Source organism: Phaseolus vulgaris, chromosome 2, assembly GCF_051622355.1.
Source record: "Phaseolus vulgaris cultivar YP4 chromosome 2, ASM5162235v1, whole genome shotgun sequence".
In the NCBI taxonomy this organism is placed as follows: Eukaryota; Viridiplantae; Streptophyta; class Magnoliopsida; order Fabales; family Fabaceae; genus Phaseolus; species Phaseolus vulgaris.
In genome coordinates, this window is record NC_143499.1 from 25,330,270 (window position 1) to 25,402,358 (window position 72,089).

The 72,089-nt window shown below is 33.4% G+C and overlaps 5 protein-coding genes across 5 annotated transcripts in view; 4 read left to right on the top strand and 1 right to left on the bottom strand.

Moving 5' to 3' along the window:
* Positions 1 to 13,208: 13,208 nt before the first annotated feature.
* On the top strand, positions 13,209 to 14,141 carry LOC150029072 (uncharacterized). Its single transcript, XM_090297918.1, has one exon. It carries the CDS (start codon positions 13,209 to 13,211, stop codon positions 14,139 to 14,141), a length of 933 nt encoding a protein of 310 aa, XP_090154044.1.
* Positions 14,142 to 43,465: 29,324 nt separating this feature from the next.
* On the top strand, positions 43,466 to 47,704 carry LOC137811056 (3-hydroxy-3-methylglutaryl coenzyme A reductase 1). The gene is made up of 4 exons (XM_068612636.2): positions 43,466 to 44,517; positions 44,761 to 44,942; positions 45,027 to 45,373; positions 47,090 to 47,704. Exons 1-4 carry the CDS (start codon positions 43,658 to 43,660, stop codon positions 47,330 to 47,332), a joined length of 1,632 nt encoding a protein of 543 aa, XP_068468737.1. The 5' UTR covers positions 43,466 to 43,657; the 3' UTR covers positions 47,333 to 47,704.
* Positions 47,705 to 54,410: 6,706 nt separating this feature from the next.
* LOC137809259 (uncharacterized) lies at positions 54,411 to 56,243 on the top strand. The gene has a single exon (XM_068610394.2). It carries the CDS (start codon positions 54,411 to 54,413, stop codon positions 56,241 to 56,243), a length of 1,833 nt encoding a protein of 610 aa, XP_068466495.2.
* Positions 56,244 to 57,681: 1,438 nt separating this feature from the next.
* On the top strand, positions 57,682 to 59,769 carry LOC150029073 (uncharacterized). The gene is made up of 3 exons (XM_090297919.1): positions 57,682 to 58,793; positions 59,091 to 59,106; positions 59,224 to 59,769. The coding sequence occupies exons 1-3, from the start codon at positions 57,682 to 57,684 to the stop codon at positions 59,767 to 59,769; spliced, it is 1,674 nt and encodes a 557-aa protein (XP_090154045.1).
* A 9,405-nt stretch (positions 59,770 to 69,174) lies between these two features.
* LOC137811057 (thioredoxin reductase NTRB) overlaps positions 69,175 to 72,089 on the bottom strand; it is a 5,720-nt gene continuing 2,805 nt past the window's right edge. The window contains exon 2 of the mRNA XM_068612637.2: positions 69,175 to 69,516. Coding sequence (XP_068468738.1) covers positions 69,446 to 69,516 — 71 coding nt within the window. The 3' untranslated portion in view covers positions 69,175 to 69,445. The remainder of the gene's footprint in view (positions 69,517 to 72,089) is intronic.

Below are 72,089 nucleotides of genomic sequence, written 5' to 3' on the forward strand. Positions count from 1 at the left end.
TACATTCATAAAATGTTCCTAAGATATTTTAATGACATGTTTATGAATTATATCTGTGTTAATTATTAACATATTTAATTAACTATTTCTTAAAAAAATACTATAAACTATAATAAATAATATTTTAAACAAACCACAAATTTTCCTAGAGACCAACATTAAACTAATAAAGAGAGAAGAGGGACACATGTAAACAAATAAGCCATGTAAATGTTAATATACACATTTATACCACTTGTTCTAAGTTAACTTACTTTAAAAAATACAAAAATATTATTCACACTTTATTTAATGTAATTTAATTTCATAATAATTTGTATAATATGAACTCATAAAATAAGGATGTATAGACTTATATATTTTTCTATAATAAATAAAGTGATTTATATTAGTTTGAGTTCATTGCTATTGCTAAGATAATGCTATAATTACTAAATAAATTTGAATCAAATTGAGGATGAGGACTTCCTTAAATAATTTTGGGATATTATTTATAAAATAAATATAAACAATAAAATTCTTCATTAACACAGCTAACACAATCCAACTTTACATGAGTTAAATCTAAAATATTATTATGCATATTTAAATAACAATAATATTTCTATTATTATTATTATTGTTATTATTGAGGAAAGCAAAGAAGTTATAATGACTGTATATCTGTTCATTTTTTTACTGTAATAAAAAATAGTTATAAAATATAAGAACAATTATTATAATTAAAAATAGTTCTTACTATATTAAGATAAAATAGTGATAAATATTAGAAAAACAACTCTAAAAATATGCTGTCTTTTAGTTTTTAAATTATTATTATTTGTAATTCAGATAGTTTATATTGTTTTCTTTTTCAAATGTGTATATGTGTTTTAAAATGTTTTCTTTGTAATTTCATAATGTAAGGTAACAATTTTCTCTCATTATAAACTTAAAAATTGACAAAAACAATAAGTGATTCCTACATTTTATTGGTTATATGCTAAGCATGGTTGAACATCTTCATAAAAAGATAAAGTTCAAAAGTTCCCAGGATAACAAGAATTATTTTAAGACACTTAAATGAGTCTACTTATTCTCACAGATTAAGATACGTAAAGTCATCACAAGTCATTTTCACCGTTTAAAATTATTTAATATCTATATAATTACGAGTCGTTTTCACCGATTAAAATTATTTAATCATCAATTAGAATTATTTTATTTAGGATTTAGGTATATATATGTAGGACTAACAAAGTAGGTTGAATATTTTAGTTCACCAATTTGTTTAGATTTATCTTGTATAATTTATAATCTGTGTGGATAAACTCATGAGGTGTGCCATAAATATGTGAAACATTAAAACACAATTATTATTGTAACATTTGGATGTAGATTTTTTTTTAAAGATTTTTATATATGTGGATTGACCTGCAAGTCAATCATTATGCGAGGAAAGTCAATATAAAGCAAGATTAGAATCTTGGAGTGTCATTTTGCTAACATGGGCATGTTGTAGATATCACCTTATTTAGAAGCAACTTTTACTTACCTTATTAGTATAAAAGAAAAACTTACTTACCTTGATTTTTAAGATATTAAAAATTAAATTTCACCATTCCTTTTTATAGTGAAAGAATAAAGTTAATGTTACGATGATAAACATGTTGTAATCTAGAAAGTTGATACCTATAATCAATTTAGTGTATGATGGAGACAAGTTGATACTTTAAGAGTACTTAAATAGCAAATTCTGTAACTTATATAATGAGATTCAAAGATAATCATAAAATATTTTAATTTACAAGAGATTATTCAAATGAAGATTAAAAGTGCTTTCTTTACATTGGAACATCTCAGTACCATATTTAGTTTTCCTTTATATATTTCAGCTTGTTTTGAAAAAGACCAATAAATCATTGTAATTAAAAGAAAGTAAGAATCTTCCTATTTTAATCCCGATTTGTTAAAAAAGTTTTTGTTCACTATACATAATGTCTGATGAATCATTTTGTACTTTGGAATTATAGTTTAATTGTGTGATTTGGATTTTTGAATTATACTTTAAATGTGTGGTTTAGATTTCGTTCTTATAAGATTGGGTTTCTCATATAATGACTTCTATATCTTCTGTTTCTGGTTTTCTTTATCTTCAGGTTTAGTGATCTTTTAAATTTTTTAGTCTTTAATCCTTCTGTTTTTACCGAATGATTGTGGAAAGAACCTGCAAAGATCCTTGATGTTTAAGTTAGTATGAGTAGAATTTGTAAGTGTGAGAATTAAAAAGTTATTTATGACACTTGATTGTCTATGCTATTTATACATTTTGTTTCGATTCTTACTCTTATGAGCCCACTCGGAAAGATTTTTAAGAATTTTGTTTGGATTTAAGTGGATTGAGTGTTGATCATTCGGTCATTCCTAAGCACATATTTAAATACTGTGATTCACAACATAATTCTGTTTTCATGACACACTATTCATCCAGATAAAAAAGAAAATCACGAAAAGATCAATAAAAAAGAAGCTTAGGAAACAAAAATTCAACAAAGAAAAAGCTCAACAGAGAAAACGAGCCGGGAAAAAACTAAAGGAAAAATAAACATGAAAAAAATGAATAATAGAAAAGAGAAACAATAAAAGAATACACAAAACAAAAAATAAGAAAACTTAGAAGAACCGTAAATACTTTTGCACTTTAGGATAATATTTTACATATAATTCTTTTTCATATTTTACATCTTTTATATTGAAAGCATTAATGTTGGGAACCTGTTTTTATATTTTTTTATTAATACTAATATTTTATATATGCTATTCTTTATTTATTCACTTTTCTATAAAAATCTATATTATTTAAGGTTTGTTATTTGATTTCTTAATAAAAAAATAATTATTTTTGTACTGGACCAGGCTTAGTTCTCGGTGATCAGACATCGACGCCTGTGTCAAACAGGTAAACTCGGTGGTCTGGTCGTGATAATGAGCCACGTAAGTGGGCCTAAGGTAAGTGTGAGTTGAGGTTCCTTCGTATACTCAACGTGTATAAGGCCTGGTCAGCAAAAAAGTGTGAGTGGTGTGTTTAGTACATTCGAGTCTAGCATAAGTAAAATATTCTCTAAAAACGCCTGAGTCCAAGAGCGCTAGGGTTTTGGGGATAAGCTGCATGCATGATACTTAAAGGCTTGTACGCCTAAAGTGGACAAATGAGTCCCCTGATGCTGGTACATGAGTTGGTACCCTGGCGGCCATGCTGTTAAGATTATGCATTCCAAGGAGGAAAGATTCTGACGGTTGTCGTACTAAGATTGTGCGCATTGTAATAGACTCCCCTCCCATCAAACCTACTTTTACTCGAGATAAGGTTCTCGGGAGAGAAGGGTTGTTACAAGAAGTAACCTAAAAGTAGTCTATAAAAGGGACTTGAGATCCCTGGTAAAGGTACACCATTTCTAAGATTGAAACTACTTGCTTACTTACTCATTGTTTCTATAAACCCTGTACTGACTTGATCATCGGAGTGCAATAAACAGGTAGGGCCCCCTCTGTTTTAAACGGAGTCGCGTTCCAACATCCAAAGGAAATAGCAAATTCTCGCAGAGGCAGACGGAGTCACAATCCGTTCCCAGAGTCAACCGACAACTAGGTCAACCGACAAGAACATTTAGCGCCCACCGTGGGGCCCGATAAAACTAGGTCTCATCCACAGTTGTGATCAAGCTACCAAGCGATATGAGGAATACTCGACAAGGTCCATCTGGACAGGAGGAAGGTGACAATGCCACCCTACAACAACTCAAGGAATCGTCAACACTCTCTAGCAGATAGAGGCGACGTCCAAGGCTGACCAGGAGAGGGTTTTGGGTGAGGTACAGGTCGAGCAAGCAATGAAAAGTTACGCAGGGCCAATGAGGAGATGTGGAGAGATTTACAACGCATGGGGGAACGCGCATCAGGGAAGCAAAGCCGGCCTATTCCAGTTAGGGCTGGCCCCATGTCGTTCTCCCAAGCGATCATGAATGTCATGATACCAACAAATTTCATGACACCCGGAATTACTTTCACAGGTACTGATGGAAACCAAGTAGAGGATGCTCAAGCCCATGAAGCCCAAGCCCAACGAATTACTAGGAGCATGGCAAGAGCTTTGGGACAAGAGTATAATAAGATGGCTCTTCTTATTTCTTTTATAGAATAGGGGTGCGGATGTAATAAATAGGTGTAAGTAGTAAGGGAGGTTAGGGGGGAGTGTAGATAGGAGTTAGGAGGTGCCAAACTAGGAAGGAAAGTCACACTTCCTTCATTGTCTAGTTGGCGCCGAATTTCATTAGCATTTGAGGCTCATTTAGCTTTGCATTTCAGCACCTCATAGGCTATAAATAAGGTGCTTCTCTTTGTATTTTTCAGATTTGGATTTTATGGTAGAGAGACTATACTCAAATTTAGAGAGAAATTGTGCGTCTTGAGTCTTCTTCTTCCTTTGCCTTATCTTGTGAGCAATGGTGAGCTTCAAGTGGCGGCATTCCATCACTTATCTTGGATCAAGGCTCCAAGTGGCGTGAATGGCTCCTCCAAGTCTCAAAAATCCAGCAAGTTCATTCTATAAGTGCTCCTTCTTCCTTTTCTTCAATTTCCATTCGGTAGTTTTAATTCCTAGTGTTTTTCCTTCATTTGTACCGTTTGAATTTGTAGTTCCAGCTTTGTTTCCTTGATTCTGTTCGGTTCAGTAGCATGCTTTCCATTTTCTGTTCGGTTTATCTTCCTTGTTCTTCATCTTTGTTGTTTGATTCCATTTGACAATATATGGACTTCCATATGAGTCTTGGTTGGTGCTAAGTCTTGGTGAGTTCTTGAATTAGAACATTGATCCAATTCTAAAGTAAAGTGCCTTTTCAAAACCAGCTCAAGTTGCTCCTAAGAATGTCAAAGAATCATGTTTTCTTGTTGTTGCATTCACATCAGGTACCGAAGACCCGGAGCCCCCCCATCACGACTTTCCATACTTAGATGATGATCTCCCGAGGAACAGACGCCATGCATTGCAAGCTGTTCATTGGTTCATTGGTCTCCCTGACCGACACAAAACCTCATTCGATCAGTTCTCTACTTTGTTCAGGGAGCAGTTCATAGTCAACCGAGCTCCACTCCCCGTCTCTTTCGACCTCTTCGGGGTGAAGCAGTACCAGGGGGAGCCCTTGAAGGACTTCCTGAACAGGTTCGGGGCATTGGTTGTAAAGCTCCACACCAAGGATGAAGCTCTGATGGTGCACGCCTTTGGGCACGAAATTCTATCAAGGTCGTTCAACGATTCTTTGATAAGGAATCGGGCGAAGACGTTTAGCGAGATCCGGCGACGAGCTATTGCCCACATCGACACCGAAGAACAGGTAACGGTAGAACGTGGAAGCGTTGGGCCGACGAAGCCCCAAGAGAGAAGCCGAGCTCAACCCATGAGAGTACACGAAGTTGCGATGGAGAAGAGATTTGATGGAAACTGTCCAGCCACACACAACCCCATAATAAGGAGGATGAAGACCTATAGGTTGTTTATTGATTTAATTGCAAATATGGGTCTAATTGGACTTTTGTTTATTTTTGTAGGCCCAATCAAGAGGACAACTCTAGGGAAAACATATCCAAGAAGCCTCCAAGTCATCAAAACATAAACTAGAGCTTTGGTCAGAGGAACACAAGAAGACTGAGTTTCTGCTGACTAGTCAACATTATTTTTGGGCCAAGCTTTAGCTTAAATAAATTGTATAAAGTTGTTTAGGATTTTATGGGCCATGTATTGGGCCTAGTAGCATAAAATAATTGGACCAAATATTTTGGCCAAGTAGTATAGGTTTTTGGGCTTGTATTTGGGCCAATAGTAAAATATGACTAGTTAGGGTAACAATTGGACTTCTTTGAGCCCAATGTAACCCTAAAACGTCTAGGGCATATTAGAGAACGAAAATACCTTGGCATGGAGCACATGGACGTCCACATGGCAACATAGAAGTGGAGAGGATTTAGCATAAAAGGTGTGAGCTAAACATGGAAAACATGACTCCATATGGTACCTTCTCATTGGAGAGTTTTATTTTGAATTTTCAAATTTTGGCTCCAAAATGTTCAACCCTCTCTGATGTGAGTTGATTTTAGAGTTGTTCATTAGGTGACACTTTTTAGAATTAGGATCTGAATTCTTAAGCAATTAAGGTGAGTAATCTAAGAAAAATCCCCACTGGACATTAACTTAACAAGTGTTAAGTACATGTGAAGGTTCATTTCCAAAGACCCAAGGATAAACACAAGTATAAGTGATTATGAATGTCAATTGATGGTGCGAATCAAGAACACAAGGCAATTAACATGAACCGAATAGAAACACAATTTAAAGACAATGAACCAAATAGAATCATCATATAAAGCATATGAACCGATTAGATTCAAGAAATAACACAATTCTACCGATTGAAATCAAGAAAAAATGAACAAGACATGTTTAAAATTTGATATGGAATGGAAATGGAATTAGAAGATGAATGATAGGAAAACTTATGTGGTTGAAGCAAGGGAAGAGGTACACGCCACTTGGAAGGTGAATAGACTGCAAGATGAGTGAAGGTTGCTGCCACTTGAGAGCTCCCAAAGACTCACAAGATAAGACTAGGAAAGAAGAAACAAGTCTCACAAATTCTCACTCAATTTGAGTATAGTAACTTTACTTCAATTTCAATGTATATTTACATGAGCCAAGCACCTCTATTTATAGTGTGAGAGGGCTGAAATTTAGTGGGAAAATTCAAATGAAAACTATTTGAAAATGGCACCTAAAAACATGTCACATGGAAGGTGTGACTTTGTTTCTTATTCTCATAAGCCCTAAACTCCTATCCACACCTTCCTTTTATGTTCTTTTTAAATCTAATCTAAAGAATTTACAAAAAGAGACATCAATTGATGCTCATCTACTAATGCTTGTGCCCTTGCTCTTTAGTAATCTTCTGAGGCATGATGGATGATGAAATCATGTTTTGGGCTTGGGCCTCAATTTGGGCTTGGGATTTTGTTGGGCTTGGTCCTCAATGTTAAAAACACTAATAAGAAGAACTTTAAGTGTTTTGGTCCTTGACCATTCCTCCTATTGATGGAATCTTCTTTTGCTTGTTCAAATGACCCTTCAAGGTTGGCATTCATGGTAATCTTTTTATGGATTTGGGTCGTATCACTCTCTCCTATAAATTGAGGTGCTTGGTTCATGTATTTTCAAGATTAATGAATGAGTGAATTGCTGCCCAAATTGCTAGCCAATTTCACTCTTGTCTCTACCTCTTTAGGATAGACACTTAGTCTTCAAATTTCCACTAGATCAAGTGATTAGGCCTCACCTATCACTCTCTATAATTAGCCTTCACCTTCAAGGAATCCACAAGCTCTACGTGAGCTCCCTTTCCATTTCAATCCATGAAGCTTCCTTATCTCTCCACCAAGAAAATCCAATTGGAATGAAGGCACAACTCCATCAAGTGGTATCTAGAGTCAAGGTTCTTCAAGAGCTAAGTGTGCCTTCTTCTTTTCATTTTAATTTTTGTGTTTGATTTTGGATTCCGTGTTGTTCTTAATCTCCATATTTGTCTTGCTGTTTTTGAATTTCTAATTTGATTTGGTGTGCTGTTTGGAAATTCCAATCGGTGCCTTGTGCTTAATTGTTCTTGAGCATTCCTTGTGCAATTTTGTGTAGGATTCCTTTTAGTTTTTGTGTTGCTGTTTTAATTTTGCTTTAGTTGAGTCTTCTTGATGTTTTAATCGGTTCATATTGTGTTGATTTGAGTCATTTTGATTTTTAAATCCAATTCTTTTTTGTCAAGTCATGTGCATCCTAAAATGTCATGAATTCTATGTAGTCCTTTTATTGATAATTTTGGTTGTTTGATTTTAAAATTGAATACAATTTATAATACTGTTTTTGAGCCTTTGGTGCATTTTAATTTTTAGATTTGAATTCATACTTGTGTGCTAGATCCATACAAGTTCATATACATCCATTTTATTGTGTCTTTGAAGTTTATTAGTACTGCTTTTTAATTCCATATTAGGTTTCCTGAAATTGTGCTGACTGAGTTTTTTATGAAAACTAATTTTGTTGAAGAAAAATTGTGAAACTCTGGATCTGAATAGATTGAAGTGTTAGAAGAAAAGTGAAACAAAATTCAAAATACAGAGAAAATGATAAATAAAAAACAAACAGCGTGCAATCTGGTGCAAACAAAAACGGTGAAGTGGCAACAAATTTGAAAAATTTATCACAACTAATTGCCGCATTGTTTTGGTGTGATTCCAATGCCAAAATTGATCTAATATCTTGAATTGTCTGTGATTTATATTTCACATTCAAAATTGAATTGTCCAACTCAACATAAATTGTTTAAGTCACGCATTTTATACCTCAAAATCCCAGTAGTACTGTTTTGGTTTTATTAATCCAATTCTAGTGTCATTCTTTAGGGTCAATTTGTGTGCCACCTTTTGTTGAGTGCCTTATTTTTTGTTTGTTTGTCATATTCATTCAATTACTCTTCAAGTTATGTCATATACCTACTCTCTTTACTGTAGTCCAATTACAAGTTGAATTTTTGTTGCTTTAAATTTTGTTGACCTCTTTCTTGGTGGGAGGATTTTAAAGGTGCCTTGATAAGTTTGGAGCTAACATCTTTGGTGATAGCTTTATCACTTAAATAGGTGAAAATTTGAATACCAAGTTGAATATCCTTAAGTGGTATAGCAAGAGGACAACAACAATCTTTACAAAGTCTACACATAGAGGGAGTGCAAATAGAAAGATTACCAAAAAGAAAGAAGTGCATAGAATAGGATTTGCTAAAAGTTGTGATCCAATTTTTCATTGTATTTTCTTTGAGTTGTAATTGTATTAAACCTTGAACAATTAGTGGATTAATTGTGCATTAGATGGTGAGTGCGTCTTCAATGGTTCTAAGTGCCTAGAAGCCTCACCATAGGATACATCTCGTTTAAAGCTTTTTAGTTAGCAATCTTCAATTGTGTTTTTGTTTATTGCTTTGGATTTTGTTTTCTTGCATAAAATAGTGTTTTCATTTTTTATTGTGCTCTAAGTGAATTACTTAGAGAAAGGTTTGTGAAAGTTTTGAGGAATAGAATCTGGCTTGGTACTTAAGCGATCCAAGTGATCCACCTCCCTTTCCTGGGAATCTACCTACATTGCTCAACCTTTCTTTCTTATAGTAATAACTTTTAACACATAACTTTAACATGTCTTCTCATTCTTCAAGTCCAAATGAAAGTGATCGAAAGTCTACCAAAACTCTTTTAAAACAATTAGCTAGAGACTTTCAAGCAATTTCATATAGACAACTGCAACATGAGACCCTACTAAAAGAAAGGGATGCTCACTTTGCTAAAATGGAAGAAGAGTTACAACTTGTTAAAGAAAAGGGTGAATACATCACAAAATCAACAAGATCTTCAAAGCATCTAGCTCTAGGTTGAGTGATTCATATGATGAAAAAAATCTTAGAATGCATGAATATTATCAACCTCAATCTAGGAGAGTTAGAAGGGAAGAAAAAGAAAATAGTGAGAGAGCATATCCATGTGAAGACGAGTTAATGATGATCCGAAGAACCCTCAACAACCAATCTAGTGTGAACCAAGAGACACAAAGAGAGAACATTTTCCAAACAAGATGTAAAGTTTTAGAAAATTTTTGTTCTCTCATTATGGATAGTGGCTCTTGCTACAATTGTTGTAGCGCTAGGGTGGTTGAGAAGCTAAATTTACAATTAATACCTGATCCTAAACCTTACAAACTTCAATGGAAAAATGAAGATGGGGAATTAACTGTAGACAAGCAAGTGAAAGTCAAATTTTCTATGGGAAACTATAAAGACAAAGTTTTATGTGATGTAGTTCCCATGGAAGCTTGTCATATTTTGTTGGGTAGACCATGACAAATTGATAAGAAAACTATGCACAATGGTCTTACCAATGAGATCTTTTTCACTCATAGGGAAAAAAAGTTTGTACTCTATCCCTTATCACCTTCAGAAGTGATACAAGACCAAGTACAAATGAAAAAAAGAAGAAGAAGTAGAAAACCAAGAAAAAGCCCTTAAGGAAAAAGAGGCGTGGGAGAAAAGTGTTCCTTCCCACAAGGTCATTCAAAAAGAAGAAAATAAAATTGAAAAGATACTTCTTTCTGAACAACCTTCAGGCCTCCTACTTTGTAAAGGAACACATAGAAAACTTCTTAAAGAGTCTCATGAAGGAGAACTCATGGGCATTTTGGAGTTGATAAAACTCTAGAGCTTTTAAAAAGAAAATTATTTTGGCCACACATGAGGAAAAATGTCCAAAAATATTGCCGTGGATTCATTTGTTGTTTAAAAGCTAAATCTAAAGCAATGTCTCATGGACTCTATACTCCTTTATCTTTTGCAAGTGCTCCATGGGAAGACATAAGCATGGATTTTATATTAGAACTTCCTAGGACAACAAGAGGTTTTGATTCCCTTTTTATGGTTGTGGATAGGCTTAGCAAGATAACACATCTTATTTCATGCCATAAAGTGGATGATGTTAACAATATCTCTAGGATCTTCTTTATAGAAGTGGTAAGACTTCATGGTTTACCTAAAAGCATAATTTCGGATAGAGATCCAAAATTTGTAGGCCATTTCTTGAGGACTCATTTGGAAACACTTGGAACTAAGTTGAAATTTTCAATTTCTTATCATCCTCAAACGAATGGTCAAAATGAAGTTGAAAATATATCTCTTTCTACTATGCCTAGGGCAATCATGAGAGACAACCACAAATCTAGGGGTGAGTTCCTTCCCCATATTGAATTTGTATATAATAGGGTAGTTCATAAAACTACTAATATTTCTCGATTTGAAGCTGTGTATAGATTCAATCCTCGTACTCTTTTGGATTTGTTACCTCTACCTAAATCACAAGAATTTGTGCATAAGGAAGGAGTAACAAAGGCGGAATTTGTTAAGAAAATGCATGAGAGGATTAAGGATCAACTACAACAAAAAATAGAGAAATACTTGAAACATAGCAATAAGGGAAAGAGAGAGATAATTTTATAGGAAGAAGATTGGGTTTGGCTTCACCTTAGGAAGGATGGATTCCCTACTAAGAGGAAATCCAAACTTAGTCCCCAAGGAGATGGTCCTTTCCAAGTCCTCAAAAGAAACAATAATAATGCATATCAAATAGACCTGCCTGAAAAATATAGTACATACTACTTCCAATATTATGGATTTAACCCCTTTTGTAGGTAGTAAAGATGAAGAGGCAGAAGCATTCGATTTGAGGACAAATCCTCTTTAAAAGGGAGGGGATGATGGAAGAGGCCTAAGCACAAGCCCAAGTACAAGCCCAACAAATAGAAGATCAGGGCCAACTACTAGAGCTATGACAAAGAAGATACAAGAGGAATGGCAACTTACTGATTTTTATACAACTGCTGAAACTAACTAATTTGATTTGTTTGATGACTCCAATAGATGGACATTTGATCATGGACGATGAGCATAGTTTTCAAAGCAGGAATAAGGTTGTTGTTCGAGATCAACCCTGTAGATTTGAGGATAGATCCTCTAAAGAAGGAAGGGATGATGGAAACCGTCCAGCCACACACAACCCCATAATAAGGAGGATGAAGACCTAGAGGTTGTTTATTGATTTAATTGCAAATATGGGTCTAATTGGGCTTTTGTTTATTTTTGTAGGCCCAATAAAGAGGACAACTCTAGGGTGAAGGAATGTACAAACATATCCAAGAAGTCTACCAAGTCATCAAAACATAAACTAGAGCTTTGGTCAGAAAAACACAAGAAGACTGAGTTTTTGCTGACTAGTCAACATTATTTTTGGGCCAAGCTTTAACTTAAATAAATTGTATGAAGTTGTTTAGGATTTCATGAGCCATGTATTGGACCTTGTAGCATAAAATAATTGGACCAAATATTTGGGCCAAGTAGTATAGGTTTTTGGGCTTGTATTTGGGCCAATATTAAAATATGACTAGTTTGGGTTAAAAGTGACTAGTTAGGATAACAATTGGGCTTCTTTGAGCCCAATGTAACCCTAAAACGTCTAGGGCATATTGGAGAACGAAAATACTTTGGCATGGAGCACATGGACGTCCACATGGCAACATAGGAGTGAAGAGGATTTAGCATGGAAGGTGTGAGCTAAACATGGAAAACATGACTCCACATGGGGAGAGTTTTATTTTGAATTTTCAAATTTTGGCTCCAAAATGTTCAAGCCTTTCTCCTATAAATTGAGGTGCTTGGTTTATGTATTTTCAAGATTAAAGAATGAGTGAATTGCTGCCAAATTGCTAGCCAATTTCACTCTTCTCTCTACCTACCTCTTTAGGATAGACACTTAGTCTTCAAATTTCCACTAGATCGAGTGATTAGGCCTCACTTATCACTCTCCATACTTAGCCTTCACCTTCAAGGAATCCACAAGCTCTACATGAGCTCCTTGTCCATTTCAATCCATGAAGCTTCCGCATCTCTCCACCAAGAAAATCCAATTGGAATGAAGGCACAACTTTATCAAGATGACTGACCAGACATGTACCCTACGAACAGAAAAAGCATCAGACTAGGGCGAAAGTGAAGGGAGACTTGCCCTGTCGACACAAGTTCAAAATGAGCCAGAAGGAGTTGATCGCCATCCCAGACGTGGCTAACAAGTTGAAGTTCCCCCCAAAGAGTGACAAGAATTTGGGGCCAAGTAAGGGCACCTGGTGCAAGTACCATAAGGCCTTTGGGCACAACGTGTGAAACTGTATAGCACTGGGATACCAATTGGCTGATCTGGTGAAGGGTGGCCTCCTTAAGGAATATCTAGAGAAAGGTCAAGAAGCCTCGATGGTGGTGACCCCAGCAGTGGATCGGGGACACAAAGTTCCATTCCATGGCGAGGTCAACACGATCTCTAGGGGATTCTTAGGGGGAGGATGCAATGCCTCCCAGCGAAAGAAGTACGCTAGAGAAGTGATGACAGTAGAGGCGTGGGAGCTTGACCAGTCGCCCGAACCCGACCTTTACTTCACTAAGGCTGATTTGAAGGATGTGGTCCCACATGACAATGAACCAGTGATAATTTCGGTGGTCACCGTCGGGAGAAGGGTACACTGAGTCCTCATCAACCAAGGGAGCTCGACCGATGTAATGTTTTGGTCAACCTTCAACAAATTGCAGTTGTCGCCCGACCAGCTGAAATCATACGACGACTGTTTGTACGGTTTCGCTGGAGACCAAGTGGAAGTAAGGGGGCACGTGGAGTTAAGGACGACCATCACAGACGGCACCACATCTCGAACCGTCAATATCATATACCTCGTCGTTAACGCTCCTTCAGCTTACAACATCCTCCTGGGTAGGCCTGCCCTAAACAGGTTAGGAGTAGTGGTCTCGACGAGGCAAATGAAAATGAAGTTGCCTTCCCACGAGGGAGGGGTAATTACCATCAAGTTTGACCAGAAGGTGACAAAGAAATGCTACGAGAATAGCTTGAAGACTAGAAGAGGAGTATGCGCAATATCCGCCCAGCTCCAAGAGGTAGAAGGGGTCACTCGTGCGGAGATCGCCTGGGAAAGGCGACCTGAGCCTGTAGGTGAGGTTCAGGAAAGAGAGATGAGAGGAAAGAAGTTCAAGCTTGGCAAGTCCCTAAGCCAAGAAATGAAGAACCAAATCGCCGAAGTCATAACACAACATCTGATCGCCTTTGCATGGTCTACCTTAGACATGCTCAACATCAACCCTGACTTTCTGTGTCATCGACTCATGATGGACCCAAAGGTCAGGCCTGTCTTACAAAGGCGAAGGAAGTTCAATGAGGAAAGACACCTGATCATCAGGCAAGAAACTCAAAAGTTGTTAAGTGCTAGTCACATAAGGGAAATCCAATACCCTGAGTGGTTGGAAAACGTGGTGTTGGTCAAGAAGGCCAACGGGAAGTGTAGAATGTGCGTCGATTTTACGAATTTGAACAAGGCCTGTCCGAAGGATTCATATCCGTTGTCCAGCATCGACGCCTTAGTGGATAGCGCGTTAGGCTGCCGACTTCTCAGCTTTCTGGATGCCTTCTTGGGGTATAACTAAATCCGGTGCACCCCCAAGATGAACCCAAGACAACATTCATGACAGAGCTCTCTAGCTATTGTTATAAGGTGATGCCCTTCGGGCTTAAGAATGCTGACGCAACCTACCAGAAGCTGATGGATAGGGTTCTCGCCTCCATGATAAGACGAAACGTCCAGGCATATGTGGATGACATGGTCGTCACCTCCAAGGAGAAGGACCAACACATTGCTGATCTAGAGGAGCTATTCACCACAATAGCCAGGTACAATTTGAAGTTGAATCCCGAAAAGTGCGTATTCGGGGTGGAAGCAGGGAAGTTCTTGGGGTTTCTCCTCACTGAGCGGGGAATAGAGGCGAACCCCGAGAAGTGTGCGACGATCATCGCAATGAGGAGCCCGACCTCGATGAAGGAGGTACACCAGCTGACAGGACGAATGACCGTCCTATCTCGATTTTTATCAGCTGGAGGAGACTGGGGGCATCCCTATTTCCAATGCTTGAGGAGGAACAACCAAGCTAAGTACAAAGCATTGGTTGCAGGAATGTTGCTAGCCAAAGATATGGGCGCTCGAAGTTTGTTGGTAAAAAGTGACTCGCTGCTAGTAACTGGACAAGTTACGGGTGAGTACCAGGCCAATGATCCCCAGATGACCTCATATTTAAAGTATGTGATGCTCTTAAAGGAGACCTTCGCTACGTTCGAGCTGGCACACGTTCCTAGGGAGCACAATGCCCGAGTCGACTTACTGGCCAAGCTCGCCAGCTCGGGCAAGGGGGGCCGACAAAGGTCAGTTATCTAGGAAACCCTAAAAGTGCCCAAGATCATCACAGGCTACACGGAGGAGGTCCAACAGGTGAGTATCTTAGAGGGTGGAAGAAGAGAGCACCGATCGTTGACACAAGAAATGCAAAGGGTGCCCAAGGTAAGTGTTTATGACTTGTCAGTGGGAGAATCGTCGGACGTTTGCTTAGTCGACGTGGGTGAAACCTGGATGACACCTTATAAGTGTGACCTGGCTGATGGCCTACTCTCGCAAGAGCCGACAGAGGCCAAAATCGTCAAGAAGAATGCATGCAAATACACTTTGGTGGATGGAAAATTGTTCAGGCATGGCTACACTCACCCTATCTTGTCCTGTGTGAGCGGTTAGCAGTGCACACGTATCACGGTTGAGCTCCATGAAGGTATCTGTGGGAGTCATATCGGTGGATGAGCTCTCTCATCAAAAGCTGTTCGAGCAGGGTATTACTGGCCGACCATGAAGGAGGATTGCACGAGGTACGCACAGCGGTGCAAACAATGCCAACAATACGCCGATTGGCATCATGCACCCCCGAAGGAGTTGCGATCGATCCACAGCCCGTGGCCTTTCCACACATGGGGAATTGATATCCTGGGCTTGTTTCCCCTAGCAGTTCGCCAGATGAATTACCTGGTGGTGGCCATTGAGTACTTCACCAAGTGGATAGAGACCGAGCCTGTCGCACATATAACAACCCACAAGGTTCAGCACTTTGTGTGGAAGAACATCGTTTGTTGTTTTGGAATCCCAAAGCGTTTGGTGTCTGACAATGACAACTAGTTTGCAAGTCAGCAGCTAGGCAAGCTATGCACGGAGCTAGGCATCAGGTAGGTGTTCACCTTGGTAGAGCACCCTTAGACTAATGGGCAGGTCAAATATGCTAACCGAGTCCTGCTCAAAGGCCTAAAGAGGAGGTTGGAGCAAGCTAAGGGGACTTGGGCACACGAGGTCCCTCGAATTGTGTGGGCTTACCACACCACTCCCCAATCCACCACCAAGGAGACACCTTTTAGCCTGGTGTATGGGTCGGATGCTATGATCCCCGTTGAGATCCAGGAAAGTTCACTGCGGTTGCAGAACTTTGTGTCAGAGGAATCTAACGAGGAAAGGAAGGTAAATTTAGACCTGCTAGACGAGGTGAGAGAGCAGGTGCGCATCAAGGTTGGAGCCTTGAAAAAAAGGGTGGAGTACAAGCAAAAGTCTAAGCTGAGACCCCGACAGTTCCATGTCGCCGATCTGGTAATGCGAAAAGCTCACCCCTATCAGCTGGAGCACAAGTTATCTCCTAAATAGACTGGCCCATTCCGCGTGGTAGAGGTACTTAGGAACGGAGCTTATAGACTCGAGACCTTGGAGGGCGAGACTATTCCCCGAACATGGAATGAGGCTAATCTTAAGTTTTATTTCAGTTAATTCATTATGCTATCTGGGTACAGTGTGAACATTTAAGGGGACACTTTTTTTCCCTTATTAGTGTTTCTTAATGAGGTCGCTCAATAAAATATTATTTGTGAAACATGTTTGCACTATACTTTGATAACACAAGGAGGGCGACTCGACCAACATGTTGCCTGAGCAAGCGCACTGCGTGTACGAGTAACTGATGATAGGAGGACGCTTATCCCTTTGCTTGCCATTGTAATGGCCACCTGCCTTTAGGGAATATAAAGGTTCATAGAGATTCAGGCGTGAATACCTCTTTCTTAGAGAGGCTCTGAGCTTAGGTACCCCTAATCACCGCTCGCCATTGTATTGGCACGAACCACGGTGGAACCTCCCTTTAGGGAGTATGAAGGTTCATAGCAATTCAGGCGTGAATTCCTCTTGCTCAGAGAGGCTCTGAGCTCAGGTAACCCTAATCACCGCTCGCCATTGTATTGGCACGAACCACGGTGGAACCTCCCTTTAGGGAGTATGAAGGTTCATAGCGATTTAGGCGTGAATACCTCTTATTTAGAGAGGCTCTGAGCTCAGGTACCCCTAATCGTTGCTCGCCATTGTATTGGCACGAACCACGGTAACCTCCCTTTAGGGAGTATGAAGGTTCATAGCGATTTAGGTGTGAATACCTCTTGCTCAGATAGGCTCTGAGCTCAGGTACCCCTAATCGCCGCTCTTCATTGTATTGGCTTGAACCACGTTAGAACCTCCCTTTAGGGAGTATAAACATTTATAGTGATTCACATAAGAGGACCTGTTGCCTAGAGATGCTCTGAGCTCAGGTACCCTGAATCATAGTTCACCATTGGTTGATTTTCCATGATGACCACGTTATTTAAGCGTGAGGCGATTAATTATTAAGTTATGGTAGTTGTGTTAGTTTGAAACATACATTGTTACTATACTACTCGAAGTAAAGCAAAGAAACATTCATATATATGCAAAAATTATAAGTTGTTCATAAGGTTACAAAAGGGAGGTGATAGCCAGGTGACCCCACATTGCTATTCCTCATCTACTAGTTGCCCATCCACAACAACTTTGCCTAAGCCTATTTTGGAGAGGTCCAGCTCAAGGTAGACGCAGGTGACTTGGGCAACAACATCATCAAACCCCATCATGTAGGAGTTGGCAGCATCTTTGGTCAACTCCTCCTTGGTCTTCTCCAGCGAGGCATCCTTCTGCACTAATTCCTCTTCCCGCTGGGCCAGCTCTCCTCTCAACCTCTCCACTTCAGCATGGAGCTCAACATTCCTTGCGGATAATCCCAAGGCCTTTTTAGACTTTTCAGTCAAGAGGACCTTGGTCTCTTGGCATGTCAACTGGAGCTCCCCAACATGCTCAGCAGCTTTGAAAACCTCCTCCTCAGCCGCCTCTCATAAGCTTGGAGAGGGCGAGGAAGTTTGCGGCTAAGGCCTGCCCTAGTTGCCTCACAGTCTGACCAATCAGTTGGTCTTCTCTCAAGTTGTTCAGCTATTCCCTGGCCTCGGCAGGAAGTAGGGTCTTCTCAAGGAAAGAAGTGGCATCCAAGGATGGATCCCACAGTCCTCCCTTTCAAAGGTTCTCTCCCCCACTCTCCTGCACCCTAATGTCTCGAGCAGGGGAAGGAGTAGGTAGAGGGAGGCGTTGTGAAGGAGCCCGACCATTAAAGGCTGAGTGCTCAGTGGGCTGAGGGGCAGTTTTCCGTCTTCTCTTAAAGACAGGCCCCAAGCACGTGTGATGGAGATCAAGATCAAGATGAAATAGAAGCCAACAATCAAGGACAAGAGGAGGTAGAGGCCCAAGTAGAAGACGCTCAAAGAGTCAATAGCCCACCTTATAGGCTTACAAGAAGCAAATTTAAGGAATTAGGAAATAGTGGAAGATTGTTTTCTCTTTTGATAGTTTCTTGTGTAGTAAAAGGTGCTTAGAGGGAAACATTAGACACCTCTTTTGTAAAAGCATCTTTAGGCTTTAGTTTAGGAAATTCTAGAAGCTTGGGAGTGAGCTTAGTAAGGGGGGCGTGAGCTTAGGAGCTTTTTGGGTAGCTTAGGGAATAAGCTATGTAAATAACCAGCCCTTGCTCCTATAAAAGGAGGGCTTAGGTCCTTCATAAATCAGATTTGAGAATTGATATAGCAAAACTCTCCCAAATTGGTGATAAAGTGTGTGAGAACTTGTCTTCTCCTCTTCCTTGTCTCATATTGAGTGCCTTGGTTCTCTCAAGTGGCAGCATTAGCTCACTTATCTTGGAGCCTTCACACTTCAAGTGGCGTGACCATCAACCAAGCTCTTCATTCTCATAAGTTCCTCTCTTCTCCATCTTTTCATTTCATTTCCAAGTTCATTCGAATTCAAAAACATGTATAGGTTCTTTCTATTCGGTGTTTTGAGCTTAAGTTCATGTAGTGTTCGGTTCTTATGCTCTTTTACTGGATTCAATTGTTTCTTCTTCATTTCTTCTTAATTTGTTCGGTGCATTTCAGTTCTTAAGCTTTTTAAACGGTGCATTTGCTTTCTTGTTCAATTTAATCGGTTCAATTGGCAAGAAATGGGTCTTCCATGTGAGTTTGGTGTTTGGTGAAAGTTTTGGTGAGTTCTTGAAACATAGAACATTGATCCAATTCTATTAAAAGTGCTTATTCATTCTCCAACTCAAGTTGATTCCATAAAATGTCAAAGAATCATCTATATCTTGCTATTGGAATCATATCAACGTGTCTTCATCATCCGAAGCGGCCACCTCAACCATCGCTTTCATTTTCAGCTCCTTGGCAGGGGAGGAGTGCGAGGCAACTTTCATCTTCTTGGCCATGACTGCCAAGTCCTTCTTGTTGAGCCTGAGCATGCTGTCTGCATTAAAAACAAAGAAGGATTCAACAAACACACACACATACAAGATATCTCTAGCGGGACTAAAGAGAAGGGGGATATCAATGTATGCCTTAAGACTCGTAGGGCAATATTCATGCTTTATCAAGATGGGGGTGTCAAACACCACCTCGAGCTTGGGGGGCTTGTGTACTGGACCAAAGCGTTGGGCTCAGTGCTCGATGATCGGACATCGACACCTGTGTCAAGCAGGTCAGCTCGGTGGTCTGGTCGTGATAATGGGCAACGTAAGTGGGCCTCAGGTATGTGTGCGTTGAGGTATATTCATATACTCAACGTGTATAAGGCCTAGTCAGCAAAAAAGTGCGAGTGATGTGTTTAATACATTTGGGTCTAGCATAAGTAAAATATTCTCTAAAAATGCCTAAGCCCAAGAGCGCTAGGGTTTTGGGGATAAGCTGCATGCATGATACGTAAAGGCTTGTACGCCTACAGTTGACAGATGGGCTCCTTGATGCTGGTACATGAGTTGGTACCCTGGCGACCATGTTGTTAAGATTATGCACTCCAAGGAGGAAAGATTCTGACAGTTGTCGTACTAAGATTGTGCTCATTATAATAAACTCTCCTCCCATCAAACCTACTTTCACTCGAGATAAGGTTCTCGTGAAAGAAGGGTTGTTACAAGAAGTAACCTAAAAGTAGTCTATAAAAGGAACTTGAGATTCCTGGTAAAGGTACACCGTTTATAAGACTGAAACTACTTGCTTACTTACTCATTGCTTCTATAAACCTTGTATTGATCGTCGGAGTGCAATAAACAGGTAGGGCCCCCCTCTGTTTCAAACGGAGTCGCGTTCCAACATCCAAAGGAAAGAACAAATTCCCGCAGAGGCAAACAGAGTCACAATCTGTTCCTAGAGTCAACCGACGATCAGGTCAACCGGCAAGAACAATTTTTGTTATAAAAAATAATATTATTTAGGTCTTTGTTTATTTTGTTAGTTAATAATAATAATAATAATAATAATAATTGTTTAAATTGATAGATAAGTGTTATTATGTATTTTTATTTTTTTAATATAAATTTAGTTGTTTTTTTTAATGATTTTTATTGCTTTATAAGTGTTAATTATATATTTTTTTATAAAAGTATTTTTCGTTTAAAGATTTTTTATTTATTTTTTCTAAAAGAAAATCAGTTTAAATTAGTATATATTTTTTATTATATGCTTTACTTTTTAATTTAAAAAAAATAGTAGTTGTTGAAGAATTCTATTTGTTTTTTCTCTTAAATTATACATGTTTATAAAAAAAAATTCAGTGTTGAAATCTCCATTTGATTACCATTCATTAAAATACAAGAAAAGAGTGCAACACGATATGAGAATGAGTGAAAGGAGTGTCTTTTTGTCAACTCAATGAGCACTTCCAAGACTTTAAGTAGTGAAATCATTTTCTGTTAGACATAAAAAAATCAGATTTATATAACATAGCCAAGACCAATCACATGTTTGTGATCGGGTTGGTAGAAGTTCACCACACATGACTTAGACCATGGACTTCTATGTGGGTATGAGACTAAGAACCTTTCTCACTTTTATCAACTAAGAATTCTTCATCTTACAATTCTCAAATTCTATTTTTAGAGTGTTACTGATTATCTTGTTATGCCTCAATTTCAATTTTTAATTCAAATTTCCAATTGTAAGAAGGGATATACAATCTCTTAATATTGTATATACATGGGGAGAATAGATAAAAGCAAACAAGCAATAATGAAAGAAAATTTTGAATTTATAATAAAGTTCAATGATTCCAAGAGGTCGATTATTCTATAACTATACTTTTAATAATTCTACTAAAAATATTGAAATATTTTTATTTATATATCATTTTTAAAATTAAACATAATAGTAATTTTGCAACCAGTTTTAATTAGGTGGGACTTATTTATTTATTATGAAGTAAAAATAAAAAGAGGCAAATAAGAAACATACTTATTAGAACTAGTTGAAATATAAACTTTATAACCCTTATATATTAGTTTCTATTACAATATTTTATTTTAATGAATTAACATTTAATATTTATATTAATTTTAATTTTATATTTTCTTTAAGAAAATATTTACGTTTTAAATTTTTTAATTAAAAAAATCATCACGAACGAGCATATAGTGTATTTCTAAAACTTCAACTTCAGCGTAATTGTCAGTATATGAAAATGTATTACTAAACAAGAAAAAAAAGTACAAGTAAGTATAGGGGATTATGTCAAAACTCATACCTAAGAAAGAACTTCAACCTAGATCAATCGTAACATAGGATTTTAAAACAATTTTTAAGAAAGAACCCCAAATAGAAACTATGAGACAAATAAAAGAACCAAACCGACACCTATAGATGAAGATCCCATAAAATACCTACACAAAGCAAGGACTCAAAGAAACTAATTATCATTTCTTCTTAGTGGACTTTTTTTCACCTTTTATAAATGTTGGAGATCTTGAAGACTACCCAACTATTGTGTTTGATGAAGAAGTGTTTGATGAAGAAAATATCCTTGAAGAGATGTGGGTGTTGTTATTTATCTTGATGGGAGGTGCATGTTGCCATAAACATTCAAAGAGCAACTTTGGTGTCTAATAGATTGTCTTAGTAGCTAAGATAAAGTAGTCTTAGAGTTTTTAGTATCTTGATCTAACTCCATATCTCAAAGATATGATCGTGAGCTTAAGCACAAAGCCTTTTTTAGAAATATTAAAAATGTTTTACACTCTAACAGATTTTTCAACTTGTTAAAAGTTTTTTCAACCAGATTTATTTCCTAGTTTACACACTCTACTAGTTTTTCAATTGGTATTTTGGAAAAACAATTCATGATTTAAAGCTTTTTTTTATCTAAACCAGTTTTGTTTTCAAAATTTTGTTTTGTTTCCAAAGTTACTTTTGTTTCCACAATTTGGTTTTCAACTTCTCAAAGTTAGTTTTGTTTCCACCTAGTGTATTTTGAAAATTTAATATGTTATTTTAACTTTCAATATGTTATTTTCTTAACAGATTTAGAATTGTTTTAAAAAATTGTTTCTGTTTTTTAATCCTATAAAATGATGGCTAGTTTTCAGAGTAAAACATTACTTGAAAACACATTTGCCTACTGTTTTCAAGAAGTTTTGAGAAGTTCTTTAAGTGATTTCGTTTTTTTGAAGGTTCTTTGAAAATCATTGTGAGGTACTTGTGATGTCACTTTCACCATTGGCTTATGTAAGAGCTTCATCAAGGTGTGCAGTTTGGAGGTCCAGTTTATGCCTCCTTAGTCTGCAAATAAGGTTTGTTCGTTCCTTACTTCTTTTACTTTGTCAAGTTGTATTAGTGTGCTTCTAATATAGAGTTTCTTGAAGAAAAGCTTGGCCGGAATAGGGTTTTTCAGTGTGTGCTTATAGTTCTTGTAGGGTTCAAGAGTTGTTCTTATGATATAGCGAAATTTGTCTTAGTATGAGATGGGACTGGATGTAGCTCATTTTATAGTGAACTAGTATACATTTTTGTGTGTTTTTCTGCCTTCATATTCATTGTCTTTAAAATCTGGAAAAAATAGTAAAACTGACATAAAAAGTAATATGTTGTTTTAATCAATTTGTTAATTCCTTTTGCATTTCAAATTTTTTTATCCGAATTAACCTCAAATAGCTAGCTTTGGTTGTGTAACTATGTAATTGGAATTTTTTTTAAGATTAGAATATTGTTTACCATATTGAAACTGTATGTGAATTTGCTAAAAATCTTCTTTTAAATGTTTGGAATCTTAAACTGGGTTTGTTTAAGTAAAGCGGCGGTGAAAATTACAATCAATTGTTTTTAATTTTAATTTTTTTGTTTAAGAAATTTGAATATTTTATGTCTAAAAACAGTTTGTAATTTTACTCTCAGGATTGCTTAAAAGTTCATTTGCAAAAATTATCCTAATTCCAATTCACCTTCTCTCTTGAACTTAGACTTCGAACTTGCTAATAGTTTAAACAACATCGTTTTCATGATCACTAAGAGAGTCTTTCCTATCGGCTTTATCCTTCCAATACTTAGCAATAATGTCACATTCATTCAGGAAATTGCTTTACAAAGGATCAACAACATCCTTTACCAAAATAGCAACTAAAGAAAGGACAACATCATGCTCTAGAGCAATATTTGCATTCAGTGCAGTAGTGAAAAGAGGAATAAACTTCTGAGCGACAGTTGCGTCATACTTAACAAGAACAACACAATCATAAAATACATATGTTTTAGGACTAGTAGCAGCACCAAGTGTAACATCATTTAGACTATGAGATGCAACATTTTATCCAAAGTCACCTCAACTTGAGTAGTGTAATTGGTCACAGCCACTATAATCTCCAAACCTAAAGGGATTCAAAAGAATTTTGCAAGGTCAGATCATTAGAAACAATTTTAGAAGAAACTTGTTTGTCAGCAACAAAATTAGTATGCATTTGTTGCATATTTAAGTTAAGTGGATCCTGCAATAGGTCGCAAATTATTAATAAACAATTAGTCATTTTCTTGTAGCAAATCTTTTGATTCATGAACACTCTCCAACGAGGGCATATCAACAAAGGTGTCATTTTGAGATCCGAACCTAATCTCTATATCATCAATAGGATTATCAACAACAGATAAATCTTTTATTGACTTTCTGAACAACAACGTCAACAGAAGCAACAAGAGCTATAACAACATTATTAAAATATACAACAACATAAAAAATTAGAACATTATTAGCATATTGTAAAATCGGCTTATCTCCTACTTCCTTCTTTTGAGAAACTTCTTGTTGTTGGCTATTAGAAATGCTACATTTCTTGGACTAAACAACAACATAAATAACCACAAATTTAAGCAAAACAACTTTATTTTGTGTTATAGTTGATCTTCGATTGTCTCCTATATTTAGATAAATCATGATCAATTATTTTACATGAAGAGTAAAATGGAGACAACTTCTCATTTATCAATTTATCATTTCTCTCTTTCACATCACACAATAGAGTAGTTAAAAAATAAGAGTAAAATAAAAAATAATTCATGTATATTAAGTAACGAAATCACCATTATATATTTTATAGATAAAAACTATTATATTTTTAACTTTTAATATTTTTTCATTAACTCGTGTTATATGACTTTCCCTTATCTACTTTATGGCACTCATAAAAGCATATTAAAAGTTATTTAAGAGATGTGTAAAATTTAGGTACGTATTTTTTTTTCTATCTTACTTTTATAAATACAAAGAATAAGAAGAAGAGGGGTTTATTCTGAACCAATAACCCTACATTATTTTAATCACACGCCTGAAATTAATTGGTGGCTTATCGTAATAACCCAACACGTTTTCAATCAGACATTCAATACACATAAATACATTACTACGATTCCAAAACTCTGTCATAGTAAATTACTTCTATGAGATTTTTTTTCATCTATATGGATTAAGAAATTTTAGAAAATAATGTATTTTGTTTAAAAAATTTAAATTTTTTATTTAAATATACAATTTTTAAAATTTGTAAAGGTAAGTAAATTACTTAAACTGGAATTTTAAAAAATTAAACTTATTTGTTATTTCTTTTATAGAAAAACTTATGTTTGTTATCTTTATATATTTTCTTTGTATAGCTTGTGGTCTAAACATTGTTATTCCAAACTTGGTTGGGATTTTATTGACTGGACTATCATAACGTTGGTATTATTGAAGTTATTTTATTAACTAGTGTTTTATTATTGATACTAGGAACACAAATGCGATATATGTTTATTCGATTTTTTATTTTTATTATTTATGTATGTTTATATTTAATATTAAAATTTAAATAAATAATATTAATATTATTATAGTATATTTTAATAAATATGAATACATGATAAGATATATAAATTATCTAAATATACCTATTGATATATTGTGAAATAGACATAACTAATATAGTAGTTATATATGATAAATTTAAAAATATCTTTAATTTTAAAAATAGAGAAGGAAATTAGTTTAAAATAGAAAAGCATTTTCCAAAACAAAGAAAAAAAAATTGGAGAGAAGACAAACTCTTGTTGTTGCTTCATAAGTTTTTCCTTCTCTTCTTCTATTTTGATATGAAATTTAACCATCTACAATTAACAAATAAAGAACAAACAAAACATCAGTATAACATATAACAAAATAGAGTTAAGAATACGATGACATACCTGCCCTACATAATGTTATCTGATGACCAAACACACGATCTCTATTTGGAAGGTGGTCTCTTGAATATGAAATTTATAAAAAGTTAAGATGATTGTACTATCGAAAAATGAAACCTAAAAGAAAAATATAGAGGAATAGGAGAGAGATAAATGGTGATGACAAAAAATCAGAAAATCAGATTGGAAGTAACTTTTCTATAAAATATGAGGAAATGAGAATATATTTTAGTCACGGCTCTATATGATTTTATTTAAATCCATAAAATTGTTCCCAAAAAACGTCTTATGATCAATGACTTTCATCACGTACCATCTGCCTCCTCTTGTTGAATTTTTCTTATTCCTCTAGTCACATGTTTCAATCATAATTTCATAAGAAAAATGTCAAATTAGTGTTTCACAAATTGAAATGCACGTAAAGAGAATTACTTATTGTTGTGATGGTGTCCGCGACTCCTTTTGTTAAGTTCTTCCCCTCCATCTAGTCACAAACTTCAATTAAAATTTTATAAGACAAATGTCAAATTAGGGTTCCACAAAGATTAATCAAAACATAGGAAGAGTAAGAGAAGTGAGAATGAAAGTATGTTTTTACATGAAAGAGGAAAGAAAAGAGAAAAGAAAATAAAAGGAGAAGTAGGATATTCAGATTCAATAGGAATTAAGTAAAAGGAATTAAAAACTGCTTCTTAAATCAATTTAAAACGGTTCTCTATGAAATTATGAAATGTTCAAGATAATTAAATAGAAAAAATGTTATTATAAGAGTAAAATGAAAAAAAAAAATAAGCGGTTATAAAGAAGAATTATCTTTATATATAACAAAAGATTGTCAATATTATTAAGATTAGTTTTGAATTAATTATAGTCTACATTAATGTCAAATTTTTTGTTATGAATATAAGTAAAAAAAATTGTATAGTCTAGCACGTTTTCAATTGAATTTCATAATAATTATTTTTCTATGATATTACAAATTCATTCTTCATAAAAAATTTCAAATCCATCGATGTTATAATTCAGCGATATTATTATTACATTAAGTTATGTTTTTCAGAAAATGAAAGTGATTGCATTTGAAATTAATAAATGATATATTTATTTTTGTCCTTAATTTTTGTGAACAAAATTAAAGTATATATATAAACATTTACGACAGAGGCACTTATTTTCTCTTTATTTATAATTTTTCTTTTTCATTCCAAAAAGTACTTTTATAATAAAAAATAATATTTGTGATAACAGAAAATTATTGTTAATTGAGATACATAATAATAACTAACATCAAAACTTTTATAAAAATAAAAATAAAAAATATATAATATTCATGAACGTGAAAAAACAACAACCAAGGACAAGTTTTATTTACTTTTAATTAAAACTTCAAAGAAAAAGTGGACCTACTGAATTAAGTAAGTTTACTTACAAAATAACTTATCAACTTATGGAATGAACCTTAATGAGCTTCACGCAAGCAACAACTAAGACATTTATTCTTTATTTTCAACTTTCAACAGCACTGTAATTTCTCTTATTTATGCAACTTAATGCCCTGATTAGTGGGTAAAATGATGTTGAGATCAGCATTATAACTAATTATCCTTCTCTCATGTTTAAAAAATTGCAAAATGTTTCTTCTATTGTCCTAACTCCGATTCTCCAACGTCTATTTTTATTTTGTACATAATTATTCAATTTAGTTTGGAAGGGTAATTGTATAAAATGTAACTGATTACCATCTCAGTTTCCAAAGTGTATTTTTTAAAAAAAGAAAGAGAATGACATTATATTCTTAATAAAACATACCAAAAAAAATCTATATTAGTGGATAAAAATAATGGTATGTATTAAGACTTGGAGATCCACATTTTCTAAAAATAAAAATATTTTATAGGATATAAATAGATAAAACTTTAATTTTATAAAAAAATTTAATATTATAAAATTAATTTAGAAATTAAGGTTTACATTAAAATATTTTTATCTTTATATTTCAACACTATGTTTTTCTATTTTTTAAAAGTGTTTTTATTAAAATAATCACTAACTATGATTTATAGCATGAGAAAATTTATTTTAAAAAAAAGTAGAAGCAAGAATCTGGTAAAAAAAGAGATAAGTCAGTTTTTTGATAAAATAATTTTTTTTACCGTGAATAAAATATATTAATTTCTATTGATATATAAATTACTTAAAAATAAATCAATTTTTTTTTATAAAAGATTTCATGTTAGACATCACTATGTAACTTGACATCTCAGTTAAGCTGACACTTCAAGTAACATCAATCATTTGTCATGACATGAAAAAAATATTAATAAAAAAAATAAAAAAGAAAGAAAATACAAAAATATGGGGGACTAGACCAAAACTCATATGTTGACAAAAATGATACATATGTAGACTATACCTATTCATAAAGAATTCTAAGAACAGACTAGATGGAAACCTATTATACCAATGAAAATATTCTCTATGAATAAATCCTAAATTAGCCAACTTATCAACACACACATTCCTGTCACGAAAAATATGAGTAACTCTAAACCTGATTTTCCCACAGTAATTAAGACAAGTATTTCATCGATTACGAAACATCCACAAAACATTAGTTTTAGCAGTAAACGTAACACAAACCAAGGCAGAATCACATTCAAGCCAAACAGTAGTAAACTTCATCTTTTGAGCTTCCTCCAAAGCATGTATAACTCCATAAAACTCATCAACCGTAACAGTATGAACTTCAAGAAACGTAGAGAAAGCACCAATAAATTCTCTCATACTCTCACGGAAAATACCTCCACAAGTAGCAAAAACAGGATACCCCTAGTAGCTTCATCAGTGTTAATTTTAACCCAGCCTATTGAAGGAAACTCTTATGTAATAGGAAAAGGAAGAAGAACTTTAGCATTATGAATATTAATACCAAAAAACTTAATCATGTTGAAATCCAACATATCATTCTTCATTGAAGCTTTAGACGAATTTCCCACTAGACAAGTTAAATCTTTAATTACCGAAATAATCCCGGAAACCTCAATCCTATCCTGAAATCTAGCATAATTCTTCATTCGTCATATTATCCAAGTAGAAAAAATTATCATAGCAAGCTTAATCAATTTAACCAAAGGACTACCATCACTCTTAATAAAAGAAAGAAGATCATCCTTATTAAAGAAATGAGAAGTAAGAAAGATCTGCCGAAACCAACTCCAAATATGCAAAGCACTAAAACATTAAAAAAATAAATGTTGAATAGATTCCTCATGATTTTCACAAAGCGTACACATAGAACATATATACAAACCTTTATTTTGAATATGTTGATATGTAGGAAGTCGCACATAAAAACTTTCCAAAGTACTAGAGTTTTGGAAGGTGGAATAGATGAAGACCAAATGAATTTACCCCAACCACATGGAACTCCTGGTTCCAAGAAAAAAGTCCTAGCCGATTTAAGAGTGAAACGACCAGACTCATCTAGAATCTAATTAGGAATATCCTCTTCCTCCCTAACCATGATATGATTAAAAAAATAAGGCATCTACTGTAAAGATAAGGGAATATTTCAATCACAAATTGTCCAAAACTGAGAGACTGTATCCGGAATGCTAGCACAATCAAATAACCCTACAATATTTGCTAAAGAGGTAGTAGAACACCATTTATCATTCCAGAAATTAAAAAAAGAAACATGTACCAACAGTTCAAGAAGTATAAAGTATAGTAAAATAAAACTGCTTAATTCCAGGCCAAAGAGATGAGAATCTATAAACCATTCTAAACTCGTATTTTTATTTAAGAATCTTGGCTTTTAAGAGAAAAGACCAAGGCTTATTGCTATAAGCAAAGTTCCAAGCAAGCTTAAGAAGATATGCATTATTTTCATGACGAAGATTAATAATCTTCAAACCTCCATTCTCAATAGGAGAACAAATTGTATCCCAATTCACGGTGATTATGCCCTTTTTTAGAATATCATCAATCCAAAAAAAATTTTGACACCAATGCTCAACTTGGTTAAGAAGTGAAATAGGTCATTTATACATATTAAAGCTATAAGCTAGAAATCCAATAATCACCGTATTGACCAACTAAATTCGACCCATCATGCTAAGATATTTACCTTTCCAAGATGCTAACTTGAATTTGACTTTATCAACCAAAGGTTGAAGAAATCGACAGTTTGGATCACCAACAAAGATAGACACTCCTAAATAATTAAAAGGCAAACAACCATAACTACAAGAAAAAATACGTTGAATTTTGGTGACAAATCTTACATAATTATCCATGGTGAAAAAACTACTTTTAGAGTTATTAACATATTGACCAGAAAAATCACCATATGTTTTAAGAAAAATACTCAAATTTCTAAGAGACTTAATATCTCCCTACAAAAAACAAATATGTCATCAACATATAAAATATGAGAGGGAGTGAGATAACCTTGCGGACTAGCCATATGAAAAACTTTCTTATCATTCACAAGCTTACTGATACCTCTACTAAGAACTTCCTCTGCAAGACAGAAAAGTAAAGGAGACAAAGGATCACCTTATCTGACACCTCTATTGCAAGGAAACAAACCCACCAAACTGTCATTTATTCTGATATAAAGCATAGTGGAACGAAGAATTGTGTTGAACCAAGTGGAGTTCAATGTTTTGAAGAATCCAAATCCTTTGAAGGATGATGAAGCCTCTGCTTTGCTTGATGCTGTTGTGCTGGTTTCAGCCTTGTTCTGGGGTAGTTCAATGTTGTAATCAACACTTAGATTAAATCTCAAAGCAATTAGCATCTCAATTTTAACAAAGCAAAATGATTTTCAAACTAAGTTGAAACAACCGATTGTTTTGTCGAAACAACCGATTGTTTACAATTAGATGTTTTGAGAAAGTTTGAAAACTGTTTTTGAATGGTGTATTTTGTTAAGTAACAAAACAACCGATTGATTCGAGGAAACAATCGATTGTTTGTTTTAAAACCATAACAGAAAAACTGTTTTCTTTGACTGAGCTTTAAATGCTTTAACTGAATACGCTCCAGTCATTAAATGCTTTGACCAATCTATTTTAAATGCAATTAAGAGTTTGTTAAGATTTGATAACAAACTATATTCTTAGATATATTCTGAAAAACAGTTTTGATATATTAAGAATCTTAAAACAAAGTTTTAGGAAGAAGAGTTTTTCAAAGTATTCTGAGATTGCTAAAGAGTTGAGAGATTGATCAAGGTGCTGAATAGGGATTCTACTTGTATTGATTTCAGATTTCCATCTGTAACAAGTGTAATCTTTGTAAACTGCTGAACAATTCTTTTGTGTGTGTTGCTGAGATTGGCTGTGTATTCTTGAGGTGTTCAAGATCAGCAATCTTAGTGTTGGCCAATGAGAGTGTGTTTCTTGAGGTGTTCAAGGTCATTCTCTTAGTTGTGGTGTAAGTGATCAAGTGGTGATTGCTTAGTGGATATCCTCAGGGTTTCTGAGAAGACTGGATGTAGCTCTTGTTTGGAGTGAACCAGTATAAACAATTGTGTACAATTTCTCTATCCCTATCTCTTTAATTCAGTTTGATATTTTGGAACTGGTATAAACAATCGATTGTTTTGTTAAAACAACCGATTGTTTTTCCAGCTTTGTGCTTGTGTTGATTGTTTTGGAAAAACTGAATCCTTAATCAAGGTTCTTCTGAAGTATTTTTTATTCTAAGCTTAAAAGTTTTCAAAAATCCTTCTTAAACAATTCACCCCCCCCCCTCTCGTTTAAGGCCATATATTCTAACAAATTGTACCAATCCAACCAACAAACAAAGGGTGAAAACCAAAGCATGTCAAAACTAATATAAGAACTTCCAACTCAGAGTGTCAAAGGCTTTATGAATATCATCTTTATAAGCCACATTACCTCCTCTAACCTTTTTAGAAAGCATGTTAATAGCTTCAGAAGCAATACCAATGCAATATTGAATCTGTCTACGATGCACAAACCCATATTGATTAGGAGAAATGATTCTAGCAGTCACAAGTGCAAGCCTATCTGCCAGTATCTTAGAAATAATCTTAAATTTGAAATTAGCAACAACAATTGGCCTGTAATCTTTAATGGAGTCAGCACCCTAAATCTTAGGAATACGAGATACCACATTATTGTTCATTCTAGGGAGAACCCAATTTTGTTTAAAAAAATGTTAAACAACATTGCAAACATCTGTCCCAATAATGTCCCAACAAGAATGATAGAAAACGCCACCAAAACCATCAAGACCAAGAGCATTATTACCATTAAGATTAAAAACAACAATCTTGATTTCCAAAAAATCAGGACATTTAATCAACTTCATATTCTCCTAAGAGGAAACTAGCTCAGGAATATAAGAACCAATAAAATCTTCCATATTACTTGTATCCGGAACATTAGAAATAGACTCAGCATAAAGATTTTTATAAAAGTCCAAAATATGATCCTTAATGAGTTTAAGATCCTTAGTAACCTCATTGTCAATCTGTAGACGATGAATCTCACTAGAATTATTTCTCCTTTTGACCACAACATGGAAAAAAGTCGAATTTTGATCTCCATCTTTGAACCATAACATCTTAGTCATTTCTTTCTGAAACAAATATTGATAGTGAAGAGCATGATCAAGCTCCTCCTTAGCAATCTTTTCTTGACAAAGAAGCCCATCAATATTAGACAAACAAGTAGTCTCTAAGTTTTGTTGAATACTAAGGAGTAGACCCTGCTTAAGAAGAACTGCATTGTGAACATTACTAAGAGAATTTTTATTCCAATCGCGAAGCTTAATTTTCAACCTTTTTAACTAATGTTGCAAAATAAACATAGGACAACCAACAACCTTATTAGCCCAAGAATCATGAATAAGCTTCAGACATGAAGTGTCTTGAAGCCACATAGAAAAGAAACAAAAATTGCTAACCTTCCTCAAAGAATTACTAGCAAGACTAGCAAAAATAGGGGTATGATCAAAACAATTTTTAACAAGAACTTGACAAGTACAAGAATCTCATTCATCCGGACACACTCCATTACATAAAGCCCTATCCAGTCTATTATGAATTCTATGCAACCCTCTCCTTCCGTTACACCAAGTATAACAAGATCCAATAATAGGCATACAAGAAAGATCATTAGTATTAATCCAATCAAGGAATTCATTACAAGATACCTGATTAGGAGCCACCCCCCCCCCCTTTGCAGTCATTCGTCAAGAGCACAACATTAAAATCTCCCATAATACACCAAGGCCCTGTGAAGGAACTAAGATCCCTCCACGAAAATCGTCTAGCCAAGTATGTGTTAGCACCATAAACACCTGCAAAGCTAAAACATTTATCATGCAAAAGATAAGTTACAAAAATAAACTGATCATTGACCAAGAAATTTTGGACAAGATTAGGAACCGACAAACACCAAAGCTTAGCAGCTTCATTAACAATAGGAGACAGCCACCAAATACATATTAACGTATTTGAAAAGGATGTTGAAAGCATCAGTGTACGATATCATAGGTTTAGCAATAAAAACCAGGAGGGGTTTATGCAGTTTAAGTAAAATAATCAACATCTCCACAATTTTGTGGTTTCCTAGTCCTCTAACATTCCAGAAAAACTAAAAGCCTTCATTACGACGTTGTAGAGAGAGCTACCTTATGTGAGTTGATTTTTAGATGTTTTCATTTATGGTGACACTTTTACTTAAGGTTGAGATTTTAACAATTAGAGGTGGAGACCTAAGGAAGATTCCCACTAGAGACGGACTTAAGTAAGTGGTTAAGTAAGTGTGAAGGTTCACTTCACAAAGGAAAAGATGAAAAACAAGATATAGTGAGGATGAGATGCAATTGCGAAATTGAAATGGGCACAAGGTAAACATCAACGGTGGACATGGCCTCCCAAATGATGTACCATACTCATGATTATGAGTGAAACCCATGAGCAACAAATAAGAGAACTAAGAGACAAAAATATAAATGGAATGGAGAAAATGGAAGGAAATGGAATGAGAAAACTTATGGTGGTGGGTGAGAGATATCACGCCACTTGGAGGGTGGTTTTGCTCCAAGATGAGTGTGTTGGCCGCCACTTGAGAGCTTTCCAAATCACTCAAAATAAGACCTCAAATCTAAGAGGACAAAAGCCTCACTAAGACCTCACACAATTTGTGTAGAGTTTCTTTACTTCATTCAAATTCAACTTGAAAATACAATGAGGGAGGTCTCATATTTATAGGTGAAGAAGCCTTGGAGAATAAGCATGAAGGGTACGATTTGAAACACTAAAAAAAGGGGGCAGCCTTATGGTTTGACTAAGTCAAACCCGCACCCTAGGCTTGTCCTTCTAGAAACCAAGTCAAAATCCCTTCCTAAAGGGCTAGAAACAAGCTAAAATGATACCTACACCCCCTATTATGCTAAAGGCACCTTATTCTAACCTACCTTTGCTATTTGGACCCCTAAAGAGAGCCCAAATTATTTACAACATATTTGTATCTTATAAGAAGACCAAAAGGAAAAATAGTTGGTGTGTTGGTTTATGCCCTGCTCCTCTAGTGAGGTCCATGTGATCCTTGGTGGGGTCTTGAATTGTTCGCTGAGATGACTGTTCACCATGTGCTTTGTCTTTTGCTTCCTTGGTCATCTTCGTAGCTACTTGGGTTGTATCACTACCTTAGCAATTTTTTTGGATTTACCAGTCCCCTTAGGTGGTCTCCCTTGTTTTCTTTTAGTGCAAATTATTTCCTCCCTAGTATCATTGGCATCTTCCTCCATCATCTCATTAGGATCAACCCAAAATTTTGAAACAACATCTATAGTTTCCAAACCATCAAGAGAGGAAAAGTGATTTTGTAGGACCAACGATAATGCTTTAACATCCTCAAGAGATTTAGTCTTCTGAGGGGAGGTATGAGTCGACGGAGATGGTACAGTCATAATATCAGAGACCTCCACATGATGATCATCAATTAGAATATTAATTGGGGCTTTAGAAACTGCAGGTGATTTAACCCTCTGAGGAAAGGTAGGACGCAACGGAGATGGTACAACCACAGGAGCATAGACCTCCACATGATGATCATCAATAGGAGTCGTAACTGAATGTGACTCTAAACCCTAGGCTTGCATAACATCAGGTGAATTCCTTAACATATCCAGTTCTAGGAAATCTGAAGTAGGAGTGGACAACCCTTGCCTAAGGACCTCTCATGATTCGATTAGTATTGTCTTTTTTTAGCACAATCAAATAGAACCAATATATTTCATGCGAGAATGAGATTATTTTAATAAATATTCTCTTCTTTTTTTTAAATATCCTTTATTTATTTTAGAAATAAAAAATGTAGCAATCTTATTTATCCGACGAAATATTTATAATTTTATTTTTTACTTTATCTACATCACAATAAATATTTATATACAAACTAACTTAAAATTAGATAAGAGTACAAGTAATTAATAATGTTTTAAACTTTATAAAAAATAATTAAATAAAAACAATAAATTTAACGGTTATAAAAGAGAAAGTAAGTAATATATTTATTGTAATTTTAATATTTATGAAAAAAAACATTAAACTACAATAATTTAATAAATACGAGACAAAAAATGGTAATAAAGTATGAAATGCAAGTATAGGATGCTCCACATGTTATTTAATTGACCAACTATTATATATAATAATTATTATTTAAATATAATATGGGAGTATACTTATTTTTAATAAGTTTTTTTTAAAGATAACATCTAACATAACATAACTTCATCCGTCGTAATATAACTTCGAACAATTCTTACTAAACAAATTATGTTTTTACTCATAGGAAAGATATGAAAGAAAAACACGAAAATGAGTGAGGTATTTGTAACCCTTAAATATCAATCTTAATAAACTTAACACACAATGAAGATAATGGGAGCCTATGACTTGACCTACAACCTTAAGACCCAATCTCAATTTATTAATATATGAATTCATATCTTACTTCTGATGATCCATTACTGAACATCAAACGCTACTTGAGAAATGATTAGTTAGTTGAGTATTTCTCATTAAAAACATTGATACAACTATAATTATTTTTCTTGAGAGTATAAACCATTTATTAGTCCACACAAAGATATATCCTTATTACATGACCTGATAACGTTGAGCAAGTATAAGATTATCCCAAATTTAGCCTATGAATATTTCAGTCCATGGTGTTATTTCAAATCATCTAGATATTCACCTACCTCATAACTTCCTAAGACCCCATCATAGTTCATGCCTCTCGTTCCGTAATCGTGACTTTACAAACATAAAAACTCGTACATTAGCATAGTTTTAACTTAATTCATTGAACTTTATCTCTTTTTCTCAACTAACATATTCTTTAACAATTTCAAAAAACACATAATTTAACTAAATGACATAGTCATATTTGTCTTACTAATTATATATATATATATATATATATATATATATCATTTAAATAAAGATAAAAATATAAAAATAATAATAAAAGGTATAGGTAACTTTCTTTCTTTTATCTAAACTCATTAAATAAAAATAATAATTACTTTTATTTTTTATTATTAATTTATATATTTCTTTTAATTATAAAAAATTATATATAAAATAAAATAAAAATTAAAACAATAATTTTAAATAATTATATATGGAACAATATATTATAAAAAATAAAATAATAAAAATATAAACTAATAAATAAGGTTATGTTAAAGATAAATTAAATAGCATAAATATAAATAAACAAAAACCTATATGTAACTAGATAAATTAAATAACAACAAATAGTAAATATACAGGACAAAGTAAAACTCGAGATAATTTAAATTATATAAATATAACAAAAAAAATAAAATTAATGTATAATTATAGATAAATTAAATAACATATCAATAAATAAATAAACATATCAATACGTAACTAAAAATAAACTAAATATAATAAATATAAATAACTAAATAAGACCAATGCTTAACTTGAAATAAATTAAAAATATAAAAATAATATCAAAAATAAATTAAGCAATATATTAAAAAGACAAAGAAAAATAAAATAATATATAATTTAAAATAAATAAAAAAATTAATAAAGTACATAAATTTATTAAAATTAATATAAAAATAGTTTAACCTTACTCTCACCTTACCTTTGATTGATAGCTTTTAGATATATTACCTTTTCTTCATCTTCTCTTCTGCTCCACCTATTTATAAAACAAAATTTTACTTTATTTAATTTTTTAAAAGTCATTATTACCCATTTAATAAGATTCCTTATCTTTTCATTTTTCCCCCTTATCTATTAGAAGATTCTTTATTTTTATTTTTTATTTTTTAATAATTAAATATTATATTTTGTAACTTTTATTACATTTGGTAAAGGCAAACCTATATATTCTCATGAGGTTTACTAAAAACGAAAAAAATAATAATATAGAAAAGTATTTATAGAAGTGAAATTTTATTAGTGTATACTTTATTATTAACACATTATTATATAATAACATGTTTAAATATTAAATGAAAATATAATTTAATCCATGAAATAGACAGATTTGCGAAAAAGTATGGCCACCATTTAAGACAGAAATTATTGTGTGGGATATCTCAGTATGATTATTTAAGAAGTTATAAACATATAAGATGAAATTTAAAAGAAGAATAATATAAGGTAAGTTAACAAGTGTTCCATAATAAGAACAAGTGTTCCACTAAGAGTTGTGTATTAATCACAAAACAATTAAAAGAAGAATAATATAAGGTAAGTTAACAATAATATAATAAGTATATAAATAATCAATTATTTAACATCAATAACCAACCATTATAAGTATTAATTAAATATAAATTTTAGAATAATGTATTAAATATTAATATACTAGATAAATATTTATATGATGTATAATGATATTTCTAATAAATACTAGTCAGATCTCAAGTTCGAAAAATGATTAATGTTTTTATTGTTTTGTTTAACATTCATCTTCATATATTATAATTTAAGTTATGGATAAAGATCTGAATAAATTTCATAACTAATACACTATAAAAAAAAGTATTAAATAAAAATTAATTTTAAAAAAATTAATTAAATTAAGTAATTTTATTTATTAATAAAAAATTATAAATTAATTTTTAAATTTTTATTTAATATTAATTAATAATATTTTAGCCATTAATTATTTTAAATTCTAAATTAATCACTATAAAAATTAATTTAGATTCTACATAATTAATAAATAAAATATTAAATATAAATTTTTATTAATAATAAAAATATTTTAAATATTAATAATTTTTTAATTTATAAAATAATATCTAATTTAACTAATATAATAATTAATTATTTTTCATCTTTAAAACTAATTACTATTTCATACTTTTCTTACCGTGATTCATATCTTCTCATCTCATATTTTTTTTCACATTTCCTACAGAAATATACAATAACTTAATACCTGTAATAACTTTATCAAGTTATATTGAAATTAAATAATATACTTAAAAGTATAATTCTATCTAGATGAATAATAAGTTTATTTTAGAATTATGGTAAGGGCAACTCTTAAAACAATTTTGTTGGACGAAAATAATTATTCAAAGCAAAATTCAAGTAATTTATACCGTCTTTAATGTTTGTAGGGAAATTAATTATTCTGCGAAAAATATAAATGGACATGTTTATAACTCACTTCCTCATATATCACTATTTACACTTTTATTTTTCCATCTAGCACCCTTTTGTTTCTATTTCCCTATCTATTATCCTTTTGTTTTCATTTTCCTATTTAGCACCATTTCAAAAGTAAAAAAAAAATTAAAAAAAAATTGATCATTTTAATTTTGAATACATTAAAAAAAATATTTTTAATGTTTAAAATAGTTAGAAATATAATTAATGAATAAAAAAATAATTTTTACAAAATAAAAAAAAGTAATAAATTAAAAACATTTAGTTTAATTTTTTTAAGAATGAAGAAAATAAAAAATTAAACCCTACAACAACATAAAAGTTGAATCTATAAACAAAAATTAGTATTTATTTATTATGATTGATGATGTAATCATGTTAATTTCAAGTAAAAAATACATGATATAATTATAAAAAAAACAAAGTCAATTAGTATTAATTAGTAGTGGACACACATATAATATTAAAGTGTCTATCCTAAAAGCAAAATCCTAAAAAAAAAACTAATGTAAATGTTATATTTGATGCTTAAAAATGAGTAGACACTTTAATATTATCCGTGTGTCCACTACTAGTTAATACTAATTGACTTTGATTTTTTTATAGTTATGTCCTATATTTTTTACTTGAAATTAACATGATTACATCATCAATAATTTATGTTTATATAATAGATTCAACTTTTTATGTTGTTGTAGGGTTTAATTTTTTATTTTCTTCATTTAAAAGAAAATTCAAACTAATTTTTTTAATTTATTATTATTTTATTTTTATTTTGTAAAAACTCATTTCTTTATTCATTAATAACTATTTTAAATATTAAAAATATTTATTTTTTTAATGCACTTAAAATTAAAATTATTAATTTTTTTACTTTTGAAATGGTGCTTCATAGAAAAAAAATATTAGATAAAAAAATAAAAACAAAAGAGTGATAGATGAAAAAAATAAAATAATATTATAAGAGGAATTGAGTTCATGCTCACACCATTCATCTATCAAACAAGCAGAAAATTCACCCAAAAAATAATCCTATCATTTCCAATTAACATTAAAATCAGGTTTCAAACATTTTAATTAACACATACTCAAGACCATAAAAAAAACATCAAATTTCAACAATTTGTAATAAAAACACTATTTCACACACAAAAGATACACTAAAAAAATATCAACTACAAACCAAAAAACTTGAACCATTAAACCAGTAAGGTTTTATTGTATTTTATAATTATTATTATACTTATAATATATTATCAATAATAATATAATTAATAATATAAAAATTATTAATATTTTTTTATATATAATATCATTTACATGATTAATTTCATGTTATTCAAATTAATAACATTATTAATTATTACCATAATTATTCATAATACATTATTTACATCCCTTTAGCAATTTTATGATTGACATGCTGGTGCTGTCACAAAACAATAGGCAAGGTTGGGGGATTATTGGTCTTTTGGCTGGGATGAATTGTGTTTTTTTGTCACCATTTAGTTTGATGGCACCATCTTGTTTCTTTGCTGGTTATTCTGTTGGTTTTTCTTTTGGTGTGATGTAGTTTTTTGGGCACTTTGCTAGAAGTGTGCTTTTGTTATTAGTAGTTTTAGGACAGGTTTTTACATTCCTTTTGCAGGTGTGAACCTTGTATGTGCTTTAATTTCTTGTACACGGGTTGAGACACCCCTAAAGTGTCCCTCTTTTAATTTCATTAATTCTTTGCTGAAAAAAAAAATGAGAAGAAAAAAAGGAAGAATATGATAACATCAAATATTACCCTATTATTTTGCTTATTTTTTAACAGTTATCTTTATTTTGTGATCTTTTTATTAGTTTTTAGCTTAAATGCATTTTTCATTATTATTTCATTTTTTATTTGTCATTTATTTATTTAGTTTAAGAAAGGAGAAGATCTTGGCTCAAAATGAAAACAAAGATTTTCGCTGAAATAAAACATCTATTTATTTAAGAAATTGTTGGTTGTTTGACATATTTTACACATAAATCAACTTGATTTTCCTTGAGTAAACTATATATTTTCTCATCAAAAAATGTCTAAGAAAGAGTGAAATGAAAAAAAAATCGATATTTGATTCATTTTTTTTATCATTTTACATTTGTTTATTATTATCATTAATCTTAATTTGAGTAATTTAATTACCGTTTTATTCCAAAAATCCTAAAATTAATATTTGACTCTTTGATATTTAAACTTTTGTCCTGTTTACTACTTACAACAATTTATTTTCTTATTTATAACATTTAAAATTTAAATTTAAAACAAAAATTATTATTTTTATCAACTCTAAATCCTCTTCTAAATTTAATTTGATTCCATGAAATTTAAACAAAAATAAATACAAACATAAGTAAAAATAATAAATTTTAAATTTTATGTACAAAATTTCAAAATAACAAACAAAACAAATCCAACAAATATTTTTCTAAAAGCAAATAACGTAAAGTCATATTTTTTTAGTACGTAAGTTGAATAAGAAATTTTTGAATTCTGGACTACCTGGGTGATTGATCATGCGCTTTAGGTACATTGGAATATATGCATGCATGGCGCACCAACTGGGCCAGGGACATACACTCCAGCATTTTGGATTTTAAGTAAATTTTTATACAACGATTAAATTAATCATTTGTGTTCTCGAACGGGTGTTAGAGTCTAGAGAACGATTGCTCTGGTCCTCCTTTCGGTTGGTCGTTATCACTCTCAGCTTCCGCTTCACCTTCCTCCTCTCGGTCGTCTGATAGCACAGGTTGGGATGGTACCTGCAGAAGACACTCTGACGATTAAGTCAGTCAGGGTGTCGGTGCTCAGTTGTCAGAGTACTGTAGATAACGACGTAACTGATTCTTGGAATCTACGCTATTTATATTATCTTAATGTGTTTTCGTTGGTGGGCCGAATTAAGAAGTTGGTTCCTGTTTAGATTTGTGCTAAACAACTCTTAAATATGGATTAACCCTTATAACTTAGCCAATCCATGGCTCGTCGACATGGATCGATCAACCACATGTCGTCACGTGATCTTTCATCGTGATCGAGTGGTCAGATGGTTTGAAATTCTGACCGACTCGGTGAGTCATCCGATACAATTTATATTGAAAGATAAATGTCAAAATCATATCCTATTAGTCAACAAGATTGACTGAGACCCTCATAACCATTTTCCATTCTAAGTTTCCTTATTTTGTAAGACACTTACAATTGTATGAAGAAAGTAAGAAACCTGGTGCCTGTCTCAATTTCATGCCATTTTTTGAAGCAATTAATCAAACAAGTTTGCAGCAGCGTACGAAAATTTACTATTTCCTTTTCATTTCAGCAATTTTTTTCCTGTGATGTTCTTTCATTGTATGTTTTTCTTATTTTCTAAATAATGTTAGTTACTATATTTAAATCGCATACAATTTCAAGATTTTGACCAACCTAAGCAACAGACTTGTATAAGTTTAGCTTTGTGGTTGGTAAAAGTCGTGAGAAGAGGAGTAAGCCCTATGGAATAGGAGAGTGAAAGTATTGAGCTATTTTTTAAATCATACATAGGAAAACATAAAGTCTGTAATTTACTTTTAAAATTGACCTCAATCAAATATTTTAAAATTACCTTTATTCATCTTGTTACATAAAATATAATTTCTTTAGCTCTTAAAAGTTTTTCTTCCAGATGTATTTCACATTTTTAAGAAGATGAAAAACAAGAAAAAATTACTCCATACCTACCCTTTTTTTACACTTCCGCTTCTTGATTTATAACAGTGTACACGAATTATACAATATTATATAATTACTCCATAAACCTTATATTCACATTTATTGTATTATTCGTGTTTAAGGATAATGGTGTCTGTAATTGATTGAAAGACAAATTTATGCTTATAATTACTTTTTTTATGATATTTGAACAGTTAAGTTCAATAAGACCTTGTAAAAATAATATAAAATATAGCAATAGAGATTAAGTAAAATGAGAGTTGTAATTAAGTTCAGTTAAGAACTTGTAAAAACAATACCACTTATTATATTTATTATTTCTTACTCTTTTTTTTTCATCCAAAATTAGGTAAACGTTTATAATAACTTGGATACACATCCTTTTCCTAGGCGGCGATTCAAAGAATGTTACGACCCCATTCACACTGTAGAAGAACATGTACAATGAGTACAAGTGATCGGTGGTTGGTTTTTGGTTTATTGAGATAGGGAAAATGTTGTTATTTTTACTTAATATTCGTATAAACACCGAAAAAAAAGAAAATGTGAAATAAAGTAAATAACGCAACATAAAGAAATAGAAAAATAAAATATAACAAAGTATATGCAAATTTTGGACGAAAATAATACTATTCAAGTTACGCAATGTGAAAGGAGGCATATGGAAGCTATAATTAATAGGAAAACGCTTAATATTTTTTTAATCATTAATATTTTATATGCCTGAATACTAATAAGTATCATTAATAATTTAATAATATATAAAAAAAACTATTAAATAAATATTATATCACAATTCATAACATTAAAAACTAAGCAAAATAACAATTTAATAGATTATTAACATTTAAAATAAATATAAAATCTAAATCAAGTATTGAATAAAACGCAATAATCTTTATCAACAATAACAAGTTCACTTGTAAAATAAATAAAAAATTAATATATGTTTAACTTACAAAATAAGTTCTAAAAACTATAAAAATTAATATAAACGAGTAAAATGTTTTACGAGAAAAAGAATAAACATAATTAAAAAATAATTTATACTGGTTTGTAAATCTCAATAAGTATGTGCATTTATTTGTCTTAAAAATATTTTACACTAAATTTAAAATTAAAAAAAAATAATTATTTCAGACTAGTTTCTTACATAAATTTTGTGTGTGGATAATGATCAATGTTCTTTCTGTCTAAATCCATTTTTTAAAAGGAAAAAAATTGTTTGTTATTAGATATACTAAACACGTATATTTAACACCACAGTATAATAATATAACAATATTTAAAATTAAATAAATTTTTAATTAAAATATTATTAATTTGTTAAGTGAATGTTTTTTACCTTTTATCATCACACGGTAGATACTAAACGAGAATGAATGGATACACACGAGAAAAAAAAAAGTATTTAATACATGTACAGATTATTTAGTGATGTATTAATTATTTAGAAAATGAATTATCTATATGGCGTGAAGATAATTATATTATTAATGGGTAATAAATAAGAATTAGAAGGGAAGCTTTAGTAATAAATGAATATATTTGAAAAATAAAAATTAAGGAAAGTATTAAAAAAGGTTGAGTTGGGGAAGTGAAAAAATGAGGAAGAAGAGGAGCGAAATCGTTGGTGAGGTGAGATGATGTGCCGCGAGGCTTGATTTCTATAAAAAGGATTCTCAGAGTCCGCATTTTGTTTCAACCATCCAACACCTTCTCGCGCTTCCCTTCTTTCCTTTCCGGATTCTATTTCCTCCCCTATTTTATCCCGAGAGATGGAAGTTCGCCGGCGACCCAACCGCTCCTCTCCCGCCGGCGAACCCCTCAAACAACCCGACTCTAATCCAAACAACGACGCCCACTCCCACCTCACCAACGCCCTCTTCTTCACCCTCTTCTTCTCCGTCGCTTACTTCCTCCTCCACCGATGGCGCGAGAAGATCCGCACCTCCACCCCCCTCCACCTCGTCACGCTCTCCGAGATGGCCGCCATCCTCTCCCTCATCGCCTCCTTCGTCTACCTAATGGCCTTCTTCGGCATTACCTTCATCCTCCACCCCTTCCTTAACTCTCGTACCTCCCCCGACGACGACCTCGACCTCCACATTCCCAAACCCTGCGACCCACCTATCCCCACGCCGCTGCCGCTCCCTCACGACGACCGCGACCTCGTCCTCGCCGTCGTCTCCGGCTCCGTCCCCTCCTACTCCCTCGAGTCCCGCCTCGGAGACTGCCGGCGCGCCGCCGAGATCCGCCGCGAGGCGGTCGAGAGCATCACCGGAAGGTCCCTCCAGGGCCTCCCCGTCGAAGGCTTCGATTACGACTCCATTCTGGGGCAGTGCTGCGAGTTGCCGATCGGGTTCGTTCAGATCCCGGTCGGCGTCGCCGGACCGCTTCTTCTCGACGGGAACGAGTACACCATTCCCATGGCCACCACCGAGGGGTGCTTGGTCGCCAGCACCAACAGAGGCTGCAAGGCCATTCACCTCTCCGGCGGAGCTTCCTCCATGCTCCTCCGTGACGCCATGACCAGAGCCCCCGTGGTTCGATTCGGCTCCGCCAAACGCGCCTCTCAGCTCAAGTTCTTCCTCGAAGATCCTCTCAACTTCGATTCCCTTGCCGTCGTTTTCAACAAGTAATTTAACTTTCACTTAAACAAATTCTGTTTTTTTTTTTCTCCTTTATAAAATTTGTATCATTTTTTAATCACAACCGAACATGTGATCAATTTGAGTGAAGGTCTCTACTCTAAATTCAGTGTGAGTTTAATCACAAATTTGAACGATATATATATATACCTTTTATTAATATTTTTGTAAATAAAAGTAAAAAGAATATCGTTTAATAAGCCGTTGGTGTGTTATATACGCACGTGTAGGTCAAGCAGGTTTGCGAGATTGCAGGACATAAAAGCAACAATAGCAGGGAAGAATCTGTATATTAGATTCAGTTGCAGTACAGGGGATGCCATGGGGATGAACATGGTTTCGAAAGGAGTTCAAAACGTACTTAATTTTCTTCAGAGCAACTTCCCTGACATGGATGTTCTCGGGATATCTGGTAAGTAATTAAACACTAAAACTTGTTTGGTTTTTTTATGAATAGGGTGAAAGTGATGAGATGATGTTGTTATTATATTATCAGGGAATTTCTGTTCGGATAAGAAAGCTGCGGCGGTGAACTGGATTGAGGGGCGAGGGAAGTCGGTGGTGTGCGAGGCTGTTATTAAGAAGGAGGTGGTCAATAAAGTATTGAAAACTAGCGTGGAGGCTTTGGTGGAGCTTAATATGTTGAAGAACCTTACCGGTTCAGCTATGGCGGGTGCTCTTGGTGGTTTCAATGCCCATGCTAGTAACATCGTTTCTGCAGTGTTCTTGGCCACTGGACAGGATCCTGCTCAGAATGTGGAGAGTTCTCACTGCATAACTATGATGGAAGCTGTCAACGACGCCAAGGACCTTCACATCTCTGTCACCATGCCTTCCATTGAGGTAATCAATCTTATTATCTTTTAATAATCTTCTTTAATTAATATATATGTTAGCCCTCACTTTTTATTTAATAGATCCTGCTTCTTCGTTGGTTACAAATTAAATGAACAGAGACACAAACTTTAAAATTGAAACTAAGAAATAGAAGAAGAAACATTATTATTCTTTTTTATAGTGTGAGAATTGTTATGATGATAAAAATATTTAAAAAAGTAGTGCATGCTTTGCATGAGAAAGACACGCAATCACACGAATGCAGAAAAAGAAGTAAAGAAAGATTTAATTTTAAATGAAAATGAAAATGAAAAATAAGAACAAATGCTTCAAGATAAACACCTCTTGTGTATCTTGGATACTTTATTTTTTAAGCATGGTGCACAAACAAACAAAAGAAAGAGCTGAGCAGAGTGACGTATCTGTGTAAAAATGCAGAAAGTAGAAAGTGTAAGGGGGCTGAAGTGTACATAAAAGTGACACATGTAAGCTAAAATGGTGACTACACAAAATCAGTAATACTGTTGACTGTTGTTTCTTTATTTAATTAGAAAATAAATAAAGTAGAAGAAGAAATTAATTTCTGAAAAAAAATCTAAATTAAAATATAAAATAAATATTATTAAAATAATAATATAGTGAGTTATTAAGTGGTTGTATTTAAGATGACGTAACCTATGATTTCCCTTTAAAAAAAATCTCTGGTGTCTCTTTTTTGTTCTCCACATTAGCATCTAGTACTCACCTGTGTATCAATCCACCCGTAATACATATACAGTCAAAGAAAGGTGATATCACCAAATCCTTGTCTACAAAAGTATTGTTCAACCCTTGTTAGCCTCGTGGAAAGAGGAGCTTGTTCAGCGGAAATTGTTCTCCTCTCTTAATTCACAAACGTGACACTTTCAAAAGAAAAAATAAGTACATATTATATTTTCCACATAGATTATGTTCTTCAAAGTATGAAATAAAAGTATTAATAACAACAAAATATATTTCCCTTTTTTACATATTTTTGGTTTTCCATCTAATATGTAAATAGTTTCAAATCTTATTTTAAATTTTTTATATTCCTTCACTTTAACTCATCTAGTCCAAACAACAAAGTCTCACTAATATTGTCTTCAGAATCTTTTTATTTTGTATCAAACTTTTATTCTTTTTTTTCTGGCGGGCAATCACACATTGTATAGAACACCACGCTTGTTCGACACGTGTAGAGAGAAGGACATGCTAATGTCAGTTCATGTTTGATAATAATTGCTTTCGAAAAATAGTTTTTTTTTTTAAATTAAATTGATAAAAACAATTAAATGAGGTGAACATAACTTGGTTTTTGTTTAATTCCTCTGTTTCCTGTACATGCAAGTTGTCACTCCTCTAGAAAAAGGTGACATGTAAGTCGTCAACCAAGTGACACATATTACATATTCCATTGGATCCCTTTGCTCTGATTTTAGCATTTTATACGATTTTTATTATAAAAACATACTAGTATACAATTCTTTAGAATTAAATATATATAATAAAAAATATTAAAAATTATAATGTGATTATATAAAAAATGTAAATTATTAATATATCATTAACCGAAGTATAAAAATGATAAAAATGGTAAGATGTTGTATTTAATGATGAAAAGGTTTGCAAGTGTGAGGGTCATGATGGTTATAATGAGGAAAGTATTTGATTATGATCCCTGAGAGTTGAAGAATGGTGCAGGTGGGTACAGTTGGAGGGGGCACACAACTGGCGTCTCAGTCAGCTTGTCTTAATTTACTAGGGGTTAAGGGTGCGAGCAAAGACTCCCCTGGTGCAAATTCTAGGTTACTAGCAACCATAGTAGCTGGTTCAGTCCTCGCCGGGGAACTCTCACTCATGTCTGCAATTTCAGCTGGCCAGCTTGTGAATAGCCACATGAAATACAACAGGTCTACCAAGGATATCTCCAAAGTTGTCTCCTAATTTACCTTCCACCATCACATTGCAACAAATTAACTCAAATTCTATCGTCAATAGTAAAAGCTGTCCAAGGTTGCAACTGTATTATCATTAATAATAGCATCAAAAGGACAATTAATTGTGTTGTTGGTTGGGAAATTACGACTTCATTAATGTCCCGTGGCCATTCATAGGAGTGTTTTATCTGTTTTGTTTCTGGTTTGAACAAGACATGAATAAGACTTAGTTAAGTTACTCTTTTTTTAGCATTTGAAAAAAAAAAGTTTTCACCCTTAGTATGTCTTGTGTCAGTCTTCTAAAGCAAATGTATCAAGCATGTCATATTTTCAGTCGTGTTTTTTCTTTATAATGTATTTAGCTGTGTTATGCTCTCTATTATGTTGGGCTTAATTTGTCCTTTTAGAGTTGATCGGTGTTTATATAAATAAATGGGAAAGTGAGATATTAGGCACCTTAAAATCACACTAAGCCTCTATTTCTTTCAATGGAAGATTGTTTACAAGAGGGATGACCACTCATATCACTTATCTGGATATCCATTAATATATGTGTGTGACAAAGTATGGGAAAGCGGATTTGTGTGAACAATTAAAATTATGTTCCCTCAGAGAAAGCTGCATGTCTTTATGCAGCATTCATGATTTTTTCATTTTATTCCAGATTAATTATAAAATAAAATATTAAAAATATTTATAATAAGAATAAAAATATTATAAATATTTATAATAAAATTAAAATAATTAATTAAATTATAAAATTTATATAAATAATGGATTATATATTATACATAATTCATTATATATATATATATATATAAATTTTACAATATAGTTAACTATAATAATATATATAATAGTAAATAATAATATACATATATTTATATATTTATAATGCTAAAATATTATTAATATTAATAACATAAATATTAAATATTAAAACAATAATATTTAACATTAATTTATAAAATAATAATAAAATTAAAAATAATCATTGATTAATAATAATAATAATAATAAATTATAACACAATAAAAATATATAATTATTTATATAAAAAAATAATTTTATATAATAATATTATTAATAATTATAAAATAAATAAATATATATTATTTAAATCTTAAAAAAAATTCAATTAACTCAAATCTATACTTCATATTTCATTATTCAAATAATTTTAAAATAAAAATAAATTTATAAACTTAAATTTTACACATTTAAAAAATATTCAAAATTTCTTCGTAACTATCACACTATTTACAAACTTCAATATATTTTTCTAAAACATCAACTTTAACAAATCTTAATCTAAACAAATTTATTTCTTCACGTTTTTCTCTCAATTTTTCATACATTTATTCTCTCAAATTTTCACACAACTCTTAATAAATATGCGAGAATAAACCATGAAAGATAGAATGATATGTAGGAACACAGATTTAATTGAAAGATATTATATTATTTACATAAACTATTTTATCATTATAATTTTTTTTAATACTTTTCACTAAATAATTTCAACCTGCACGGCTTAATTATATATATATATATATATATATATATATAATTTATTCGATACTAATACTGAAGTATATCTATTATTAAAATCTTTTTTGGGATACTTTAATTATCTCCTTAATTTTATTCATTTATTATTGATAAAAAAATTATTAAAATCTCTTTATCTTTTCAATTCTCTCTTTTAATTTAATTTATACATTATTATCTCAGGTTTGAGATTTGATTTCATAAGAAATAATTAAATTTTAATATCTTTTATATTTGCATAAGAAAGTTTAGGTGTATTGAATCCCAATTAAAAACAACTCATTTTCAAGATATATAAGTACTTACATAAATTCTTCTGAACATTTATCAACAACTTTTTTGCTACCAAACTATAATCAACTTGTAGAAATTTTCTAAGCAAGTTGTACTAGATACGACTTATTAAACTGATTTTTCTTTTATCAGGAAAGTATTAAACTGAATAGTGAATCATCGCTGCTTTACACTGTTGGGCTATTTTGGCCTTATTTATTTTTCAAACATTTAAGAGTTGATACTATTTTTATCTTTTAGCCATACTATTTTGAGTTGATTAAGAAATGTAAGTAATATATTAATTTCAATAGTTTCTGTTTACATAATTTACATGGTGGATAATTATTTCATTCACAGGTTGGATAGATTTCTGTTTACAAAACTTCAATAGAATTCATATTCCTCCATCTTTAGAGATTTCCGTAAACGTCTTTTTGGGCATGTTCAAACTTGAACATGCGACAATTTCGTAATCACATCTATTTTGCAGTTGAGCTTTAACTACTATATCAAATTTTCAGAGTAGATCGCATCATTAAATAAATGGAGAAAAGATTTTGATGACTTTGTGCTCGCTACTAAAAATCCAAAAGAGAAACTGAGACATGGAATTGCGAATAGTACCTCATCCCACTAACCTTGTGCAGTGTTCTTTGTTTCACTATTTGTGGATGCTCTGATTAAACAAGCCATTCCAAACTGGTACAAATACTTTTCTTATGTTCCTAACAATGACCTGTTGGGAAATTCAGACCACCTCAAATCACTACACAATACAATTCAGTTTAATTAATAATTAAGACAGAACCATTTAATATGTAGTTATTTATAACTGTTAGAGCTCAGAATCTTCTTCTGAATCCAGAATCCTATATTTATATAATCGATGGTTCTTTTCAAGGTTGAGATTAAGTTTCCTTCATTAGGAGTTCACCATACTTAATTAGCGTAACGTTACTTTATAAGGTTTTAATGATTCAAATTTAGTATTTAATATGGTCAATAAAGACAGCTTAACATTATGTCCCAAAAGTTATCTCAGGATAGAGACTACCAGTACAAAATTTAAGTTAAGTTTGTTTATTTAACGAATTTTATCATTAGCGCAAGTGAATAATGTGGATACTTATATAAGCAATCTTCTGTTACAAAAATATGTTTTCAATGAGAAAAAATAATGAAAGACTGTTTAAAAATTGATATAAAATCAATAACATATTTATAAATTTAGTTACATAATCAGTCTAAATTAATAGTATTTTAGCGAATAATTAATTTATGAAAGAGATAGTTAGAAAAAAAGGTAAAAAAAAATTGCAAACAAATGTCCTATAATTGGAGATAATGAAACTTTTTTTTTTTTATATTGAAAGTGAAGTGAAGAGAAGGTGGTAGACTTTGAGTAGCACTATGGTTGGAATGTTACCAATAAATAAATGTGAGTCAATCTTACTTTCCATAATCTATATGTCTAAATTCCTACGTGACCATTGAATCCATTAATTACTCAAAGTCAACGAATCTTCAAGTTTCAAGAAAATATGATGAGATCAAATTGGAAAATAATGAATAAATATATCTATTCTAATAGACACATACTGAGGAAAAAAGATAAAAAGTAACAAAAGAAAATTATTATTTTAAATTTAAAGATAATAGTTAAATAGAAATATTTTTTAAAAATTCAACCTTGAAAAAGGAATTGAGGAAATATAAATTAATAGGTTATTAATAAAATATTATGATAAAAACGTTCTTAATGGAATTAAAGGATCTATTCTATGGTAAAAAAATATTGTTTAAAGTAATTTGTATGTAAAAGAAAATCATTAGATATTAATTTAAAAATAAAAAATAATTAATCATTATATTAATTAAATTAGATATTATCTTATAAATTAAAAAAATATTAATATCTAAAATATTTTTTATTATTATTAAAAATTTATAATGTAATTTTTAAATTATTATCTAATTAAATTTTTAGTTATTAATTATTTTATATTTTAAATTAAATAAATAACTAATTTAGAATATACAGTAGTTAATAGTTAAAATTTGATAACTAGATATTAATTTAAAAAATATTTTACAATTTTTTATTAATAATATAAATTTTAAATATCCATAATTTTTTTTAATTTATAAAATAAGATATAACTTATTACACTACAAGAAAAAAGAGTTTTAATAGAAGTTATTTAACCATCGTTAAGTTCTAAAGGTTATTCAAAAATCTCAGCAAAATAAAGAAAAATTTTATAACCTTTAAATTTTAAAGGTTTATTTCAAAACTTCAGCAAAATAAGTAAGGTTTTTTAACCTTCGTTAAATTCCAAAGGTTTATTCTAAAACCTTAGCAAAATAATTGAGGTTGTTTTAACCTTCATTAAATTTCAAAAAATAAATTCTAAAATCTCAGCAAAATAACGGAGATTTTTTTAACCTTCGTTAAATTTTAGAGATTTATTGTAGAACTTCAATAAAACACTCCAGATTTTTCAAACTTCAATAAACAAATATAATTAATTCTATTTATAAATAAATAATTAAAAACTGCATAGTTTTAATATATTTTATAACTAAATTCTCTAAAATTTTGAAAGTATAACTTTACATTACAAATAAGTTTTCTAAAGCTTTAAAAATTTATTTTAAAAACTCAGCAAAATAACCTTGGATAATAAGTATATCAACAACTAATCTTGGATAATAACTATTTCAACAGGCATATATTTTTTTTTATGATTAATGATAATTGGTTTATATGATTCCTAGTCTTTTTAAGTATGTTAATATTTAATTCTCATAATTTTGAATATTTTAAATTAAGGTCTTTATTTTAAAATATGTATAATAATTATTTCATAACACACATGACTTTGAAACCCACATCTAATAGATAATACAATTATTTATGATATATATTTAAATTGGGACAGTAAGGTGATGGAAGAAACAACATTGGAGTAAGAAGAAGATGGTGCCTTATTTAGTATTTCTTCTCCTTAGATATAATAGATATAAGTGTGGTTGAATTGTGATTCCTTGTTAAAACTGTCGGCGACGGACATTGAGCCTGTCCTGGAGAATAGTGTGTCTACGATGGAAGCGAGAAGTTAGGAGAATCATTAGACATGATGGAAAAGATTTTAACCCTGGATAGTGTAAAAATAAATCATTGTTAAAACCATTTTTTCTTGTAGTGTTAATATAACAATTAATTATTTGTGTGTTTAAATTAGTTAATAATAACATTTTTCTTATAATAATAAAAGAGAATTAAAATTTATAAAAAAATACATTAAATAGGTACAAGTAGCATTAAAATTGAATAATACGTGGATGAGTCTTGTCATTAGAAGGATTATTGAATGGTTTTGCAATGTTGATGCTATTAATTAATCAATAACTTAATGCTACAACCACTAATTTATAGAGCGTTTGATTTCACATCCTTAATTGCTTAGTTGACGTGAAAGCTTATAAAGGGAGTGTCGACATTTTCGTGTGTTTAAACGAGTAATGTTATATTCTCTTACAAATTGCCAAATTATTTTATTACCTTGTAAAACAAAAATTAAATAATTAGAAACAATATATTTATTATTTTAAAAAGTTAAAATGCATTTATTTAATATTACGTGAAAAAGGAAGATGGTGAGCATAATTAATATTTGTTATATATTTTGAAACAATGATGAATATTTTTAAATTTTTGGGGAGGAACTACGAAACAACCAAGCAGATAAACTTAGAAATCACGTCGGCAACGTGGACCAAATTAATTAAGCGCTTACTGGAGTGTAAGAAAATAATGGAAGGATATTATTTAAGCCACGCATTCACCAAAACATTCAGTTAATCAGGTTCATGAAAAGATGTTTTGATTTTCAGTTTTTATTTCATTCCATTTTTATTTTTATACTTCTACCGGTCAGCTCGCGACGATCGAAGGTTGCACAATAAACAAATAAATAAACATGATAATACGTGGCAAGTCAGTGGTTGTAACTATCATTGAATGAGTCAAAGATACTTCGCAGAGCACTCCCTTAATACCAGGGAACCACCATACACGACCCAGAGACCACTAAGCGTGTCTCTAGCAATTGGTTACTTGGCCTGATGGCATTTTCATGTGTTCTTCTTGAATCAAAGTAGTAAAATGTGATGCGGAAGCAATGGGTGAGTGAAACAAAGCCCTCCTAGGAGTTGTGATGGCTTTGAAGGTGCATGATGAGTATGGGTTAGAGAGGTTCGGCCAGCTCTATGGAGAAAGGTGAAAGGAGTGAAGTTTATAGCCTAGATTTCTAGGAGAAGTAAAGCTAGTGCACAAAATGGGCAGCATAACAATACTCAATTAAACTTGAAAATACAAGGTGTAGGCTCCTCCTTTTATAGGCTAAGGAGGACCATAATGCAACCCTAATGCTAGCCAAATGAAATGTAAATGTGAAGCACATGGGTGCACATGGCACATGGGTGCACATGGGGAGGGGTGTGTCTAGTTTTTATGCTCACCCCCTCCATGGTCTTTCTAGAATGTTTCACACAAATATGCTTTCTACACTACTCTAATTACTAAGCACCCCTAATGGGCCTTTATGTAACAATTACAAAGGTCTTATCTTCCCAAAACCGTAGCTTTGACCCATGTGTATGTGAAGCTAGACGGTCTAGAAGGAATCCTCATCATGGCCTAGACGCTCCTTATGTAGCCGCTCCTCATCATGGCCTAGACGCTCCTCTTCATGGGCTAGACACTCCTTTTTGAGACTAGACGCTCCTCATTATAGGCTAGACCGTCTAGTCTTGGAGGCTTGGCTTTCATCGTGTGGTGAGCTTGGGCCCTCCTCCATCATGGCCCACACGAGCTAAGGCCCAAGTCAACCTACAAAAGGAATTTCTGAAAGGGGGAAATGTACGTTTTTCATAAGATCAAAAGAACTTAACTAAACACTAGCATTGACTTGAGCATCGGAGTGCAATCGCAGGTACCCCTACCGACCGGACGAACGTGCGCGAGAAGGAAGAAAGACTCGAAGAACTAAACAACTATAGCACGACATCAATTGTGTATCGACGTGGGTCAACATCCACACAGGTACAATTGGCGCCCACCGTAGGGCCCGAGTAAACGCTTTTCCCATACCTAAGGATTCCAACAAGCGAAGATGGTTTCAATAGTGAACAACACCAACAATGATAACGTAGCGAAAGAACACATGATGATGCTTCAGACTCTCTAGGCTCATATGCAGGAGTTGCTTCAGAAAGGGGTGACAGACCAATTGCGTCTGGAGGAGGAAAGGAGGAAGCAGGAAGAGGAGCGACAACAACAAGCAGAAGAAATGGCTCAATTAAAGGAGCAAAACAGAAGGTTACTAGAAAAACTCGAACAATCTAAACGTGAAGGACACTCACAAGCACCCACACCACCACCACATCAATCTGGAACAAAAGTATTAGCCCAGACGGTACCTCACACGTCATTGGTCCACCAGACCAATCAAAGCGTAAAACATGTTGTCCCTAACAGAGTAGCAAACCCAAGGGGCCATCCCTTTACGTATGACATCATAGCCACACCTCTCCCCAGCAAATGGAGAGGATTAACCATGAACCTCTGTGATGGTTCTACAGATCCAGACGAACACCTAAATATATTTAGAACGCAGATGACTCTCTACATGATTGATCAGACGGTGTGGTGCAAAGTCTTTCTCACGTCGCTCAGGGAAGGGCCACTTGGATGGTTTACTGATCTCCCCCCTAATTCCATTGCCAGCTTTGATGTTTTGGAATTGAAATTCACTACTCAGTATGCCACGAGCAGGCCTCATCGGACGTCCTCCATGTCCCTTCTTAATGTCAAACAGGAAAGAGGAGAGTCCTTGAGAGCTTTCATGGACAGGTTCAGTAAAATTTGTATGGGGATACGCAATTTGAATTCGGACATAGCAATGCACCATTTGGTTTCGGCCATACTACCCGGGCGATTCACAGAAAGCCTTATCAAGCGACCACTGTACAGTATGGACGAATTGAGAACAAGAGCCACAAAATTCATGCAAATTGAAGAGCATGTTGATTATCATAGGAAGACACATGTTGAGAACACAAAAAGAAACAAGGGCACTCGTCCTCCAGTAGTACCGGCCGACCGAGACCGATATCGCCCCAATAGAGGTCCGCGCTTCCACAATTATACGCCTTTGGTCATACCGAGGGGGAAGATCTTGGACGAAGCCTGGCAAACTGAATTGATCCTAGCATTAAAACAAGCACAAACACCTCCCAACACCGATACAGCTAAACGTTGTCAATACCACCGCAACTACAGTCATACGACCGAAGGTTGCCAAGCATTGAAGGACAAAATAGAAGAACTTGTCCAAGCTAGTCATCTTCGCAAGTTTGTGAAGACGACCGTGCCTACACCTAGATCGCCCCAACGTGACATCGACTCCCGAGAACGTTCAGGACGACGAGACGACCGAACCCGCGATGATCATCGTCGCACAAATAGAAGAAAACGAAGCAAAAGTCCAATCATACGGACAAGGCCTCGGAGTGAAAATCCTGAGCGTAGAAGCCGAACCAAACAAAAAGTTCGTGAAGTTATCAACACAATTGTCGGGCCCGTGTCGCTCGGCCTACCCCCTCAAGAGATTAATTATATAGCAGGTGATTTTGCAGGTGGAGGATGCTCCAATTCGGCAAGGAAGAAACATTTAAGGGCGATTCAGTCCGTCCATTCGGCCTCCACACATCGTCGACCGCATATACCACCAATCACATTCACGGACAACGACTTCACCGCAATTGATCCCGCTCAAGACGATCCCATGGTCATAACCGTAGAAATTGATAAGTTTGCAATTGCCAAAGTGTTTGTAGACAAAGGCAGTTCGGTCGACATCTTATATTGTGAGACATTTAAGAAAATGCAGATTTCAGAGGCAGAAATACAGCCTTACAATGAACAGATAGTCGAATTCTCGGGAGAAAGGGTCGACACAAGGGGATACATTGACTTATTCACTACATTCAGCGACAATTACCTCAGCAAGACTATCAACATATGATACCAGTTGGTCAACTCCAATACCTTGTACAATATCTTACTAAGTCGTCCATCTATCAACAGACTAAGGTTATTGTTTCAACCCCCCACCTGACCATGAAATTCCCCTCGGTCAATGGAGATATTGCCACAACGCATGTAGATCAGAAGATTGCACGAGAATGCTATGTGGCCAGCTTGAAGGTCGAGCCAACCCGAAGGCTCTATACCACAACGACCGACCGATCCCCAAACCGAAGAGGTCGATCACCGAAAAGGCGTTCTAGAGGAAGAGCTTCTAGAAGGCACCTGGTTGCTCTCGTCGACCTAGATCCCCGACTGAATGATCCTCGAATGGAGGCAGGGGAAGATCTTCAACCCATATTCCTTCGTGACAAAGACCGTAAAACACACATGGGAACATCCCTCAAGCAAGACGACCGAGAAGCAATCGGTAAGACATTAATAAAAAAATGTTGATCTCTTTGCTTGGACTGCTACAGATATGCCAGGGGTGAAATCGGATGTTATCATTCATCGTTTATCCATATATAAAGAAGCTAAACCAATCGCCCAAAAGAAAAGAAAATTGGACGAAGATCGACGCAAGGTCGCACGAGAGGAGACTGATAAACTGGTGCAGGCTGGGTTCATCCAGAAAGCCCATTACACAACGTGGTTGGCCAACGTAGTAATGATCAAGAAAGCAAATAACAAATGGCAAATGTGTGTAGATTACACAGATCTTAACAAGGCATGCCCAAAGGATTCATATCTTTTACCTACTATTGACCGACTGGTCGAGGGCGCGGCCGGGCACCAAATCTTAAGTGTCCTCGACGCATACTCAGGATACAATCAGATACAGATGCACCATCGCGACCGAGAGAAAACAACATTCAGAACAGATTTCGACAATTTTTTCTATGAGGTCATGCCATTCGGCCTAAAAAATGTCGAAGCTACCTACCAGCGTCTAATGGATTATGTTTTTCATGATATGATCGGACAGAACGTGGAGGTGTATGTTGACGACATTGTTGTTAAATCAGACTCATGCGAACAACATATCTCAGATTTGAAAGAAGTCTTCCAGGCCTTGCGTAAATATCGCATGCACTTAAACTCGGAAAAGTGCGCGTTCGGTGTAGAAGGTGGAAAGTTCTTAGGTTTCATGCTCACCCATCGGGGCATAGAGGCTAATCCAGAAAAATGCAAGGCTATTACAGAAATGAGAAGTCCTAGCATACTCAAAGAGATTCAGCGACTGATCGGTCGTCTTACATCATTGTCTCGGTTCGTACCCAAGTTTACCGAACGAACGAGACCCATCATAAAACTGTTAAAGAAAACGACTAAGTTTGAATGGACAGATGAATAAGAACAGAATTTCCTCCAGCTCAAAACATTTCTGGCATCCCCCCCGGTCATCCAGAAACCAAACACACGCGAGCCCCATCATGGTCTACCTCGTTGTCTCCAACGAAGCAGTAAGTTCTGTTCTTGTGCAGGAAATTGAAACAGAAGAACGACCAGTATACTTCGTTAGCCGAGTGTTGCACGGTGCGGAGGTCCGATATCAAATGGTGGAGAAAGTCGCATTGGCTTTAGTCATTAACGCACGACGGATGCGGATGTATTTCCAAAATCACCGGATCATAGTTAAAACTAACTATCCCATTATGAAGATCCTCACCAAACCTGATTTAGCCGGACGAATGATAGGTTGGGCGATTGAATTATCAGAGTTCCATATCGAATACCAACCCAGGGGAGCCATTAAATCCCAAGCACTTGTTGATTTCACAGCGGAACTCACTCCTTATCCGATCGAAGAGAAGACATCCAGATGGACGTTGTATGTAGACGGCTCTTCGAACAATCGTTCGTGCGGGGCAGGAGTTGTACTTGAAGGACCAGGAGAGATTGTTATTGAGCAAGCCATGAAGTTTGAATTTAAAACATCAAACAACCAAGCCGAGTATGAAGCAATAATTGTTGGTCTACACCTGACAATCGAATTAGAAATAACTACTCTAATTTGTAAGAGCGATTCCCGCCTAGTCGTTGGACAACTCACAGAAAAATATGAGGTAAGGGAGACTTTACTTCAGCAGTATTTCCACTTTGTAAAAAATCTCTTAAGCAGGTTTGAAGAAATTTCGTTCCAACACGTCCGGAGGGAGAATAATACTCGGGTGGACGCTCTCTCAAGATTGGCTATTGTCAAACAGAAGGGAGTCCATTGGTCGGTCATACACGTGACTCTAATCAAACCAAGTGTTGGTGCTGAAGAATGCATGGCAACCGATACTCTGCCTAACTGGATGACTCCCATCAAGCAATACTTGACTGAAGGAGTATGTGACCCACACTTAGAAAAAACGATGAAGCAACAGGCCGCCAGGTACATACTCATTGACCAAGACCTCTATAGGAGAGGATACTCCCGTCCACTCCTAAAGTGTCTTAACCCTGAACAAGTCACTTTTGTGATGACTGAACTGCACGAAGGAGTATGTGGAACCCATTCTGGAGCTCGAACTGTGGCCGCTAAAGTATTGCAAGCCGGGTATTACTGGCCGACCGTGCAAGGAGATTGCACCGAGTACGTCCAGAAATGTTTAAAATGTCAAGAGTTTGGCACCCTACCACACCAAAAACCAGAAAACTTACATTACATTTTGTCTCCCTAGCCCTTCGTGAAGTGGGGGATGGATATTATTGGACCCTTCGCACATGGCAAAGGGCAATGTAAATTTTTGTTGGTCGGCATCGATTACTTCACCAAATGGATCAAGGTCGAACCCTTAACGGCCATTACCGCCCGGAATGTCCAAAATTTTGTGTGGAAGAATATTGTTTGCAGGTTTGGCCTACCTCAGGTTATTATCACAGATAACGATCGACAGTTCACCGAGTGAGGGCTAGCAGAATTCTATGACAAACTCCACATCAAACATGTTACGAGCTTGGTCGAGCATCCGCAAACCAATGATCAGGCCGAGGCCGCAAACAAAGTCTTTCTTAACAAGCTGAAGAAGATACTTGGTCCAGCCAAAGGAAATTGGACTGAAGAACTTTTGGAAGTTCTCTGGGCCTATCGGTGTACCCCTCAGTCAATGACTCAGGAAACACCTTACAGTCTGACATACGACACCAAAGCCATGATTCCGATCGAGATAGGCGATCCCTCATTACGACGACAAACGTTGGATCTGAACCTCAACAAAGAGAGCTTACTGGTCGGCCTCAACCTCATCAATGAACTAAGAGACAAGTGGAAAATACGTGAAGAAGCATGCAAGATACGAGCGACAAGAAGATATAACTCAGAGGTGAAGCCACGGAGTTTTCAAAAAGGAGATTTTGTTTGGCGCATGCCTAGCGACGCTCGGAAAGACGGTAGCAAATTTTCAAGTAATTGGGAAGGACCATTCCGTATTGCCGACACAACAACCGGCGGAGCGTATTACTTAGAATATTTGTCAGGAAAATCTATACCGAGAACGTGGAATGCCACGCATCTCAAATTCTATTACAGCTGATAAATGAAAACAGTGTACTCTTTCCTCGCTCGGTCGTTTTATCCCTAAGGAGGATTTTCGACTGAGAAGGTTTTAACGAGGCACTTAAAAAACTCATCTCCACAAAACGCTCGATCGTTCGGTCAGAATCATAACTTAAATGTTATTCGAATCATAACTTAAATGTTATTCACCAATTTTGGCCAGAAATTAATAATGTTAATTATTAATTAAATTAACCGATCGTTCAGTCAGAATCATAACTTAAATGTTATTCGAATCATAACTTAAACGTTATTTACCAACTTTGGTCAGAAATTAATATTTAATTAACCGAGCGTTCGATCAGAATTATAACTTAAACGTTATTTTCCAACTTTGGTCAGAAATTAATATTAATTATTAATTAACCGAACATTCGGTTAGAATGATAAATTAAATATATTTACCAACTTTGGTCAGAAATTAATATTTAATTAACCGAGCGCTCGGTCAGAATTATAACGTAAACGTTATTTCCCAACTTTGGTTAGAAATTAATATTAATTATTAATTAACCGAGCGTTCGGTTAGAATTATAACTTAAACGTATCCGGCACACGAAGCGACACGAGATCTCCACCATTGAAGTCGTTAGATGAAACAGTACACACCTGAATGGCGCCTATGCCAAACCTCAGGTCTCTGCTGCACATTTAATGGCGCCAACTGTCGAGCATTACCTAGAAATCTCATCCACCTTTTACGACTCTTCGGCTACCAACGCCCTCGAACCTGAGACAAGTGTACCGATCGGCTCTGAACGACCGAAAGTTACACAATAAACAAATAAATATACATGATAATACTTGATCCACAAGTATACTTCAATCCATTCCAAGTTGATATTTGTGGATCAACTCAACCTCATCTCACTTTAAAAAAAAAACAAGTTTGGCATTATCCATATAAGTTGGATTAAGCAAATAAAAAACTCACCTATTTTTAATGGGACAGTTAGAATCAGATTTCAAATTATTGGAATGACCTTGACAAAAATAATCATAATATTAATATGCGACTTATAACATTTTTTTTATTCAATTTACTTTTTGCTAATAGAAAATTATTCTAGACTACTGGAATAACAATGATAAAAAAAATCATATATTAATATACTGATTATGACATATTTAAAACATTGATAATTATTAGTAAATGTTTAATTTTTTTTTATATATTTCTAGAAAAGTCTTAATGCATGGTATAAGAGTTAATGATTTATTTTGGTGATCGACTCAAATGAAGACAAATATTGTAAACAGGTAACTTTAAAATTTTGGGTTGAAAATAATATCATAATTTTTTATATAATTGTTGATATATCATCATGTATTTAGTGATTGTCTCAAATGGAGATAAACATGTATTTAGGTGAAACCCAATAATAATAATAATAATTATTTATTATATAAATATTTATGAAAATTTATTAATATTTTAAAAAATTAAAAATTTAGATCATTAGAAAATTTAAATTTAGATTAAAAAATATAAAGTGTAAATAGTTGGTTTAGTACAATAAATATTGATATATTTCGTTTTTGTATAATAAAAAAATTACAGACTATAACTTTAATTAATATGTTATTTTCGTTTAAAATCTATTAATGATTAATATAATTAAATACATGTTTAGTATTTTGTAATTGTTATGTGTGTTTATTAAAGGGAAAATTAAGATTATTTACAAGTTATTTACAATAAAAGTAGGGGTAGAATAAGAAGTCATCATAAAATTGTGTGATATGTACACTAGTACGAAAACACTTATTTTCGATAACTAATATACAATGTTTCACTACCAAATGTTGTCTATAAAAAACGTAGTGACATTTTTTGAATAAACAGCAATTGTAAGAGCCTTTGTCTATTTAAATTAGAGGCAATAAACAACAAGTATATATATATATATATATATATATATATATATTAAACTTCAAACAATTCATAACACACCTTAACAACATTCAAGAACCTTTTCAACATCAAAATCAACATTTAAATAACAAACTATTAAAATTTAATATCTTTATACTTTTAAAGATATAGATATTCAAACAATTTTATAAGATAACATCCTTGTAAAAGAAATTTGAAACTTGTGACTATGTCACATTCATATGAAAATCATCTAACCTAGAGTTCTATTGAAAAACAAAATTAGATTCTCTTGTCTAATTAGATAATTGAGTACCCAAAAGAGCTCAAACACCTAAAAACACAAAAATGACCTAACCTACACTATAGAGTATTGATCAACCATATGAACACATTAATAGGACCCTGAACTAATAGAAACTAATTCAAGGGTCAAATATCTCACACGCTAGACACGTATATCTAAGTATAAAGAAAAATTCAAAACGAATTTAAAGGAAAAATGAACACAATTGTATTTACTCTAATAAAATTTTGACCGATCAACTTTTTTAGTCACTGTTATACATCTAGATGTGACATCTAGATGTGACCTCCGATAATCAATCTGACAAAGGATGTGATTAAAGAAAAAAGACAAAAAAGAAAAGAAAAGTTTTTCTAAAAAGATAGTGATTTTATTTAAAAATAGTTGACGAAATAAAATTTGTTAACTTTAAGTAAAAAAATATTTAATTTAATTTCTTTATACTACCCTAAAAATATCAATCCTTACTTAATTTAAAATATAAAAAATTAGAGGATGTTACACCTATCCTAACTTGCATTAAGTTAAAGCTTCAACCACACGCTCATAATTGTAATTTAAAATTTAACATGTAACCTATCACATGGTCATATCCTCATAATTGCAATCCAAAATATAAGATGCAACATCATCACATGAGTTACATATTAGTGACGATACTTATTCTCCATATAATTGGTTTCTTTTCCGAATGTATGCATAGGTTTATGGAGGATGAAATTTGTGTTGTATTGGAACAAACTCCTACCAATATGTTTTTACGGAAAATGATTGTTAACAACATAATTCTTGATAAAGAATATGAAATCCAAACATTAAGTAAGAAGATGGAAGTTGTGAAAGTCAAATAAAACTTAATTCACTTATTGAATTGTTGTAGTCTAGATTTTTTTTTTAAGTATTTTATAGTTGGTTGTTTTTAAATACAATAGTTTTTCTTTACTAATATGGAAAGAAAAGCAATTTGTTATCCTGAAGATACGTTTGAGAGTGGTTCATATAATCATTTAGGTACAAAAATATTTTTTTGTTAGCAATAGTTGATAATTAGGAAACGTAAACTAATCTTTTAAGTAAGTTATAGGCAGCAGCAACACATCTTTTTATTTATTTCAGCAACTTTTAATCAAAAAAATTAAAATATATAATTTATATTTGAGACACGATGAGTCTTAATATATATAAAAAGAAGTTTGGACAAACAATTTCCCCTAATTATATTTTCTATACTTTTTCTAGACTGAAATTTTATAACTAGATACTAATTTAAACATTAGTTTATAAATTTTATTAATAATAACAATTAATTTATATACTAATATTTTTTTTTAAATTTTTGAAATAGTATTTAATTTAGTCAATTAATTATTTTTATTTTTAAAATTAATTTTTAAATAATAATTTTTTTATAGGAATAAGATGTGATAAGTATATAATATAACTTTAAATATTGTTTATAAGACTTTTTTTAAAAATTTAAAAAAATGAAGACATATTTAACTTGATAGTATTTTATATTATATTATTAAAAATATTAAGTTACTTTCAGTTTTTAATTTTATGTTGATCTTTTGAGTCTAATATTATAAAAAATATTTATTTGTGTACATCCACGTGTGAGTTTTAAATTAGAATGGATGAGACTGCTCAAACATATGCTTTCTTATGGGTCCAACCTCCCACCTTCCATCTTCCACCCTCCCACCCAACTTTTTAATATTTTCTTTCCTCCTCCTCACATGGTGGACCAAAAATTTCCCTAACAAAAGAAGCTTGTTAGGGGGCATGTGTAGGATAAATATTTATTTTATATGATTAAATTTTACAATTTATAATTATTTTTAATACAAATGATGAATAATAATAAAATATGTTTAATATATAAATTGTAATTTGAATTTATGATCAATAATTTATATTATGAAATGATGTTACATTTAATTATTTTTTATTTTTTTAATTAAGAGAGATGGACTTTGGCAAAAAATGAATATTTAAATAAGGATAAAAGAAAAGTGGTTTTTTTTAAGGTTGTGAAGGAAATTTTAAGGTTGATAATCCAAATCAAAATAAATTTAACAATTAAATTAGTAAATATATTTAAAAATGAAACTAGATGATTGATGATAACTGTCGTTTTATTGTCAAATTAAGATGATTTCAGCTTAAACCTGTTTAAGACTAGAAAGATCCCAAGTTGTCTCCCATCATGTACCGACCAATCCTCGGGCGTAGTTGACTGCTAGTGAACGTGGGGCCACGTAAGCTGGATCCCACAAGCAGTAGAGGTCGGGCGCCTTGCAGACGGTACGCCTAAGGCGTCGAGGAGAGGCCAGGCCTCAGGTCGTGTAAGGTGGGTCCCACAGGCGGTATGCCCAGTGTCTCGTAGACAATATGCCTAGAGGATCGAGGAGTGGTCAGACATCAGTCATCAGGATATGCTGACCCCGGACCTCGACAAGTCAAACAGCAGAGTTGAGCCACGAGAGGTGAATCCCGGACCACTCACCAGTTATCAGTTAGGGAGAAGCCTAGGTCACGAGGGTCCATGCATGTGGTGTGGATGACGCGTTCAGGCGCAACACAAGCAAAGAGCCACTGGAAAAGATACGACTTGTGAGGGTCACGTTCCAGGGGTGAAACTGCATGCATGGCACGTGAACAGTTAGGGCACTCCCAGGACAGATGGCCCCAGAGATTAGGTGCACAAGTTGGTACCTAGGTGGTCATCCAGTCAGAGGTGCACTCCAGTAAGGGAACCTTACGCGCTAGATTGCCCTGAGAGTGGGTGATAGCGGCGCTAAGGTACACCCTCACTAACCCTAATTGTGATTAGCGGAAACGGTGGAAACCCTAGAGTATATAAAGGGTAGAGTTAAACCTAATAAAGTACGCATCATTTACGCGAATACACACACAGATTACACAGAGAGCTTTTTACAACTTACTTTCGGTGTTTCCTAGCCCTACACTGACTTGAGCTTCGGAGTGCAAACGGTCTCTAGGATGCCCTTTTGTCCTTGTGATTTCAGGTGCTTGATCGAAGAAGGGTACGAACGAAAGTAGGGATTTTTGGGCGTGTGATCTTCGTAGGCGTGCGAAGATAATCGAATCAACCGACAGGAACACATCCCATCGAATCCAATAATGAAAACAGTAAATCAGTGTTTAGAATCTATCTGCAAACAATAAAAGTTAGTAATAACAATAATGATAAAAAATGGTTGAGATAGTTGTTCAAAAAATATAAAAGAGATTAAAATAACAAATAAAAACCGGTTGATCTTCACCATTGAATTCCTCACAAGTTCTGTAATCATTATTTCTTTCTCAATCCTCAAACAGAGCTAAATCACATTAAACATGCGTCAATTTGATTCAGCTTGAAACTCACCAATAAAGTATGTGTATACTGTACTGGTTTAATCAATACTCACTTTGTTTCATGCGCATAATTCATGTGAATGTTTATCTCCTCTCTCTTGAATGATGCATCCAATAAATTAATTAGAACAATGCAAACTAACTAAGAAACCAAAGTTGAAGATAAGGAAAATGTTCTCGCCAGTTGACTCAGCCGTCGTTGACTTTAGAGGCAGATGGTAGCTCCTCCTATTTTTGGTGGTTTCTGCTCTCTCCTTGGGTGATTGAGAGTGGCTCCGTTGAAACAAAGGGGGCCCTACCTATTGATTGCACTTCGATGATCAAGTCAGTACTGGGCTAAAAAACAATATGTATGTAAAGTAGTTTCAGTCTTGAAAACGACGTACCTTTCTAGGGTTCTTACCACCCTTTTATAGGTTGTAACTAGGTCAACTTCCCTGTCCCACGAGGATATTTCCTTAAGTGGAATTAGGGTTACTAGCAAGGCATCCTGTTGCGTGTTGCACAAGCTTAGCACAGCCACCGCACAGGACTTTCCTCTTATGGAGTGCAAAATCTTAACAGTATGGCCGCCAGGGTACCAACTCATGCACCAGCGTTGCGGGGCCATCTGTTCTTTAGGTGCCCTAATTAATCACGTGTCATGCATGCAATCTTTCCCTGGAAACCCTAACCCTTATGGGTCTTAGCGCCTCCAGGAATACTTACTTTTTTTTTTTATCAGCAAAGAATTAATTTAAATTAAGGGGATACAAGAGGGGTATCCAAACCCTTTACAAAACCCAAACCCTATTTTCTACGCACGCTCAGAGATCACCACTTCATTTCTAAGACGACAATGATGCACAACTTCGGCGATCCCCGACTACACACGCACGGAGACCGCCTCTTCATCGACCGGCGATCATGTTGGTCACGGTGATGATGCATACCTTCGGCGACCACCGACTACGCACGCATGGAGGCCGCCGCTTTATCGACTGGCGATCATATTGGCCTTCCACGTGTCCTCATCCACATCGCCCCTCACTTCCAATGACCTTCTGTTCTTCAAGGACGGCGATGATGCACAACTTCGGCGACCACCGACTATGTACGCACAGAGATCGCCGCTTTATCGACTGGCGATCATATTGGCCTTCCACGTGTCCTCATCCACATCGCCCCTCACTTCCAATGACCTTCTGTTCTTCAAGGACGGCGATGATGCACAACTTCGGCGACCACCGACTACGTACGAACGGAGATCGCCGCTTTATCGAAACTTCGACGACAACCGACTATGTACACACACAGATCGCCGCTTTATCGACTCTTACTTGTGCTACACCTGAATATATTATACACACCACATGCATGAACTCTCCGTGATTTAGGTCTTTCTTATATCTGGATGATAGCTTGTTATTATTTTTGGGGCCCACTTACGTGGCCCATCAATGTTACTAGACCACCGATGTTCGATGTCAACGTCTGATGTCGATCTCTGATGCCGATGTCTGAGGTCTGGCCAGTACAAAAAACTCTCAATCATGCCTTCAAGTACTCTCTCTTACAAAAGTTAGTTTTCCAGTAGATTAAAAGATAAAAACAATTGTTGTAAAGAATTGAAAAAACAAAACTTTTATTGATAAAAACCTCATAACTCAATGAGAAATTACAGAGGAATCAACCAAAAAGGAAAAACAAAAGAATTACAAAGAAAAAAAAAACAACTAAGAAAACCCTCTGAAACTCCCTTTATCCCTTGATACTTGTGTCTTTTTATAGGTTTTTCTACTCCAAGGATCTTGCGAAAATAGTTTTGTGTAAATTTTGTTAACAGTTTCCCAGTTTCCAACTTTTTAGAATTCTTGTATTTTGCAGTATATTTGGTTCCAAATCTGTTTGTGAGATATTGTAAATTTTATTTTCTCCTTCTCAGATTTTGTTTTTTAAGCAACTTGAACTTTTGCATATTTAACTCAGTTTTAAAGATAGACACTTTCTTCAAACTAATCTAAAAAACAAAAAATTAACACAAAAAAATAGTTATGGCTCAAATAAACCAAATTATATGAATATAAATTAAAATAATAGATTTATTTATTTATTTATTTATTATAGTCAAATAATGTATGATTAAAGTTATTGAATATTAATAAATATATATTATTATATATAATATTAGGATAAAATAAATTGTAAGAATAATCTGATTTATAAAAGTGAAAATAAAACAAGATGTTGGACAATAGAAAAACTCAATTAGTGGAACATTTAGTGAAGCGAAATTAATATAGTTACTAATTTTTTCAACTCTCTGAAATATAGACTCACATAATTTGTTTTTATTTCAAATTGAGTATTTTAAAATGCAAACTTTTCATTTTAGAATATCCATTTAAAATAAAAAGGAGTGAGTGGAGGTACAAAGCATATCAAAGTTTCTTTTTAAAAGAATAGAATGAACACATTTCATCTCCAAAACAAAAATCGCACTTATGAGCCTATCTTTTGCTTCTTTCAATTGAGCGAAATTCTTTGTGCACCTCCATGTTTTCTTTCCGCATCTTTATAGAAAAAATAAAATGACAATTTTATCTTTTTCGTTAACTTCCTTGTTGAGCACCCCCTTATCTTCCAAAACAGAAATGAATAGAATTAATGTATTCTTAATTTTAGAATTTGAAAAATAAAATTTGTATTTCAAATTCTAAAATCCGAAATATATTTATATTTCAAATTATAAAATTTGAAATGGATAATTTTAATATTTTTAAAAATATAAGCATGCCAAAAACCATGCAGGTGACATCGAAGAATTTGCCTAAATTGATAGAGGATTAACAGTGTTTCTGCAGTGCATGAAAAATGAAGTATCTTTATTTTAGACTTTGTTTAGATATAAGGATGGAAAGACGTCAAGATTTACACTAAAAGTTGAAAAATCAACATAGGGAACTATTGAAAAACATAAATTTTGGGATAGAAAAACTAAATTTTTGCATGGGAGAAGATTTGCCAAGACTATAATCATAACTAATCATATTATCAGGTATAATCAATTATATTGTCATACATAATTTATTACTTTTATAGATTATTTCTTCATAAATAATATTTATATAAAATATAATTGATTATGTCTTTAATATTTTTTATTTATTATAATAAAATAAATATTAATATAAGATTATTAAAATAAAATATAAATATTTTTTTCTGTCATATCAGTCAAATCTATAAATTTGTCATTTAAATTTATTCCTTTTTTCTTAATCCAATCAACTTATCTTTTTACGTGTTTTTCTCTTTTTTTCTCATTTCAATTCATCCAAACAAACCTAAATAATTACAAGTTTTCGTGTTTATATTTCTGAAATATCCAAAACCTTTCAAGCTTAATACTTCAAGTTTAGGGACTGAAATTTGAACAGTTAAAATAATCAACCCTACAATTTTGACTTGAATTTTCAAAACCCTTATAGTTCATAATGGAACTGAATAAAATTTCAAAATTGGTAGAAAGGAAACAAAACGTTTTCAGAAACCTTATTTAATCCTTTATAATTAAACTAATATTTAATAAAGCTATTTTCTACTCAGTTGATTTTTTTAAAAAAAATTGTAGACTATGTTCATCAAATTAAAAATACGAGAACAAAACATATTTTTCCTTTTCAGAAAACCTACATAAAAAGCCTTGAGAAGTTTGCACCGATTAGTGTTCATCTATGGCGAGCGAGTAGAATTGATAAAAAATAATAAACTAAACACGAGGTCAAATTGAATAAATTGGGTTAAAAAATTTGTAAACCAAGATCTGAACCTAGTTTTGAGCAGCAAACCGCTAATATTTTTTTCTTCATAAATTGGTGTAGACGGTATAAGAGACTATGAATGATAGTAGTGGTCACAATAATGCACACTACATACGCCCAATAATAACCATAATACATGTACGCGTGCATGTGAGCATCACTGCTAAAAAATATTGCAAGTCTATCTCTGGAATCAAACTATGAATAGCACCCCACAAAGGAAGGTTCATCAAACATTACTTCTGATTAAGCTTCTTCTCAACTCCGGACCCTCTGAAGCTAGTCAATCACTCTTATCTTGTTGTACACCAACACCTTGCAGGTAATGTTCTGCATCCAAAGCGGCCATGCATCCTGCACCAGTCACACGACTTGCATTATCCTTTTGAAGAAAAAATGTTAATGACTGTGATTTCTAATTCAATTGTAGTGTAAATTTTAAGTGCAATGGCCAATAAAGACTATAAAAGCCAAACACAGCACACTGCATACGTTTTTACATTGGTATATATTACTTCCAGTTCAAATGTAATTAATAATACGTATGACAACAATTTAACAATTCCAAATTCTTACAATTTATCCTCTTCCAATGAATCAACATTTATTCTTATATTTATAACTCCAGTAACAAAACAAAGCAGTTTGAAAATGTCTATATACGTAGTTAAACAAGGATTTAAAACTTAGAAATACGTATGGTCATCATATCAATATTTCTGAAGGAAGAAGTTACATCATAAGTAACCAAAGGTCGCTGGCAATCAGGGGCAGTCACACACTTACAATCTTTTTACAGTTCACAACATTATTAATGACAGCAAAGACGAAAAGAAAAATAATAAGCCAGAGAACCAAATCTCAGGGACTTACAAAGCATGGAGAAAGTAGAATGGAACATATATGAGAAGTACGTATTTTAAAATAGTATACTACAACTAATTCATAAGTTCAAGCATAAACTGAAACTATTACGTCACAAAAGGAATTCTAGAATCAGCATAATAAATTAAATAAGCTAAAACCATGAATCGACGAGGCACTAGATTAAAGCTAAACAATCGGAAACTATTATGCAAAATACAAGGTGATCTTATATTTTAGACATGTTAGTTACACAAGGACCCATCTGTTCAATCCAGAGGTACCAAAGTGGCCTCAATTGCCTTAGCAAGTGGGTTGGGTCAAGAGGTATCAAAATGGACTAAACTCTACAAATAATGACATATGACGCTAATAGAATTTAAAATATAATGACTTAATTTACCTACATGAAAAATTGGCCATCCCAAAGTTTTCTATATGTTATTTTTTTGCGCCCTTATTTATTTAGACAAAAAATGTATATTGGGTTAGATTTCCAAGTTAAAACGAAACGAGGTTAAAATACATTTACAAAGACTTTAGTAATAAATATAAATACACAAGTGTGTGTGTGTGGTATCAAGTATTAATACATACTACTTTAGCAAAAGAGTATGATATTGCGAAAATATGATAGAATAGTGATAATTTTACAAACATGTTGTGAATACGTGTTAATTATTATCCAATGTGTGGTTGTGAAGAAAATTAATTGACAAAAAAAAATGAGAGTGTTGGGCAAGCAAATTACAACAGGTCTGAAAACCAGTCCAAATCAACAGGCCAAGCCGCCTGGTAAGCGTGGTTTCTGGGCTCACACCCCCAATGTAGAAAAAGGGAGTATAAAGTGTTTGGCAGAACTACAGTTAACCAAGGAAAGTAAGCATAAGTAAAATAAAGATCACAGAATAGTAAAGAGTAGAATTTTCTTTGTCCTCAAATTGTAGAAACAGTCTTAAATACAGGGTGTGGGATAGGATTGCAGTAATGGACCTCCTTAGGCCCATAAAGGAAGATATATAATTAATAAAAAACTTAGTCTTTGAACCATTTAGGTGTTTGGGCCTTTTATTGGACACAGTAGCTAAACCTCCACGTAGAGGAAACTTCGTCCTTGAAGTTGGGAATAGTATCAGTTGGCATTGTTGGGAGTTGAGGCTAGTGAAGTAATGGTTTGTGCTAGCAAAGGGGTTGTTATGGACAAGTTATTAGGTTGTGTGTGAGACGAATTGGGAAGGGATTATGGTTATGTGAGAGATATAGTGGGTTGGGCTGGGAAAGAAACTTAAGGAGTAGGCACAGGTTAAGGCTGGTTTGTGGGTGGGAAGGGTAGATAACGGATACGTATTTGGAGTGTCTGCAACACATGACAAGGAAGGTGGGCGGGGGACAACTGTTAATTTAGAAAGTGTGTGGCTTGTTGTGATTGGTGGGTAAGGGAAGGGGATATATGGAAGGGTGTGATCTTATCGGGGTTGCAGAATCTAGAAATGTGTTGTTAGGAAGAGAGCGGGTGAGATATTTAGAGGCTTGCCATTGTCGTCAAAGGGGGACAAATTTGGGGAAACCGGTGAGGAAAGTCATTTTTTAGAGTTTCCACTATGACAGAGTGGGTGTAAGAAATCAATGATGGTTGGCCTTGGAAGAGACAAAGTAAAGACAAGTGAAAGACAGGGTCAATACAAGCGGAGGTGAGAAGGTTGAGCTCATACACAACAGCATCCATGTGGCATGCCATCTAACAAGGCCCGAAATAACGATGAGCCAGTTCGTGAGCATGGCGATGAGCCATTTGGTTTGGCAATATGGTTAAAGTTTCAATCATATCCCATCTTGCCGATGTTGCCTGGCTTGTGAGACCATGCACTGACAGGCACAGAGGAGGTTTTTCTTTAGATCTTGCAAGACAATTTTGTGAAAGTGGAGGATGTCAGGTGGTGTGACTCTAGAGCATTTGGGCAGCAAAGGTAAACGCATATTTCCAGTGGTGGTTGTTCGTAAAGGCCTTGCAAAGAAGTCACCTGGATGGCTGGGTGGAAAGATGTTTTGTACCAATACTCCAC

Excerpts from the sequence above, each read along its gene's own strand:
- LOC150029072 (XM_090297918.1), top strand. The coding sequence starts at position 13,209 with ATGTTTTGGTCAACCTTCAACAAATTGCAGTTGTCGCCCGACCAGCTG.
- LOC137811056 (XM_068612636.2), top strand. The coding sequence starts at position 43,658 with ATGGAAGTTCGCCGGCGACCCAACCGCTCCTCTCCCGCCGGCGAACCC. Across the intron at positions 44,518-44,760 it reads CTTGCCGTCGTTTTCAACAA|GTCAAGCAGGTTTGCGAGAT; the intron begins GTAATTTAACTT and ends ACGCACGTGTAG. Across the intron at positions 45,374-47,089 it reads TCACCATGCCTTCCATTGAG|GTGGGTACAGTTGGAGGGGG; the intron begins GTAATCAATCTT and ends AGAATGGTGCAG.
- LOC137809259 (XM_068610394.2), top strand. The coding sequence starts at position 54,411 with ATGCAGGAGTTGCTTCAGAAAGGGGTGACAGACCAATTGCGTCTGGAG.
- LOC150029073 (XM_090297919.1), top strand. The coding sequence starts at position 57,682 with ATGGTCTACCTCGTTGTCTCCAACGAAGCAGTAAGTTCTGTTCTTGTG.